Raw genomic sequence first — 72,089 nt, 5'->3', positions numbered from 1 at the left:
GAAAACTACAGAGAAAGTTCAACATCTGAAGACTATACCTGGGTTTGAAATTGATTTTGCCGTAAATTTAAGAGGGAATAATTGGACCAGTATTGTAGAATGGGAGGTAAAAGATAGGTTTAAGAGAAAGGAGTTTTTGTTTTAATATTCTCTGTTGGACTTAAAGAATAAAATTGTTAATTTTTAATTTAAGTAGTGACCTTTGGGATTGTTCTTCTTGAGATTTAACAGATTACGGTGTGAGGTGAGCTTCTCTGTGCGTCAGGTTTAAAGTTAGCAGAGTGGTTTACTCTGTGTTGTAACAGGATTCCTGATGAAGGGCTCCTGCCTGAAACGTCGATTTTCCTGCTCAGGCAGCATTCTATATGCTGGGAGAAAGTAAGGACTGCAGATGCTGGAGATCAGAGTCAAGAGTATAGTGCTGGAAAAGCACAGCAGGTAAGACAACATCCAAGCAGCAGGAGAATCAATGTTTCGGGTGTAAGCCCTGATAAAGTTATGCCCAAAACATTGATTCTCCTGCTCCTCAGATGCTGCCTGACCTGCTATGCTTTTCCAGCACCATACTCTCGACAGCATTCTATCTGCATCCTTTGATCTCCAGTGCTCGAACCGAAGTGACTATTCTTGTGTGAGTCGTGTACACTTGTTAAGTCTCATCTTGTTTTCACCAGACAGCCACACACCAAAGCAGTTTCTGCCAGAGGTCACTAGCTGTCATTCAGGGAGGGGCAAGAAACCTGACTGTTGTATCCTCTCTGCAATCGTGTGCCCCAATGAGATTCAGCTAGTCCAAAGAAACTATACAATTACAATTACTTTTAGGAGTTTATTTGATCAAAACACAACAATTTAGGAAGAATTGCTGGGATAGAAATGTTGCATTATACAAAGTTTCCATCACCTCAGGATGTCCCAAAGTATTTAGAGTCATAGATTCATAGGGATGTACAGGACAGAAACAGACCCTTCAGTCCAACACGTCCATGCGGACTATATATTCTAAATTAGAGGTGCAATGATTAAATTATCTTGGAATGTTGTTATTTTTGTAATGTAATGGCATCCAATTTGTGCACAGCAAGATCTCACAAATGTTCATGGGCTAATAAATAGATATCTTTGTTTTATAATGTTAGTTGAGGGATGAAAGTTATCCAAGACACTAGGGAGGACCCCTTCCCCATTAGAATCACAAAATCCCTACAATGCGCAAGGAGGCTATTTGGCCCATTAAGTCCAAGCTGATCGTTTGAAAAGTATGCCACCTAGACCCACCACCACCTCATTCCCATAACCCTGCATTTATTTCCCATGGCTAATCCACCTAACCTCCACACCCCTGGATACGATAGGGCAATTTAGCATTGCCAATTCACCTTTGGACTGTGGGAGGAAACCAGATCACCTGGAGGAAACCACGCAGACACAGGGGAGAATGTGCAAATCTATATAGACAGTCACCCAAGGTTGAAATTGAACCCAAGTCCCTAGTGATGTGAAGCAGCAGTGCTAACCACTGTAACCCTTGCCTGCTTAACAATTGTTCCAAATAATTGCTTATGTTTACCTAGGAGGGAAGATGGATCATCAATGTTTTGAACATTTCATCCAAATAAAGGTAACTCTGACTTTGCATCCCTCCTTCAGTAATCAGGTCTCTGCTCTGAATCTTTAACCCAACCTATCTACTGAGCCACATCCAAAACATTGCATTTGGGTGGCAGTCTGGTAAAGTGGATTGCTTGTCTCTTGTACTTACACCTTAATCTCTACAGCATTTCAGAGACGGTAGTTGCAGAAAATATTTTAGATTCTTGTTACTGTTCTTGCTGGCTTGTGCTCTGAATGTTGCAATGAACCACCTGTTCTCAATATTTCCTCTGTTGTACTTTATATTAAGTGATTAGAAGAAGTGAGGAACACATCTGTGTGTGGCTGTAGGCTCTTGGGTTACAGTCTCGGGAGTGCATCTGTGTGTCATTATGCAAATCACTGGAGGGATATGTGTGTTAAGGTTAATTTCAAAAACTCTAAAAAAAATGTTACAATGGTAAAATCAGCAAGCTTTGCAATCTCCTTTGCTTTTGTGTGCACCCATCTTGCAGTTGCAATGTCCTAAATTAAATTTCTTGCATTACAATAGTAAAACGACCTGTTCGCATTTCATATCAGTTTTGGGTTTCCAACAAGAAAGAGAAATTGCCACCTATATGTTACTTCAGTCTAGTGTGACTCTTAATGCCTCCAGACGGTTAAGTTTGGGCAGTAAACATTGGATTGCTCCTGTCACCCACATCCAAAGAGGTGGCGTACAAGAATTTTCAAAAAGCATTTAATAAGATGTGACATCAAAGATTGCTACACAAGATAAGAGCACATGATGTAGTGGGTAACTTCAGTATGCTAAAGACAAAAATTGCTGGAAAAGTTGAGCAGGTCTGGTATCATCTGTAGTGAGAAAGCAGAGTTTTGAATCCATTGACCCTAATTAAGAATTGGACTGAAAATGTTACCTCTGCTTTCTCTTCACAGATGCTGCCAGACCTTCGTTTATTTAGCAATTTCGGTTTTTGTTTCAGATCATCAGTATCTGCAATGCTTTGTTTGGTGCAGTGAAGGGTTACTTGGCTAAAAGGGAACAGAGAGTAAGTGTAAATTAGTCTTTTTTTCTGGGTTGGCAAGCTGTGACTAGTGGAGTGCTACAAGGATCAGTGCTGGGCCTTCAACTGATTGCAATGTATCTCAATTACTTGGAGGAAGAGATCACATGTATGGTTGCTAAATTTACCAACTGTACGTAGTCAAGAGGATCTAAAAAGGAGGATTGGTGGTCACACTCCGCCTAAATCACAAGCCAAGTGGTTGTACTGCAACATATGTCATGGTGATTGGTGTGGGGATCATAGAGTCATAGAGATGTACAGCATAGAAACAGAGCCTTTGGTCCAACGCATGCCGACCAGATATCCCAACCCCATCTAGCCCCGGCACCCGGCTCATATCCCTCCAAACCCTTCCTCTTCATACATGCATCCAGATGCCTTTTAAATGTTGCAATTAAACTAGTCTCCACCACTTCCTCTGGTAGCTCATTCCATACACACACCACCCTGTGCATGAAGATGTTACCGCATCTGCTCTTACATTTTTTCTTCTTTTACTTTTTTTTGTATTACTTACTTTCTGTGGAGAGCCTAGTAGCTTCAAGCTGTCTAGAGCATTTGAGGCAAGGTTTCTTCCAGCCAACATTGGGAGAGTAAACCCAACGTGGAGGAGATCAAGCCCACTGTGGTGGCAAGAGAAGTCAAATGGCACCTGTGTTGGTGGCAAGAGCAGGCAGCCCATAGTCTCCCAGCATCTGCAGTGGAGTGCAAGCCCAGTGGTGATTGAGCCAGTGGGGTTGGAGTGCAAACCCAGGGTGGGATTGAGCCAGTGGGGGTGGAGTGCAAACCCAGGGCGGGATTGAGCCAGTGGGGTTGGAGTGCAAACCCAGGGCGGGATTGAGCCAGTGGGGTTGGAGTGCAAACCCAGGGTGGGATTGAGCCAGTGGGGGTGGAGTGCAAACCCAGTGGTGATTGAGCCAGTGGGGGTGGAGTGCAAACCCAGGGTGGGATTGAGCCAGTGGGGGTGGAGTGCAAACCCAGGGCGGGATTGAGCCACTGGGTGTGGAGTGCAAACCCAGGGCGGGATTGAGCCACTGCGTGTGGAGTGCAAACCCAGGGCGGGATTGAGCCAGTGGAGGTGGAGTGCAAACCCAGGGCGGGATTGAGCCACTGGGTGTGGAGTGCAAACCCAGGGCGGGATTGAGCCACTGCGTGTGGAGTGCAAACCCAGGGCGGGATTGAGCCAGTGGAGGTGGAGTGCAAGCACAGGGCGGGATTGAGCCAGTGGGGGTGGAGTGCAGGATTGAGCCAGTGGGGACAGAGTCTGAGACCAGTGGAGATTGAGCCAGTGGGGATGGAGTACAAGCCCAGTGGAGATTGAGCTAGCAGGGATTGGAGTCCAAGCCCAGCCTGGTTTAGCACTTAGGAATGACTGTAATGTTGAACGTGTAATTTTATTTATTTATTTGTACTAGAAGCAGAAACCAGAATGACTCAGAGAAATCCTGAGATATACTCAGCCCTATCAAAGGAGACCAAGAGAATCTATCCCTGTGTTATAAGATATAATGACTTTAGACACAAATGGCAAGCCAACACAAAAGAGTAGGCCAAACCACAGCTATTCAGAGTCAGTATCAGTATCAGTGCTGTGGAACTAAAAACCTCACAAGCTCAAGTGATGCCCCGCTATGACAAAAGAATGCTACGTTTGTAAATCTATCAGACAGTTCCAGAAGTTGCACTGAAGTAGAACACAGTTTCAGAGCTACAAAAATAATAATTATTAATACAAAGGGAATGATGCAGTAGAAACCCATCCTTTAGATACACATTTTAGACAGTATGCCTCCATCAGAAAAAAATACTTCAGGCATTCCCAAGGGAAAGAGGTATACTTCAGTGGACTTCTCATTCTTTTAAACTTGTCAGAGGTGTGAGTATCATTGTCCTAGCCAACACAGAGTTACAGTCTACAGAGATGAAACTCCATGGCACAGGAGGAATAATTCTTGAGGGCAAAAGTTTGTACATGCAACAATTGATATAAGAGAGTCAAAAATGTTTACTGTTTTATAATCAACACTTTCTAGCCTTCGTGCTTGGTTTGACTTCAAATTTCCTCATATTAGCTGAAGGAGATCAACAAGTTCCAAGGGAACAACTGTTTCAAAAACAAAACACTCTCAATTAATTAGTAAAGGTGTAACTGGTAAAAGATTCTGTTGGGCTTCCTAGGCTCATTGTGGAAACTAAAAAAGAAGAAAGAACCTTTTGAGGTTACCTAATTTTTTTTATTCACTCTTGGGACATGGGCATCACTGTCTGAGCCAGCACTTTTTGCCCATCGTTATTTGCCCTTGTGAAGGTGGTACTGAGCTGCCTTCTCACACTGGTGCAAACTATTTGGTGTAGATCCACCCTCAATGCCACTAGGGAGGGACTTCCATGATTTTGCCCCAACATCATTGAAGGAACCAAGTCAGAATGGTGAGTGGCTTGGAGGAGCACTTGCAGATGGCAGTGAACCCAGGTATATGCTACCCTTGTCCTAGATGGCAGTGTTCATAGGTTTGGAAGGTGCTGTTTAAGCAGCCTTGGTGAACTTCTGCATTGCATCTTGTATTTTGTACACACTACTGTTACTATTGGCAGAAGATAATTCTTTCATACTGTCAACCCGAAGGTGGTTGTAGACTTTACAAGAATGCTGGAAATGTTTTCATTGGGCCACAGAGTCCTACAGCACTTTGGTCCAAATTGGTCCATGCCAACCAAAATGTCCATCAATGCTAAACCCCATTTCCCTGCACTTGGTTCATATCCTTCTAACCTTTCCTATCCATCTATTTATCCAAAAGCCTGTTAAATATTGGTAATGTACCCGTCTCAACCACTTCTTCAGGCAGCTCATTCCATATGCTTACCACCTTTTATTTTAAGAAAAGGTTGCCCCTCACATCCCCTTTTATTCTTTCCCCTCTAGCCTTAAACTAATGCCCTCTTGTCCTTGATTCCCCAACCCTGAGAAAAAGAATAAGTGCATTCACCCTTTCCATGCCTCTCATGATCTTATATACTTCTATAAGATCCTCCTCAGTCTCCAATGCTCTAAAGAAAAAAGTCCTAGCTTGTTCAACCTCTCCCAGACCATTGAGTCCTGGCAACAGCCTTGTAAATTTCTTCTGCACTCTCTCCAGTTTAATAACATCCTTCCAAGGTGACCAAAACTGAACACAATACTCCAAGTGCAGCCTCACCAAACATCCTGTACAATTGCAATATAACTTCCCAGCTGATATACACAATGTCCTGACTGCTGAAGGTTCAGTGTGCCAAAAGCCTTCTTTACTGCCCTGTCTGCCTGTGACTTCACTTTCAGAGAATGATGCACCTCAACTCCAAGGTCCCTTTGTTCCACTACACTCCTTAAGGCCCTACCATTCACCATGAAACTCCTACCTTGATTTAATTTTCCAAAAAGCAAGACCTCATACTTATCTATATTAATCTCCATTTGCCATTTCTTGGCCTACTTCCCCAGCTGATCAAGGTTCTGCTGCAATTTCTGATAACCTTCCTCACTGTCCAATTCACCTCCTACTTTAGTGTCATCTGCAGACTTAGTAATCATGCCTTGATGAGTCTCATCCAAATCATTGATGTGGATAACAAGCAGCAATGGACCCTGCACTGAACCCGGAGGCATTCCACTAATCACAGGCCTCCAGTCCAACAAGTCTCCTTCCACTATTATCCTCTGCATCCTACTATCCAGCCAATTTTGGATTCAATTTACCAGCTCGCCCTGGTTTCCATAACTTTCCAGAGTAGCCTCCCATGTGAAACCTTATCAAAGGCCTTACTGAAATCCATACAGACTATGTCTACTGCCCTGCCCTTGTCAATCTTCCTGGTCACTTCAAAGAACTCTAACAAATTTGTGAGGCATGATCTCCCACTCACAAAGCCATGCTGACTATTCCTAATCAAGTGCTGTCTTTTCAAATGTATGTGTGTCTTATTTCTCAGAACCTTCTCAAGTAACTTTTCTATCACAGATGTTAGGCTCTCTGTCTATAGTTCCCATGGATTTCTTTGCAGCCTTTCTTGAATAAGGGCACAATATTCGCTACCCTCTAGCCTTCTGGGACCTCACCGTGGCTAACAATGATGCAAGAATATCAGCCAGGGTCCCTGCAATTTCTTCTCTAGCCTCTTGCAGTGTTCTTGTATACATCTGGTCAGGACCAAGAGATTTATTCACCTTCATACATTATAATACATCCAACACCACCTCTACTGTGATATGGACTGTCCCCAAGGTATGACCACTAACTTCCCCAAGTTCCCAAATCTTCATGTCTTTCTCCATGGTAAACATAGAGGAGAAATATTCATTGAGGACCTCACCCATCTCCTGCAGTTCTACACATACATGTCTGCTTTGGTTCTTGAGGGGTCCTATTCTCTCTCTACTTATTCTTTTTCCTTTATTATACTTAAACAACCTCTTTGGTTTCACCCTAATCTTTTCAGCCAAGACTATCTCATCGTCCCCTTTCGCCCTCCTGATTTCCTTCTTCAGTAAACTCCCATATCCCCAAATATCTCCAGGGATTCTGTTGCTCCCAGCTGCCTGTACCTGAGCCATACCCCCTGTATTCTGGTCAAAGCCTCAATATCTCTTGTCATACAGGGTTCCCTTTTTCTGTCAACCTTGTCTTTCACCCTCACAGGAACACATAGACCTTGAATTCTAGCTATCTCACTTTTAAATGCCTCTCATTTGCCGGCTATTCCTTTGGCTGCAAACAAACTACTCCAATAAACTCTGCAAGCTCTTTCTAGTTTTATCAAAATTCGCCTCGCTGAGCAAATTGAAATAGCTGATTTGAATTTGCTGGAAGATCTCTTCAAACCTTTCCTATTCATATACCTATTCAGATGCCTTTTTAAATGTTGTAATTGTATTTACCTCCACCAATTCCTTTGGTAGTTTGTTCCATACATGCACCACCCTCTGTGTGAAAAAATTACCCCTCAGGTCCTTTTTAAATCTATCCCCTTTCACCTTAAACCTACGCCCTACCCTCAGAAAAAGACCTTGACTATTTTCACCCTATCCGGCCAAATGGGACTAGGTCAGATTGAGATGTCTGGTCAGCATACACAAGTTAGACCAAAGAGTCATACAGCATAGAAACAGACCCCATGACTCTACGATGAACCAACATAAATTCAAAAGCAACATTTTGATCCTTTGCCTTTGAAAGAAGAATTGACAGTTCGGTGTCAGAGAAAATGTTATGTGAGCAGCAGTCTAACGGCAACACAACTGAGGAGATTATGACTGAGTTTAAAGGTCCAATACAGATGATGTTATGGGAAAACTGCCTGAGTTAGCAAAGGAAGAGTTCTTCTGTAAAGAAAATTCAGAATGTTATAAGTCATCCCAATAAGATAATGAACCAACTATTATGTTTAGCGGGAATGACATCCGTCATGATGGACGCATGAGAGATAAAAGATCTTCAAATGGAAAAGTGGTTCACAGACCAATTAAGGTCAACAGACCTCAAGCAAAAGGCTGACCAATCTTCCATGTTGGAGGAAAATGGGTTTTAGAAGAATTGTGAGACATCCTGACCACTTGATTTTGAGAAGATAGAGACATAGGGTAGTGGCAAATGTAAAAGTAGGTTGACTAAGGAAAATCAGCTTGGGGAAGGTCTTATGAAGAAAGGCTAAAGGACTTGAGGCTATTTTCATTGGAGAGATGAAGGTTGAGAGCTGTGGGAGATTAGAAATATAATTTCTGCAGGTTGGGGGGGTGGAGTGTTGCGGGGTGGGACATTATACAAATGGTCATGGAATTCTTGTAGCATGTAGCATACTTAAGGCTAAGACTATAATGAATATAGAGGGTCTTTTAAAGAAAATAGTTTTAAGCAGGGAAATAACTATGAAGGGTTGTAGCTGACCACAAAAGAAGCAGTTGGGGCATTTCACAATAAAGCTTATAGTATGGTAAGAGAAACTGGATAAAAGAAACAAGCTGTAACAAACAAGGAACAAAGAATGTAAACATATAAGGACAGCAGGATGGCCAGATAAGAAAATAACTAGAAAAAAACAAGTGAGGTAACTGGCTTATGATAGGATGGGAAAAGGGAGGCGTGATTCAGCAACTTGCAAACTGAACAAAGTAAGTTTACATGTTTTATTACGTGCGCATCTTTGCTTGATTGCAGAGGCGTACGGTACTTGCAAGGCTGTAATAAATTGTTCTTGTTTCCAAGGCTTTGTCTCAGGCTGATTTGTGAGTGAGTTCTGTTTCTCACAATTGGGGGCTCGTCTGGGATCCAAAACCCCGACCGCTCGACGCTCTTGGGATGATGGGGAAGGTGCACCTCGCCGATTTCGGCGATCTCCAACTCCCTTGTTTGCCGTTCACGGTTTGGGCGAGTACGATCCGGACTGGGAGACCCTGGAAACAAGGCGGGCAGATGCGGCGGATTTGGTCGGCGGATTTGTGCACAAGACCCGGGTAGGGAAAGGTCTTAAAGGATATATCCGGGCGACCGGGGGCAGCGGTATTTGCTGCAGGAATTGCCGCGAGACGGGACCCACCGAAACAACCAGGTAACTCTGTGCACAGACCAAGGTAAGAAAAGAGACCTTTAAGTATTGCCTTGGTGGTCGGGACGTACGGAAAGTACGGGGAATTGGCGATATATAAAATAAAGCATATGTCAATGGAAAATGGCCTGTGTCAGAAGGGCTAGTAGCTGAAGGGCTACTGAGGGTGCACTTCGTAACTAACTTATGGTCAGACGTCCAGAAGAATATTCAAAAACTAGAGGAGTCGTTGCGGGAAGCTCAAAATGTCTGTGAGGTATGGTGTCTGTGTGTGTGTGTGAGAGAGAGAGAGAGAGAGAGAGAGAGAGAGAAAAGAGCTGTACAGCTAGTAGAAAGTTTAACCCTTTGTGATTCGGTTTGAATGCACATTTGTTTGTTGGTGATTGAATGTTTGTGCTTTGTTCCCTGGAGCTTGAGATCTGGGACTGTTTTGAATCTGATTTCCATTATGGAAATTTTAACATGATTTCTTTTAAGGTTAAAGATTTTACAGATTATGAAATAAAATGTTAACTCCTGTTCTTTTTACAGATCATGACTGCCTTACTATCAATTTCTAACTAATCTCTTTTATCCTTACATTTATGGAGAATAGTTGAAGTCTCAAGAAGCATATAATTGGTCAGATTAATCGGACGAGTAAGGTGTCTAGTCAGGACCCTGAAGGGGGTGTGGAAGAAGGTGACACCGGACCTCATTAAGATTAATTAACTTAGCAACAATGGGAGGCACGGGGAGTTGCCTGTGTAACAATTGATCTGTAAATAACGTTAAAGGGGATATTTCCCGCCCGACAGTTCTTTGGGGAGAATATTGGGTAATTGTGAACACAACTTCCGGACGTGGGAGAAAGATAAGGCTACAATGATAAACTATTGTTGTTTCATTTGGACTAGAGAAAACATGAAGGAGTCTGGGTTTTTTTTGGCCCAAATATGGGTCCGATGAAGATTGGCTGTGTCAAGATCTTAATATATATTTCAATTGAAAAGAACTGTACAGTCAAAAAGAGTCCAATTATGCGGCTTGCTGGATAGGGGGTGTGGGGGTAAAATTATATCCCATGAAGGCAGAAGAATCAGGGAAAGAGCAAGAAAAGAATGAACAAGGGAAACCACAATGGGATCCCTTAACCTGTTTACTGCCCCCATACCCTCCTCCAGAGACATGTCTATCCCGTCTCTACAGCCAGCCTACAGCCCCAGAACCGAAAGCAACTCCAGTAACTGAAAGAGAAACGGACTCTGAACTAAAAGATGCAGAACCTGGGGGGCCCAGAGTCACTCGAGCCACCACACGTAAAGGAGGGGCAGAGATAATGGAAAATATAAAATTATGTCCCTTAAGAGAGGTCCCAATTGGGGACGGAGAAATAGGATACGTAAACGCTCCCTTAACTAACAGTGAAGTTAGGGTCTTTAAAAAGGAAATGAAAAGTTTAATAGAGGATCTGGTTGGACTAGCCGAACAATTAGATCAATTCCTAGGGCCTAATTTATATATCTGGGGACAACTGATGGCAATTTTAGGAACGTTGTTTTCAGGGGAAGAACGAGGTATGATTAGGAGAGTGGCTTTACAGGAATGGGAAAAGAGGTACCCATTTGGGGAAGAAGGGGCCCCAGTAGAACAGAAATTCCCAAATGTTGACCCTCATTGGGAAACTAATGACAGAGAAGATAGGGAGTCAATGCGGGATCTATGAGAAATGGTAATATTAGGAATTAAAGAGGCGGCACCTAGATCACAAAACTTTGTTAAGGCCTTTGAAGTACGACAAGAGAAGGATGAAACCCCTTCTGCATTTCTTCAAAGGCTCAAGGAGGCCACAAGGAAGTATTCGGGAATGGATCTCGATAATCCGATAGCACAGGGACTCTTAAAGGTCCAGTTTATAACTAAATCATGGCCGGACATACAAAAGAAATTACAGAAATTAGATGGATGGAGTGAAAGACAGATGGAAGAGCTGTTATGTGAGGCACAGAAAGTGTATGTGAAAAGGGAAGACGAGAAGCAGAAACAGAAAGTCAAAATGATGGTGGAGGCAGTAGAAGAAATAACAAAAAGGAGAATGGGATCAAGGGATAACAGGAAGGGTAGGGGAGGACACGAAAGACAAGGGTCAGATACCCGGGAAAGGAGGCAACAGGCAGGGTGTTACCATTGTGGGAAAGTGGGGCATTTTAAACGGGAATGCCCGGAATTAGCACGAGAAAGGGAAGCCATTTCCCTAATGATCTTAGATGAAGATTAGGGGAGTCAGGGGTTCCTTCCTCCTGAGACCCACTGGGAACCCTTGATAAATTTAAAGGTGGGACCTGAAGGGGAGGAGGCAGTATATTTGGTGGACACAGGAGCGGCACGGTCATCCCTAAGTTTTAGACCTATTGGTGTTAAATTGACTAACAAGAATCTCAGGGTTTCTGGAGTAAAAGACGAAGAATTCTTGGTGCCCATTTTTGAGCCAACCCTAATTAGAGGAAATGATGAGGAAGTGACTGGACAATTACCAACTGTAGAGTTCAATGAAAAGTTCTTAAAAAAACTGTATTGTGGCGCTCGTCTCTTCTTTGTCTGTCCTTAGGAAGAAGGGTCTGTTGACCCAGACACCTCCACTTGAGTTCGCTGTACATCGGATACGACCGGGTGATTGGGTCCTGATCAAAACCTGGAAAGATACCAAACTGCACCCAAGCTGGGACGGACCATTCCTAACCCTCCTGACTACTGAAACAGCCGTCCAAACTGCTGAAAAAGGGTGGAGTCATCACACTCATGTTGAGGGCCCCGTGGACGCTCCTTCCCCTTTGGCAGAGTGGCAAGCTCATCCTACAGACAACCCTCTGAAAGTCAAGCTGAGCAAAAAGAATGGACTAAGATAAGAGACTATTAAGTATTGTTTAAAAAAAAACTGTATCCCAATGGGTGGCACAGTGGCTCAGTGGTTAGCACTGCTGCCTCACAGCACCAGGGACCCAGGTTCGATACCAGCCTCGGGTGACTGTCTGTGTGGAGTTTGTACATTCTCCCCATGTCTGTGTGGGTTTCCTCTGGGTGCTCTGGTTTCCTCCCACAGTCCAAAGATGTGCAGGTCAGGTGAATTGGCCATGCTCAATTGCCCATAGTGTTAGGTGCATTAGTCAGAGGGAAATGGGTCTGGGTGGGTTATCTTCAGAGGGCCAGTGTGGACTTGTTGGGCCGAAGGGCCTGTTTCCACACTGTAGGGAATCTAATCTTGAAAACAATTGTAAGTGTTGTATGGACTCACTCCTCCCTGGCATATAAAGGGTTAGGGAATAGACAGATAGGGTTGTGAGCTGAAATGAGTGGTCAGCTTTATATTGTCATGATAATATTGGCGCTAGCTGCCAAGGAGGCGTGGGAAAAATCATTTTACCGCTTTATGTCAGCATTATGCTAAACTAAAGGGGCATACCGACTGTTGGGTATGTGCTGAGATCCCACACCATGGAGAATCCGGAATTCCTCTCACGGTAATACCACTTACCAAAAGAGAAGTGTACAATGTTCAACAATTTGACTCGGGCTCAAACAATACAAAATGGAGATCTGACAGGGGTAATTATAACTTTGCGGGATGGTTCCCTCGGCCAGCCCCGAAAACTCTGGGCGCTATCAATGACCTTAGAGTTTCCCCACCGAAAGGAGCTGTAAATACCACTTGTTTCTGTAATCAGAATGATACCGCACCCTTCCGATTAGGAAAATCATCTTGTGTCCACACCAGCCAAGCTACTCCCACAACCATTCCCCAAGTATTGAATGGGACATATTGGGTGGGTGGCTTAAAGGCCATTTATCCCGGCCATTTATCCCGTCTGGAGTGGCGGATGTAACGGGAATGGGTGCTGGGACCATCCAGTTCAGACACTACCTCAAAACCAGAAAGGTTGGAGTGGCTGCTGCTACCTTGCTAACATAATTCCCCACTTGAGGCTGTTAAAGAGAGCCCCAAAAATATCTCGGAATAAACAGGGAGGAAGGCGAGTAACCCGGAAAGTAACCGAAGGAGATCGCCTCCTCTGCACTTTGATACCTATGTATGGGACTGCTCGAGCAGGAGTAGAAATACAAAAGTTGGCGGCTTCCCTGGAAGAGTTGGCCAACAATACTGCTGATGCATTGGCCGAAACCCAATCCCAAGTAGCAGCCATAACAACCGAAATGATTGCCACTAGGCTAACGACCCTTCAGAACAGGATGGCTCTAGATTATATTTTGGCAGAGAAAGGTGGTACCTGTGCACTAACTGGGGAAGGTCAATCTAGCTATCTATGGATTATTGATATTAGTGGGTCTGGTGGTAGGGTTCAATGTCCTAAAATGGGTAATGAGCCGACTGATGACATCCATTGGGGAAGGAACCCAAATACATCATCAGATGCTTGTACAATCAGCAGGTGATATGCAACAAAGAGAAAGTCAAAGGATGCTTCTAGAGTTCAAGGGACGAACAACACAAATGTAAAATGTAAGATTGTGAACCTCATCGCCAAAAGGCGTAAGAGGGCAGAACATAAGAAAATGGATTAAAGGAGGTTTAAGAAGTGCAGAAACAAGTTTTAGAGAAAAAGAAAAAGGGGGAATTGTGGGAGATTAGAAATGTCGTTTCTGCAGGTCGGGGGGGGAGGGGTGTTGTGGGGTGGGACATTATACAAATGGTCGTGGAATTCTTGTAGCATGTAGCATACTTAAGGCTAAGACTTTAATGAATATAGAGGGTCTTTTAAAGAAAGTAGTTTTAAGCTAGGAAATAACTATGAAGGGTTGTAGCTGACCACAAAAGAAGCAGTTGGGGCATTTCACAATAAAGCTTATAGTATGGTAAGAGAAACTGGATAAAAAAACAAGCTGTAACAAACAAGGGACAAAGAATGTAAACATATAAGGACAGCAGGATGGCCAGATAAGAAAATAACTAGAAAAAAACAAGTGAGGTAACCGGCTTATGATAGGATGGGAAAAGGAAGGTGTGATTCAGCAACTTGCAAACTGAACAAAGAAAGTTTACATGTTTTGTTACGTGCACATTTTTGCTTGATTGCAGAGGCGTCCAGTATTTGCAAGGTCGTAATAAATTGTTCTTGTTTCCAAGGCTTTGTCTCAGGCTGATTTGTGAGTGAGTTCTGTTTCTCACAGAGCTGACTTAATTGAGACATATAAGATAATCAGAGGCTTAGATCGGGTGGACAGTGAGAGCCTTTTTCCTCGGATGGTGATGGCTAGCACAGGGCGACATAGCTTTAACTTGAGGGATGGTAGATAAAGGATAGATCTCAGAGGGAGGTTCTTTACTCAGAGAGTAGTAGGGGCATGGAACGCCCTGCCTGCAACTATAGTAGACTAGTCAATTTTAAGGGCATTTAGATTGTCATTGGATAAACATATGGATGAAAATGGAATAGTGTAGGATAGATGGGTTTCAGGTTCGTTGCACAGGTTGGAGCTACATCGAGGGCCAAGAGGCCTGTACTGCGCTGTAATGTTCTATGCTCTATGAATGTAAACCTGCACTAAATTAGACTCAATCTGACAATGTCACTGCCTTGCTTTCTCTGCCATAGAAAGCAATTTGAGACCAAAATGTTGAATGTTTTCAAGAAAGAGATAGATATAGTTCTTACAAATAAAATGATCAGAGGGTATAAGAAGAAAGCAGGAACATTATGCTGAGTATTGGATGATTAACCATGATCTTATTGAATGGTTGAGTGGTCTCAGAGGAGCAGGAATAAGCCTTTCAGCCTTATTTTCTATTGTTTCTATTGTCACACAGATTTTAGGAAGTAGAATCTAACATGAGGTCCCAATCAGGAGAGACATGCCGTATTTGATTCTTGATTGACTAGTTAGGCATACAAAAACTACATAGCTTGTATGTATTGATATCATGTGATAAACTACATCTAGTGTAAGGTGTCTTTTCTCATTTAGATTCACTGCTACTTAGATAAGCCCTTAGACTCAGCAAAGAGAGGAAGGTTGGTGGCAGTACTCCCTCAAAACCATTCCACATCATAGGTCAGAGGAGATAATCTTATGGTAGCACTGGGACATTCCAAGGTCAGAACTACATACTGAGGGATGCACGAAAGATTGGGATAGCTGTTGCAGAGGTTCAGTAGGGAAGGGCCACTATTTGAAGGCTTTCAGCCCTCGTATACTGAGGGGCTAGAATTGCTGATGAACCACTTGTGCTGTATGCTTGGTATGGAACATATAATGTAAACGTGACGAGTATTATAATGGTATTGAAGCATCTCACAGTGGAATGAGATGCATGTGAAAATTATTTAATTTTATTACACTTTCTGTAATGTCCAATTTGAAATGTTTTGGAATGTAATTTTACAAAGTTTATGAATAAAGAATATGTTTGGAACAAAAAAACTTGTCATGCCAACAGGCTGCAGATCTAGATCTGCAGCTGTACTCCTGAGAAACATTCAAATAGCTCCCACTATAAGATATTGACAATGAAAACTGAGCAGCAGTGAACCTGCTGACTATTTATACCTGCCCAATTCTTTTCCCATTAAGTGGTGGCCCCCAAATACCAATTCTGTTCTCATTGTGTGTTTGGGTGATTTTTTGTGCATGTCTGCCCAGGACTATGTGCAAGAGGAAGAATGTAAAACATGCAGTTTGAGAATGAATAAGAAGCATATACATACTGAGCAGAAAATCCAGGACAAGTTGTCATTTAGAGTCATTGAGATGTACAGTACAGAAACAGACCCTTTGATCAAACTTGTCCATGCCAACCACAAATCCTAACCTAATCTAGCCCCATTTGCCAGCACTTGGCCATATTAGAGACCAAATGGTCAATCTTTGTATGGAGCCAGTGGATGTAGGTCAGGCCTTAAATGAATACTTCTTATCTATATTCACACAGAGGAAGGACATTGCATCCGGGGATTTCATTTGGGATTGTGAAGTTCCAGACACGAGTACATCAGTCAGCACTTCAAAAAAAGAGTGATTGGAATCACCAGGAGCGCTGAACTTATGGCAATCGGCTGTGAGAGTGGGCCATGTGCAGAATGGTAATAGCTTCCCAATGGTTGGAGGTGGCGGCCGACGTGACACCTCCTGGTGACTGAAGGTGGCATGCAGCAACAGCAAAAACATGGCTCCTCCTGGTGATTGATGGAGACTCGCAGGCTTATCGAGACATCAGGCCATGGCTAGGCCCGGGTACTTGCATTGGTGGTTCCAAACATCTTTATGGAAATGACTTTAAGATCTGGACATTTCTTTTATTTCTGCTGTAGTCTTTTTCAAATTGTGGTTTTGTAACCATGATGGTGCCTGAGAATTGCGGCATTCCGGCCTTTTCATGTTGTGCTCATATATTCCTATACCTGAATACACATGACAATAAAATCTAACACTACTTCTTATTAGTAAAGGGGAGGTATTACTCTTCTAATGGGCGTCCAGATACACAAATCCCCAAGGCCTGATGAAATTTATCTCAGGCTGTTACAGGAGGTAAGGGAGGAGATTGCAGGGTTATTGGCTGAGATATTCAATACTATGTGGTTTCTTTGTTCAAGAGGCAGGGATTGGCTAGGTAATTACAAACTAGTTGGTTTGACGTCAATGGTCATCGAATCATAGAGATGTACAGCACGGGAAATTGTTGGAAAATATTCTGAAAGCCAGGATTAATCAATATTTGGAAAGGCAGGGATTGATCGGCGGTAGTCAGAACAGGCTTATTGGAAGGAGAACTTGTCTGACTAATTTAATTGAATTTTTTGAAAATGTGACTAAATATATTGATTCGGGTTGATGCGGTTTACTTGAACTTCAGTAAGATTTTTGACTTACTGAAAGGCTGATCCAAAAGGTAAGAGTCCATGAGATCCAAAGCAAATTGGCAAAACTGGATCCAAAGCTGGCTTGTAAATAGGAGGCAAAGGGTGATGGTGGAGGGTTGTTTATGTAATTGGAAGCCTGTGACCAGCAGTGTACTGATCAGTGATGGGACCCTTGCTGTTCATTATTTACATTAATGTCTTGGATGTGAATGTCGAGGTATAACTTATAAATTTGCAGATGACACAAAAATTGATGATGTTGTTGATAGTGAGGAGGATTGTCTCAGGCTACAGTCTAATATTGATCAACAAGATGGAATTTAATCCTGTTAAGTGTGAGGTGATGCAGTTTGGGAGGTCTAATAGGCTGGGTTTGTTTTCCTTGGAGCAATGAAGACTGTGTGGGGATTTGATTGAGGGAAACAAAATTATGACATATATAGACAGAGTAGATTATGAGAATCTGTTTTTTATGGCAGATGTATCTAAGACTGACAAGTATAAATTCAAGATGAGGAGCATGTTGCTTAGAGGAGGAGACATGAGAAAGAATGTTTTTCACCCAGAAGTTGGTAGAAATATGGAACATGCTGCCCGAGAGGGTGATGGTGGAGGCAGATATCTCCCAACATTTAAGAAACATCTGGCTAAGTACTTGAAGTGCCAGGGCATAGGTTATGGATCAAGTGCAGCTAAATGGGATTAGTGTAGTTTGTGTTTGTCAGTTGGCATTGACATCGTGTGCCAAAGGTGCTGTTTCTATGCTGTATGACTTTGTATTAGATTTGATATTATGTAATGAGATATTGGGACAGCCCAATGTGTCTCAAACTCATCAATTGTTGGGGGTATACGGAAATATGGAAACCAAACCACTAATTTAACACTAATTTATGCTCTTAATTTGTACGTCCTAGTACTTTGAGTAAGGGCACCGTAAGTAGCAGCAAACACTATATGAATTTTACATTCAGATTGAAAGGGCGAAGTGAGGGTCTAAAATTAGTGCTTTAAATTTAAATGGGGCAACTATGCAAACATGAAGGCTGAGCTACTGAATACTCAGAATACGTATATTCCTGGGAGAAAGAAAATTCCAGGAGGAGGGCCTGTGATTATTTGAAGAACATAAATATGCAACTTTGGAACTGTCTGCCTCAGAAAGCAGTGGTGACAGGAGTCATTCAATATTTTAAAGATGGCAGTAGATGTATTCTTGTTAGGCAGGAAAATCAAAGGTCATCAGGTATAAATGGAAATGTGAAACTTGAAACACTAACAGATCAGCCATGATCTTATTGAATAGTGGAGCAGACCCAAGGGGTCAAATAGCCTATCCCTGCTCTTAATTTTCATGTTTATAGCAAGTAAAGATTTTTTTAAAACTCCTAATCTTTTGAATAAGGCTGAACACATGAGTTCATAATCTTTATACCATTTTTCACAGCTACTCATGACATCAGACAACTATTGTTCTTTTGTCCACTTCATTCGAAGGTTAGTTTTCACTCCTTCTACGATTAATTCTTTTTTTATTTTTGTTCCACTGCACTGATAATGGGGCAAGATGACACCTGGTAAATCTTTGATGTGAGTCAAGACCTGGTTGATTCTTACGACCTCTCCGCTGTTTTCATTTGGAGATTTGTTTACATTTGCAGAAGGCTAGTTACTAATGTGACACAGTTAGATGAGGTCTCATGCTACACAGTAAATATCAAATATGGTATGCTGCGTCCACGGTGGGGGTAGGCCTTAATTCTCAACAAGGCATCAGAACATATTGGATCCTGTGACATTTATGCACTCACTCTTACCCTCAAACAATGTAAAGTGTAACCTGACAAGGCATATCACAGGAGCCCAATCCAATAAGATAAGGTAAGATTATATCCTTTCAACTGAGATTTACATATGGAGAACATTGGAAAAAAAAATTAATTTTTGTGTTCAGAAAGGTGATGAATGCAAAGGAGTAGCAGGTGGAATTCTAACTATGTAAACACTCCCAGCTTAGCTGTACCATTAGCTTTCTCTCTGTATGAAAAAGTTGCCCCTTAGTTCTGGACCCCCCCACCCCAGGGAAAAGACTTTGCCTATTTACCCTATCCATGCCCCCCATAATTTTGTAAACTTCTATAAGGTCACCCCTCAGCCTCCGATGCTCCAGGGAAAACAGCCCCAGCCTGTTCAGCCTCTCCCTATAGCTCAAATCCTCCAACCCTGGCAACATCCTTGTAAATCTTTTCTGAACCGTTTCAAGTTTCACAACATTAACTCTCTGTAAAGGCAAATGAGGTTCGAGTCTTAAACAAACAGAGAGAAGAAATAAAATGAGAAGAAAGATCACAAGTATGAGGAATGGCTTCTTATGAATCTCTGAGAGTGAGAAGAATGAGCAATGAAACTACTAGTAGCTTTGAAATTATTGGTTGTGTGCCCACCAGGGGGTGCAAAAATGCAGCATCTCTGTAATTAAACTTTCAAAACAAAGTCAGTTTGTGACTGGTGGAAGCTCCGTGCCAGGAACTCCAAGTATTCGAGATTCTAACCCACATCATTCTTTATAACATGCTTGCTCCTGGTCTGATTATGCCTTGATTTTAAAATGCTCAAACCTTATTTTCAAATACTCTCACCTCACCTTCTCCTAATCTCTGTAATTTCTTCCAACCCTTCAAGAGTGCTGTGCTCTTCTAATTCTGTGCTCTTGCACACCTCCAATGTAACTCCATTGATAACTGTGCCTCAGTTGCCTAAACCCCTCTGCCTCTCTTTCCCCCTTTAAAAGCCAATTCTGTGACCAAGCCTTTGGTTGTCTGTTCAACTATTTTATTACGTGACTCAGTGCAAAATTTTGTTCATTAATTGTACCTTTTGGGACTTCTTGCTATTTTGAAGGTACAACATGAATACATAGAAGGCAAAATACTGCAGAATTCAGAAATCTGAAACAAATACAGAAGCTCAGAAGATCTGGCAGCCTTTGTAGAGAGAGAAAGGGAGTTAAAATTTCAAGTCTCGAAATTGGCTCTTCTTCAGAGTCTTCAGAATTTATATGCATAAACGTAAGTTTTTTTGCGCTATTGAGTTTGTCACTGGCTGTCTTCAGATTTTATGCATCAGGCTTAATAACTGCAAACTGTGTATGATGTTTAGCCATGTATGAGAGGAAAAACAGGATGCCAATTCTGTTAAAAGTTTTAAGTCCTCTACAGTCCACACCTCCCAAGACTAAAGACCATATCATGCAATAAATACAACAAGCATAAATAAATATTTAGATATTGACATTTTTCTGTAACTTAATGGTTCTATTCTACTCATAAATATTGAGATTGTGCAGATTAAAGGCCTTATTCCCAGATGGTTTGGCTGCAATGTTAACCTTGCTCTGGAGATGCCTCAGGAATAAACTTCACTGCATCCCCGACACACACACACACACATTCTCTCTCTCGTAAAACCGAACATCTCTCCAATTTCTCCTCCTGAATTTGCCACTGATCTCCACCTCCAGCCTTCTGATCCACACTGCAATACACTGTTAACACCTTTCATGTTCTATTTCCTGAATTCTGGTGTGATGACAATCGAGAGTGTAAAGGGTTCAATTGGGCTGGGCATTGGAAAATGTTTACCTTCCCTGCTTGGGGTGTGCAGCAAAAAGCAACATAAAGTTAGAAGTGTTCAAAGTGAAGTATGGAGTCATTTCTTCTCATTAAGCTGAGTGGAAATCTGGAACTTTCTCCTCGAAAAATAATGATCATTAAAGTTTAGGAGAGTTAAATGGTTTCAAAACTGTGATCAATCGATTTTTGTTGGGTTGAAATATCAAGGAGAAAATGCGCAAAAATGGAACTGAAGGATACAGTAGCCATTATCGAACTGAATGACAGAGCATATTTGAGGGGCTGAATGGCCTCCTATTGTTCTTAAGTTGTTGTTATTGTGTTCAGTTAATTTGTATTAGTGACTGTACCACTCTGTAAGACTTCCTTGAGACCTCTCTTCTGCAACACTTCAAGAGCACTTCATCAGCTAAATGCACTTTAAGATATCCTGAGGTCATGAAATGTGCTGTTAAAATGTTCGTTTTTCTCTCATCAAATATCCTAATTTTCTTATCCAAATTATTTAATCTAAGCTTAATTGGCATTACACTATCTTTTTACTGGGCTGCTTTTGGAGCAAATTTTGTACCTGAAATATATGGATAAGACAAGATAAGCAGCAGATGAACTGTCAACGTTAAAAACCTGGGGCAATATTATTGTTGAGCTAAGATGATCAGTCACTTTTAAACTATTTTGTACCATCTATTCATGATTATGAATACCTCTATTCCTCTATTGTCAAAAAGAGCTTGCAATTTTATAATATCTTTACAATCTTTATAATATCTTTACAATCTTTGACCAAGCTGTACAGCCAGTGAAGTACTTTTGAAAATACAGCTATTATTGTAAAGTAGGAAATGCAGCAGTGAATTAAAACACATCACAATTCCACAAAGAGCAATGTGATAAATGATCATGTAAGCAGTTTTTTTAAGTGATACTTGTTCAGTAATAAATATTGGCAGCTTCCTAGGAGGAAGTGTGTAGTAGGCATTATGTCAGCTATGTGTATGACTTTTCCAATATTCCTCCTCCATGATCTTCACTTCCCCGGTCCCCAATGCCTTATCTTCATGATGGACATCCAGTCCCTATACACTTCCATCCCCCATCATGAAGGCCTCCAAGCCCTCTGCTTCTTCCTCTCCTGCCGATCCAACCAGTACCCTTCCACTCACACCCTCCTTCGACTGACTGAATTGGTCCTCACCCTGAACAACTTCTCTTTCCAATCCTCCCACTTCCTCCAAACCAAAGGAGTAGCCATAGGCACCCGCATGGGCCCCACCTATGCCTGCCTCTTCGTAGGATATGTGGAACAGTCCATCTTCCGCAGCTACACTGGCACCAACCCCCACCTTTTCCTCCGCTACATCGATGACTGTATCGGCGCTGCCTCGTGCTCCCACGAGGAGGTTGAACAGTTCATCCACTTTATTAACACCTTCCATCCCGACCTCAAATTTACCTGGACCATCTCAGACTCCTCCCTCCCCTTCCTAGACCTCTCCATTTCTATCTCGGGCGACTGACTCAACACAGACATTTACTACAAACCGACCGACTCCCACAGCTACCTAGACTATACCTCCTCCCACCCTGCCACCTGTAAAAACACCATCCCATATTCCCAATTCCTTCACCTCCGCCGCATCTGTTCCCAGGAGGACCAATTACAATACTGAACAACCCAAATGGCCTCCTTTTTCAAAGACCGCAATATCCCCTCCAATGTGATCGAGGATGCTCTCCACTGCATCTCCTCCACTTCCCACACCTCCGCCTTTGAACCCCGCCCCTCCAACCGCCACCAGGATAGAACCCCACTGGTCCTCACCTATCACCCCACCAACCTCCGGATAAATTGTATCATCTTCTGTCATTTCCGCCACCTCCAAACAGACCCCACCACCAGGAATATATTTCCCTCTCCACCCCTATCAGTGTTCCAGAGAGACCACTCCCTCCGCGACTCCCTCGTCAGGTCCACATCCCCCACCAACCCAACCTCCACTCCCGGCACCTTCCCCTGCAACCGCAGGGGAAGGTGCAAAACTTGTGCCCACACCTCTCCCCCCTTACTTCCCTCCAAGGCCCCAATGGATCATTCCATATCCATCGCAAACTCACCTGTACCTCCACACACATCATTTACTGTAACCGCTGCACCCGATGTGGTCTCCTCCACATTGGAGAGACAGGCTGCCTACTTGCAGAATGTTTCAGGGAACACCTCTGGGACACCCGCACCAACCAACCCAACCACCCCGTGCCTGAACACTTTAACTCCCCCTCCCACTCCGCCAAGGACATGCAGGTCCTTGGCCTCCTCCATCGCCAGACCCTGGCCACACGACGCCTGGAGGAAGAGCGCCTCATCTTCTGCCTAGGAACCCTCCAACCACACAGGATGAATGTAGATTTCTCCAGCTTCCTCATTTATCCTCCCCCCACCTTATCTCAGTCCCAACACCCGGATTCAGCACCACTCTCTTGACGTGCAATCTTCTTTCTGACCTCTCGGCCCCACCCCCTCTCCGGCCTATCACCCTCCCCCTCACCTCGTTCCACCAATCGTATTCCCAGCGCCCTTCCCCCAAATTCCCTCCCCCCTACCTTTTATCTCAGCCCACTTGGCACACCCTCCTCATTCCTGAAGAAGGGCTTATTCCTGAAACATCGATTCTCCTGCTCCTCGGATGCTGTCTGGCCTGCTGTATATTTCTAGCACCACATTTTTCAACTCTGGTCTCCAGCATCTGCAGTCCTCACTTTTTCCAATACTGCCAACATGTTGCTGGTCTGGTGAGGCTTCCAACTGAGACCACCAAGTTAGAACATTGTCTAAAGATCTCCCCCATGATCAGGGCAACTGGTGTACTTTGCAACATACTTGCCTTGGATTATCCTGCAACTCAACATCAGTAACACTAAAGCCACCTGTTTGGTCCTCATCAGTTGCAGGCACAGCCAAGTAAAATGTGTTCTTCTTAACTCCAGACCCTGCCTAAAATCATGTTTCTTCCTCCTCAATCTCACCCCTTCTACTCACACCACCATCCCCCCCCTAGAATCAAATTCCCTTCCTATGTTACATGGATTGCTGTTAATGTGAAGCAAACCTCAATGCCTTGAATCCTCTGGCACAAAAGCCTGTCCAAACTAAGCCATATAAACTCTGTGTACCCATTTCTGTTCATTTTGAAATTGTCATTTTCAAATTGTTCCACAACTGATCTTAGGAATCTTCTCCAGTCACAAGCTGCTGCCCCTTACCCTATAGTTTGTTGCTTGTATCTCATTCCCTCTGTTGCACTATTTGAACTATTCCATCAGTCACTGTACCTGTAGCTCTTTGACTCAATGCCTTTGTACTTTGCCTCCAAAATCTTTTTCAAAATCAGGTTTTCAATCAATGTATTTAGGTTTTTCCTATATTTATCTTAACTTTGCCTCAGATTATACTCTTCCCTGTTAATTAATCATTATGACATTCCTATCCTTTGGGTCACTGTCTCTTCCCTGTTTAAGTACTTAGGAGAAAGGATGTTTTAATTTTAGGAATAAAGAGGTCATGTACAGAAATGAATACACTTCAGTACTTAATTGTCTGTGAAGCAATTTGAGATATCCTGACATTGGGCAGGTGCTATATGAATGTAATTCTTTCTTTCAACTGCTCTGAAAAGCTGCTTACGGTCATGTTGTCTAATGCAGATTCTTTATGCAAATCAAGGAATAAAAGGGAAAATTGACAGTGGCACCCACTCCTCCCCCTTACATTATTTGTCAGACAGGAAGAGTGTCAATCATTTGAAAAAAACACCTTTGCACACCAGATTCTGGTGTTGAGCAGCAGTTCTGAGTATTCAGAAGGGACAATAATGTATTAGTGCAACTCACAGACAATTCAGCAACATATCAGTAACGTCGATTACCTGGTGTAAATGTCCAAGATGAGATTCGTCATGGGAAACCTAACTGATGTAAGTATTCCTTATTTGCCAGTACTGAGGTATGATGAGGAACACTGGTAACAATTTGAGAAACAGTCCGACCGTCTCTTTAGCTTTGTTTGGAGCTTTTAATTCTAGCAGTAGAATTGATTAATAAGCTGGGGAAATAAAGACTGTGAATACAACTGTCTGTAGAGTGTAGTTTGTAATTTTGCATGGTGCAATTCTTTTAGGTAACCCACTCTACGTTCTGATGGTATTTATTAATATGAGCAATTTACTGTTCAGGTGTAATCTTAGGACTCATTTCCAATTTGATTGTTCATCTATTCACTGATCTCAGTGGGTTGGGAATCTTTGGAATTCTCTACCCAAGGGTTGTGACTTTTCAGTTTTTAAGCATAATGGAAAACAAGATCAATCGATTGTTTTTTAATTGCGTATTCTAGTTATTTTTCATCAAGATGTTTAGGGCACACTACAGAAAAGGTGGGACTTGAACATGGACATTCTCACTCAGTGGTAGGAACACTACAACCGTGTCACAAGAGTCCTGTTAAAGTGTTGTATTATGAGTTTATGGCCCCCAGTTCTAGACTGCCCAGCCAGGAGAAATCACTTCTCAGTAAATGCCCTCTCAAGATAATTTTATGTATTGGTAGGATTACCTCGCAAATGCCAGAGATTACAGGCCCATTTGACTCAATCCATTCTCAGAAATCCTCTTATTCCAGGAATCTAGCAAATTGTTGGGTCAACTGGTCTGAAGTAAGAATATCTTTCTTGAGGTAGGAGACTGAAAGTGTACACAATGGCCTCACCAATCTCCTGCAGAGTTGCAGCAAGATTTTCTTATTTTTGTACTCAACTCCTTTGTAATAAAGGCTAACAGAATTTTGTCTTTCTAATTGTCTGCTATACCCGTCTATTACCTTTGTACATTTCTTATATGAGAACACCCAAATCTCTCTGAACGCTGACATTTACTTGATTATCAGTTAGAAGAAAAAAAGATTTTCTATCCTTCACTCCAAAATGAATAATGTTACATACCCCCATTTTTAAAAAAAACGTTTATGGGATTTACATATCACATTTATAGCCTATTGCTAATTGCTATGGAAAAGGTGGTGGTGAGCTGACTTCTTAAATGACTGCAGTCCTCTATGTCTAAGGGACAGGGTTGTAAGGAAAAGACTTTCAGGATTTTGATCCAATGACTCTGAAAGAGTAGAGATAGAATTCCGATCAGGATGGTATTATTTTTGGAGGGGAATTGTAGGTGATGATGTTCCTGTGTATGTTCTGCCCTTGTCCTTCTATGTGGTATAGGTTTGGAAGGCACTGTCAGAAGAATGTAAGCTCTCAGAGCAGATGTAGGAATTTCAGTCCCTCAAGCCTGATCTGCCATTCAATACAATCATGGCTGATCTCATCTTGGCCTCAATTCCACTTTCCTGCCTGCTTTCTGTAACCCTTCAACTTGATGCTAATTACAAATCTATCTCCTCCTTAAATTTACTCAGTGCCCCAGCATCACCACACATCCAGCACATGGAATTGAGGGAAATTTGGCAAGGTGGACTAGAAATTGGTTTAGTACAAGGACATAAAGGGTAGTGGTAGAAGGCTGTTTGAAGCTGGTGTCCAGTGGTGTACCATAAGGATCAGAATGGGACCGTTGTTGTTTGTTACATACATAGATGATATTGATGAAAAGGTGGGGGGGGGGGGGGGGGGGGGCTAATCAATATGCAGATAACACTAATGTTGTTAGAGTGGTTAATAGTGAAGAAGAAGGTTGTAAGTTACAGGAAAATATAGATAAGTTGTACAGATGGGCAGACGAATGGCAGATGCTATTTAAACCTGATAAGTGCAAAGTGATGCACTTTGGAATAAGAAACAAGATAAAGAAGTATTTAATGAACAGCAGGACATTGGGTAGCTTAGAGGAACAGAAGGATATTATTGGGGTAATTATTCATAGATCCCTGAAGTCAGCAGAATACATGAATAGGATAGATAAGAAGGCACATGCAACACTTACTTTCATCAGTTATATTATAGAGTACAAGAGCAAGGAGTCATGTTGTACAGAGCATTGATCAGACCACAGCTGGAGTACTGTGTGCAGTTCTGGTCATCTCACTACAGGAAGGATGTGATAGCACTAGAGAGGGGACAGAGGAGGTTCATGAGGATGTTGCCTGAGATGGAAAAATTGAGCTATAAGGAGAGATTAGATGGGCTTCAATTGATTTCTTTACATCAGAGAAAACAAGGGGGGATATGATTGAGGACAATTTTGGAGAGTCAGGAAGCTAGTTACTCACCGCAGAATGTTTAGCCTCTGACCTGCTCTTGTAGCCACAGTATTTACATGGGTTGGTCCTGTTTGTTTCTGGTCATTAGTAACCTCTAGGATGTTGATTGTGTGGGATTTAGCAATTGTAATGCTATTGAATGCCATGGTGAAAGTGTTAAATTCTCTCTTACTGAACATGGTCAATGTTTAGCACTACTGCAGTATAGATGTTACTTCCACTTAACAGCCCGAACATGTATTTTGTCCAAGTACATGCTTCAATTTCTGCGGAGTCGCAAATGATTAGATTAGATTAGATTAGATTAGATTAGATTAGATTACTTACAGTGTGGAAACAGGCCCTTCGGCCCAACAAGTCCATACCGCCCCGCCGAAGTGCAACCCACCCGTACCCTTACATCTACCCCTTAACTAACACTACGGGCAATTTAGCATGGCCAATTCACCTGACCTGCACATCTTTAGATTCTGCAGGAATTGGTCCACATCTCCAATTCAGATCTTACAATGAAGGGAAGGTCTTCATTGAAGGTAATTGGGTTTAGGAGATGACATTGAGGAACTCCTACAGCAATGTTCTCTGTCACCTTTGTTCCTAGTCACATTACCTCACCATAACCCTATTGCTTCTTTATCTTTATCACAGCTTACCTTCTTAATTAGCTTTGAACTGTTAGCAAATTTAGACATATTATACTCAGCCTGAGCATCCAAGACATTAAATTAAATTGTAAATAGCCTTTACCCAAATATTGATCCTTTTGCTTTGTTAATAACAAGATGACAATACAAATGCCCTGTTTATTTCAACTCTGTTTCCATTCTTTAACCAATTCTTTATCCATGCCAGATCTTGTACAACACCATACTGAGTCCCTATTGAAAATCCAACCTAATCTCACTGGTTCTGAAGAAGAATCATACTGGACTCAAAACGTTACCTCTATTTCACTCTCCACAGATGCTGCCAGACCTGCTGAATTTTTCCAGTGTTTTCTGTTTTTGTTCTGAATCCCCTGGTTTCCCTTTATGAAGCTGCTATGTAAATTTGCAAGAGATAAATTTGTCAAACATGATATCCCTTTCACCATGTTTGCTGTGCTTTATCATATTATGATTTTCTATGTGTCATATTTCCTAATTTCCAAAGTTTTGGTCAATAATGAATTATGGGTTGTGAAGCTTGGGTCATTCTGAAAGAGGAAGAAGAGAAAATCGTCAGCTTAGTCATGTGTTTCTTAAGAACAAACCTAATGGTGAACTGGGTGGAGGAACAAGAGCTCTAACAAAGCAGTACGAAATGCACCTGGAAGGACAAGCTAAAACTTACAGAGTATCAAAAAGAAGGTAGTCATTCAGATATGTTCATTTAGAAGCCTAATTACCACCTGAAGGATTAATGAAAAAGCAGCAAGAGACCATGAGAAGGAAGCAACAAGGCAACATCAAAGACCAGCCTAACCAGAACTCCAACAGTTAGGTTGTTCACTGTTGCTATGGTCAAAACGTTTGCAGACTGCGGTTGCCTCTGACGTATGGCATGGCTCTTAGATGATAACAACAGTTATATCAGGTTAACCTGCTCTGTAGGTCCCTGATTTCATTCTCCGTGTTTTCTTAAGTAGCCATATTATATTTGCTATCATTCAATCCCCCGAGATTGCTTCCGCACCCAGGGAATTTAGGAAGATCACAATTAGTGATATCTATTATCTTCCTAACCATATCATTTCAAACCCTAGTATACAGGTTGTCAGGTCCAGGGAATGCATCAACATTTGGTCCCATTTATTTCTCTGATACTTTCTCTGATGCTATTTTTGGTATGTTTTGTTATCCTCTGCAGCGAAGACAGACAAAACATTTTTTCATATCTGCATCATTTCTTTATTCTCCATTGTAATTTCTCCAGTCTCAGAAATCATTTTCTTCATTTACTTTTGCTTAATCTCTTTTAACTTACTTACAAAATCTATCTATTTTTATATTTCTGGCTAATTTACTGTCATATTTTATTTTCCTCTCTTTATCAATATTTTACTTGTGCTTTACAGGTATCTAAAACTCTTGCAATCCGGAGGATTATTAGTCTTCTCTGAATATTTTCTCCCTTTAATCCCATACTGTCTGGAACCCCTTTAGATAATTAGATCCACAGATGGATCTCATGGATTGCTTTCCCTATTTATATTTTTATTTCTCAATGTCCACATTTGCTCTTTTGCTTTCAAAACTTTTAATCAAATTTCCCATACAACTTCAACAAATTTGACCCCCTATCTGATCTACTTTAAGTTAAAAATAGGTAAAATCAGATCTTTACCTGCAGCATGAACCACCACAAGTAAATGAGGCAAAAGGTGACATCGTCTTCCATCTCTGAACCAAATTGTCAACTTTACTTCTTTATTTATGTCAGGCACTGTTGAAGGTATTCTGTGTGCCAGATGATGGTGTTTCCCACTATCTTCCCATTAACTTGCATCATACTATATTTTCAACTCAGTCTCAGGATGTTGCTGCCATTGATACCCATTTTTTGCCAAGCACTAATGGGGCTACATCAACTCTACTAGTGTCAGACTGGAGTTAAGCAGAGTTCAGAGCACATATGGTTGGTGGTTCCCTTACCAAAAGAACATTAAGTGAACCAACCTTTATTTTACAAACACTTAGGACCATAGAGTATAGCATGAAAACAGATCCTTTGGCCCAACTCCTCCATGCCCACCAGATATCCTAACCTAATCTGCCAGCATTTGGTCCATATCCCTCTAAACCTTTCCTATTCACATACCCATCTGGACGCCTTTTAAATTGTATAATTGTACCAGTCTCCACCACTTCCTCTGGCAGTTCATTCCACACACGTACCACTCTCTGTGTGAAAAAGTTGCCCCTTAGGTTCCTTTTAAATTTTTCCCCTCTCACCTTAAACCTATGGCCTCCGGTTCTGGACTCTCTCACGTCAGGGAAAAGACCATTTCTATTTACCCTATCCATGACCCTCATGATTTTATAAACCTCGATAAAGTCACCCCTCAGCCTCCAACACTCCAGGGAAAACAGTCCCAGCCTGTTCAGCCTCTCCCTATAACTCAAATTCTCCAACCCTGGCAATATCCTTGTAAATCTTTTCTGAACCCTCTCACGTTTCACAACATCCTTCCGATAGCAGTGAGACCAGAATTGCACACAATGTTCCAAAAGTGGTCTAACCAATGTCCTGTACAGCTGCAATGTGACCTCTCAACTTCATGGTCAATTCAACTGCTGCAACTTTGCTATTTCCAAAATTAAGAAAGATTTTGATTTCAAATGATCAAACTGCCCAATATAAGAAGCGAACCCAGGTCATCTGGAAATGCCTTTAAGAATCTGGGCACTAACTATACAATCTTCATTTACATAATGACTTTAAAGTAATAAATTATCCCAAGGCACTTCTAAGTCAAAAGAAATATTGAGCCACAGAAGAAGATATCAAGACAGGTGTTTAAGAACTTGGTTAAATTGTAGGCTTTAAGGAGTGTATTAAAAAGAGGAAGGTGAGGGAGAAAGGCAGACAGGGAGATAAGTTCTGAAGCATCTGAAGGTTCACTCACCACGGGGGAAGAGATTAAAATCAGAGATGCCAACTAAGCCAGAATTGGAGGAATGTAGAGGAGTTGTAGGGCAGAGAAGGCCATAGAGTTGGGAAAAAAAATCAGGCCAAGGAGGAATTTGAAAACATAGTTGAGAATTTTAAAATGGCTAATTACTCGTCTGGGAGCCAATAGATTTCATGGACATAGGGAGAATGGAAAGATTAACACAGGACTTGATTGGAGTTCAAATAGAGGCATCAGTTCTTTGGATGAGCTCATGTTTCCAGATGCTGCGAGATAGAAGCCAACACTAATAGAAAAAAGAGTCAGTGCGTGTACAGCATAAAGATTAACCGAGAAAACAACCACTGCTACGGTAGTGTTTTTCGCACACGTACTCACTGTTCCAGTGAGGTATTCATTCTGATTAGTTTGTTCAGAATTGTAAAATCAGTGTTGCTGAATCTATCCATTATCATTCTGATCAAACAATGAGGGAAAATGTTCACGCATTGAGTTCCAGTATAATATGTTGCAATGTCACAGGGTCAGTACTGAGGTGTGCACAGCACAGTTGGAGGGTCAATACTCAGGGAGTGCTGCACTATTGGAGAGTCAGTACTGAGGGCTTGTTATACTATTGGAGGATCAGTACTAAAGGATTGAGCATTGAGCCAATACTGAGGGGGTGCTACACAGTCAAAGGGTCAGTACTGAGGGAGTGCTTCTTTGTCAAAGGTGTGTCTTTCAGATCAGACATTAAACCAAGGTCCAATCTGCCTTCTCAAGTTACTTTTTAATTCTTTTATTGGAGGTTGGTGTTGCTGGCAGTGCCAGTTGTCTATCCCTAATTGCACTTAAGAAGCGGACATGAAAAATTCTATGACATAATTTTTAAAAAGAGCAAGGAAGTGCTCCTTATTGTCCAGGACACAATATGTACCCTTCAACCATTAATAACAACCAGAATATCTGGTCATTAATATATTGCTATCTGTGGCATCTTTCTTAAATTGTACAAATTGGCTGTCATGTTTCCCACAACTCGGCACCGCCCTCATGACCTATCCTACCTGTCCCTCTTCCTTCCCAGCTATCCACTCCACCCTCTCCACCGACCTATCACAGTTACCTTCCACCTGCACCTACCTATCACCCTCCCACCAACCTACCCCCAGCCCTATCCCCATCTCCCTATTTATCTCTCAGCTCCCTTCCCCCTCCACATTCCTGATGAAGGGCTCATGTCCAAAACGTCCATTCTCCTGCTCCTCGAATGCTGCCTGACCAGCTGTACTTTTCCAGCACAACACTTTTTGACTATATTTCCGATATTACAATAATGACTGCTCCAATAAAAGGTTTTTCACTGATGGTAAAATGCTACAGTACATTCTAAGGTATTTTAGAAATGCATGTTTAATATTTATTATAAATTGAGAACATCAGGAATGAAGGATAGTGCATTTAACTTACAGCAGCTCCATGACCTTTGTAGAGAGAAAACAAAGTCAACATTTCGAGTCTAGTGACCCTTCTTCAGAAAATTGACTGTCTGAAGAAGAGTCACCAGACTGAAACGTTACCTCTGTTTCTCTTCACAGATGCCTTTTGAGCGTCTCCAGCAATTTCTATTTTTGTTTCAAACTTCCAGCATCCACAGTTATCTGTTTTGTTTTAACTCTATAACTTTGCTGCTCTCTATGTATAGGTGTATATTGGAGTGATCAGGAGCTAGACACAGGAAAGGAAAAGGGCTGCACCATCAGAAAGTCCAAATCAAAATCAAATTGTTGAATCTACAGTGGTTCGTCCAGAATTTCAAATAGACTGTACAGGATGTGAGTTTATCCTATACAGTGATGCTGTACAGTGTGTATATATAACTGGTCTTGTACAACCAGCAGTTGCACTTATACAGTACAGCACTTTAACAGAGGAAAAAGTATCTTGTGTCACCTTAGAAAGAGAAGCTTTCAAATATTTATGTCAACTCCGTCACCAATACTGCCAACTTCTGTTTTGGAAATGTTACTGATTCTGCTTCTGTATCTTCTGTACCTTCTGCACCATCCACTACTGAAACCCTCATCTCTGTCTTTGCTCTAGTTGTGACTATTCTGATTGGTTTTCCATCTTGCACCTTTCATAAAAATGGACACATCCAAACTCTGTTGCCCATGTTCTAAATTGCACCTAACTCACCCTCTGCACAACGACCAATGTTAGCTTTTGGTCTGGTAGTGCATAAATTTTACAAATTTCATCCCCATTTTCCATTTCTCCATGGCTTTTTCCATCTGTAGCTCAATACCGTGAATGTGCTGGACTGGGTGGACAAAGTTAAAAATCACACATGTCGAAGTGTGTAGTGCTGGAAAAGCACAGCTGGTCAGGCAGCATCCGAGGAGCAGGAAAATTGCATTTCGAGCATAAGCCCTTCATCAGGAATAAGGCTTTGGGCCAAGGCGGCTGAGAGATAAATGGGTGGGGGGGTGGGACAGGGTGGGAATGCGATAAGTAGATGAAGGTAAGGGTGAAAGTGATAGGTCGGCGAGGAGGGTGGAGCAGACAGGTGGGAATGAAGATGGAGAGGTAGGACCATTCATGAGAGTGGTGCCAAATTGTCAGGTTGGGACTGGGATAAGGTGGGGGTAGGGGTAATGGGGAAACTGCTGAAATCCACATTGATCCCTTGTGGTTGGAGGGTTCCAGGGTGGAAGACAAAGCATTCTTCATCCAGGCGTCGGGTGGTTAGGGTTTGGCGATGGAGGAGACCCAGGACCTGCATGTCCTTGGTGGAGTGGGAGGGGGAGTTAAAGTGTTCAGCTACAGGGTGGTAGGGTTGGTTAAGTGCGGGTGTCCCGGAGATGTTCTCTGAAATGATCCGCAACTTGGCATCCTGTCTCCCCAATGTAGAAAACATCACAAAGAATACAACGGATACAGTAGATGCTGTGTGTGGAAGTACTGGTAAATTTCTATTGATGTGGAAGGATCCTTTGGAGCCTTGGATGGAGGTGAGGGAGGGAGGTGTAGGCGCAGGTTTTGGACTTTTTGAGGTGGCAGGGGAAGGTGCTGGGAGTGGAGGGGGGTTGGTGGGGCTCGTGGACCTGACAAGGGCGTCGTGGAGGGAGTGGTCTCTCCAAAACGCAGATAGAGGTGGGGAGGGAAATATATCTCTATTGATGGGGCTGTTTGTAGGTGGCAGAAATAGTGGACGATGATGCGATGTATCCAAGGTCAGTGAGGTGGAAGATGAGGACCAGTCTTATCATAAGACACAGAATTTTGCTTTAAATTCTGTGTTTTATGATCCTGCACCACAGCTACCTGATGAAGGAGCAGAGCTCTTGAAAGCTTGTACTTCCAAATAAACCTGTTGGATTATAACCTGGTGTTATGTGATTTTTAACTTTATCTCAATAAGGTTTTCTAGTTTACACTTCTCGCTGCTCTCTCCCTAGAGACCTGTACTAATTCTAAACTAATCCCTCTGCCCACTAAATCCCTATACCCCTGTATTAATCCCAAATTACTCCCACTGTATTTCTGCTTCAAAAATCCATTAAATTTTCCCTGAAAAGGCTTGCTATTTTCCGCCTTAGTGATTCCATGTGGAGAAAACATTCTATGCTTCGATAAAAACAATTTCTCCAACTTTCCCTGTCACTGTTGTGGGACAGGATCGAATTAAGACTAAAACATTAGTGTCCTCATCACTGACTGTGATTGGCTGATGGAATTAGTTTTTGTGCAATGCTGACCAAACATAGAATTATCATGACTGCTTAATGGCTCAAAATAATCCAAATTGGGCTTTTACTGAATGACTATCAAAGGACCTTTAAAGCAACTGAGAATTATGGTGGTTTCAGAAATAAGTAGCATGAGATATAAGACACAGTTGTCTCAAAATAGAGTCTCTAAATGAGTAAGGTTCTGATTTGACCCGTTTCATTTAGATTCTGGAACACTTGTTTTCAGTCTCCCGGGACTGTGGTGAAGATTCTTCTGTTTCTGAGGCCGCAGATGATAAATTAGCTTGTCAATGCCTCATTCTGGGCACAGCAGCTGTCATCCCCAGCTTAGTGGGGGAGGATGTTAGTCTCTATAAATCTGTGCATCCTTTTCCCACGCAGTGCTGTTAGGTTCCTTCCACATCCTCCCCACACAAATTCTTGATAACCGTCCATGATCTTCTTCTCCTTTGGCTCTTATCTATCCTCTGAAATGGCCTGGCAAGCTCCTCAATTGTAACACATGGCTAAAATCATCTGGAAGTAATGAAATTGGTTGGAACAATTGGCATCAACCTAGGGATCAGAAACAACAATGGCAAACATAGCCCTGTTGACCCTCCATAATCCTCCTCATTGTTGTAACCGGTGCCAAAATTGTGAGAACTATCTTACCAAATGGTCAAGCAACAGTCTGACATAGTCATACTCACAGAATCAAAACTATAATGTCCCAGACACTACAGCCATCATCCCTGGATATGTCCTGTATCATCAGCAAGACAGGATCAGCAGAGGTGACAACACATATAAAGACAGGAGGGAATCTCCTTCAAAGTCCTCACTGAACAAAGAATTCTCCTGCTGATTATCAAGTACTGCACCCCTTCTTCTGATGAATCAGTATTCTTTTATGTTGAACAACAATTAGAGGATGCACTGACAATGGCTTGGGGGTAGAATTGACTCTGGTTGGAGGACCTGAACTGAATGAGGTGGCTGAGTCTTAAAGTATATAATTGCTAGACTGGATCTATGGCAGACAGTCAAGGCAAAACAAATTTGACTTCATCCTCACCAATCTGCAAATGCATTTGTTTATGTTAGTTTCAGTAGGAGGAATCACTGCGTGGTCCTTGTGGAAATGAAATCCTGTCTTTACATTGATGATCCATTCTGGTGTGTTGTGTGTCAGTACGATCATGCTAAAATGGACAGATCGAGACAAATGGACAGAAATGCAAATTTCTGAGCTGGCATATCCCCATTACCATCAAGTCTAGGAATCAGCCAGGTTCACTGGAGAGTGCAGGAGGGCGTGCCAGGCACACTGAGAAATGATATATCAACCTTACTGAATCTATAAAGGCAGGATGTCTATGGTACCAAACTTAAACGTCAATTGATAAACAGAGTTAAGCATTGCAGTTCTCCCACATCCAATTGTGAGTGGTAGTGGACAATTAAATCACTTACTGGAACATAAGAACATCAGAAATACGGGCAAGAGTAGACCACTTGGTCTCTCAAAGCTGCTGTGCCATCAAACAAGATCATGGCTGCTCTACCCAAACTTCAACTCCTTTCTTGCCCAGTCCATCAGAGTCCTCGACTCCCTGATATTTGAACAAAAAATCTACCTCCGTTTAAATATTTTCAGTGATCTAGCCTCAGCAACATTCTGGTAGAGAATTCCAGGCTTTCACCACCTTCTAAGAGAATAAATTCCTTCAGCTCTCAGTTTTAGAAGGGTTTATATTTATTCTGAACTATGTTCCCCCCCTCCAAGTTCAAGATTCTCCCATTAGTGGAAACATCTCAATATGTACTCCATCAAACTCCATTTGAATTTCTGTATTTCAAAAGATCACTCCTCATTCTAGTAAACTCTAAGGAATAAAGGCTAATCTGTTTAGCCATTCTTGGTTCATCTGAATCTTTTTTGAACTGCCTTCAATGCCAGTCGATACTTTCCTAAATACAAGGACTGAATCGGTACACAGTACCTCTAGGTGTAGTTTCACCTACACCCAGTACAGTTGGAACAAGGCTTCCCTGTTTTAAAATACCAACCCCCATGGAATAAATACCAAAGTCCATTTGTTTTCTTAATGACTTGCTGCAGCTGCATGCTAACTCTTAGAGTTTCATGTTCAAGAGTGTCCAGATCCCTTGGTGCTTTAATTTTTTGGAGTCATTCTCCATCTAAGTAATAGCTTACCCTTTAATTCTTCCTACCAAAATGTATGTCCTCATACTTTCCTACATTAACTCCAAGATTTTTCCCCCTTCCTCAATCTATATCCCCTTGCGTTTCCTTACATCACAACATGCCCTCCCACCTATTTTCATATCATAGGCAAATCTAGATGTGTTACACTCTGCTCCATTAATGTATGTAGTAAATAAGTGGGCCCCTAGGACTGATACTTGTGTCATTGCATTAGTTATGCAATATGGTAGTGTTAGGGTTAAGGTTTTCAACCTGAAAAAAATCCATTAATCCCACTCTGTCTTTTGTGTGTTCACCAAACCACAATCCATACTAATACATTACCCCAATACTTTGAGCACTTTTCTTGTGCAATAATCTTTTATGTGGCATCTTATTCAATGGCCTTTTGGAAATACAAATACACTACATCTACTAGTGTTTGTCACATCTGAGAAATCCTTAGGCAAATAATTGGAAGTTGTGAGGTGAATCCATGGGTTTTATGAAGGTTCACAAGGTCAATACAGAGAAAGGCACTTGTATAGAGTGCAAGAGAGTTGTAGCTCTGACTGCAGATGTGAAAAATGCATACCTGAGAATTACAGAGAATTCTTGTCAAAATTCTGTGGGGATAATCTGAAGAAACTGTTCAATAAATCTTCTCAGGTCAAAGTTCACTAAACCAATCAAAGTTCAATAAAGTAACCTGATTGACTCAAACTAATTGAAGCTGAAGGAGTTCCTGAATATTACTATATGACTCTAATGAAGAAGTGGAGACATCTTACAGGCCAGTAGGCAAAGAGTAATGACGGTTGACCTTATAGTGGTACCTCTCAAATATTGTCAAGAAAGAATAAGGGTAGCCCTATTCCTATAGTCAGACGTGCAGGAATCTGAAAGATGCAAATATATTTAAGTTTTATGGCCAGCTCTTCACCAGGACATTAGGCATGTTATACAAAACTGCACTACGTGCTAGGTGGTGGGAAAATAATAACGTCATGGATTGGTAAAGTAAGCATTAATTTCCATGCCAGTTTTGAGGAACCATTTAGTAAAGTGTGGATTGTGTCAGTCCTTTAGCAAAAACAAAAGCAGGATACAGTATATCCTTACAATCAGGGATATAACTGCTCAATTCCTAGAGGTCATATTCCCTTGAGATCAATTACTGATAAAGTAGTGGTGGAAAAATTAACTCATTTCTTTACCAAAAATGAATTACTGATGAAGATCAATCCATTCAGCTTGCCACCCACAGACACAGAGAGCTTTGGAAAGGTACAAACCCTCAAAATGATAATCAGGGCACATTGTCTTGGGACTGGAATTTCTTTTGTTTGTCACACAGGGTTTACCTAATGAATTGACTAGCCTGCTGACTTAGTTTATGAACATAAAGTAAGGGGACCTTTGAAATTAAGTATACTGCGTGCAATTCTGGCCTTTCTGCTTTAGGAAGGAAGTTGTGAAACATGAAAAGGTTCAGTAAAGATTTACAAGGATGTGGCCAGGGTTGGAGGGTTTGAGCTACAGGGAGAGGCTGAATAGGCTGGGGCTGTTTTCCCTAAAGTGTCGGAGGCTGAGGGGTGACATTATAGAGATTCATCAAATAAGTAGCATGGATAGGGTGAATATCCAAGGTCATTTCCTCAGGTTGGGGAGTCTAAAACTAGAGGGCATAGGTTTAAGGTAAGAGGGGGGGATTTAAAATGGAGTTGAGGGACAACTTTTTCAGGCAGAGGGTGGTTCGTGTATGGAATGAACTGTCAGAGGAAGTGGGGGAGGCTGGTTCAGTTTCAACATTTAAAATGCATCTGGATGGGTAAATGAATAGGAAGGGTTTAGAGGGATATGGGCCAAATGCTGGCAAATGGGGCTGGATTTATTTAGGATATCTGGGATACATGGACGAGTAGGATCAAAGGGTCTGTTTCCATGCTGTATGGCTCTATGACTCAATAAAGAAACAGAACAGGTCATCATGTTCAACTATGCATAAATGTTCCAGGACCAGCTCACTGGAGCCTGGAAAGTAGCTCAGAGACACATAAAAGCATCACAAAAAAAACCATGGGACAATGGGCTAATATATTTGCCAAATCCCGACTAGTTCAAACATGGAATTGGTATTACTGCCTTTACAAGGTAAACCATTGAAAGCACAGGCCATTGGTCCAAGCAGAATTATCAGAAGGACTGTGAAAGTAATTGTCTAATTAACACCTCAGATTCCTAGGGGAAAAAAAATTGGCTGTGTCAAAACAATCTGTTGAAGCAGTATCATTTTTTGGAGAATGATATGGTAATGAGATTGGTGGGAGATAAAGGGATACTGGCGAGTCATCCACAGCTAAAGGAATATCAGCTCATCTCACATCAGACCTTCTCAATGTTGAATGATGCCATTCAGACTGAAAAATGTTCCAGCAACTCTTTAGACACTGGTGAATCAAGTGGTAGCTTGATTTCTAAATTGTGTAGATAATTTTATGATGTACTGGTATACGTTAACATTTGAAATGGTCACTTAGAACAAATAGAAGTTTTCTTTAAGAAATTGTAGTCAGCAAGGATCAGTGCTGGGTCTACTACGTTTTGCTATTTAGACAAATGATTTTGATGGATACATAGGAAGTATAGTTAGTAAGTTTGCAGATGACACCAAAATTGGAGGTGTAGTGAACAGCAAAAAAGGTTACCTCAGATTACAACGGAATCATGATCAGATGGGCAAATGGGCTGAGGAGTAGCAGATGGAGTTTAATTCAGATAAACATGGAGTGCTGCATTTTGGAAAAGCAAATCAGGGAAGGACTTATACACTTAATGGTAAGGTTCTGGGGAGTGTTGCTGAACAAAGAGACCTTGGAGTGCAGGTTAAGAAGGCATTTGGCATGCTTTCCTTTATCGGTCAGAGCATTGAGTATCAGAATTGGGAGGTCATGTTGCGTCTGTACACAATATTGCTTAGGCCACTTTTGGAATATTGCATGCAATTCTGGTCTCCTTCGAATTGGAATGACATTATGAAACTTGAAACGTTTCAGAAAAGATTTACAAGGATGTTACCAGGGTTGGAGGATTTGAGCTACGGGAGAGGTTGAATAGGTTGGGGCTGTTTCCCCTGAAGCATCAGAGGCTGTGGGATGACCTCATAGAGATTTATAAAATAATGAGGGGCATGGATAGGATAAATAGACAAAGTCTCTTCCCTGGAGTGGGGGGGAGTCCAGAACCAGAGGGCATAGGTTTAGGGTGAGAGGGGAAAGATATAAAAGAGACCTAAGGGGCAGCTTTTTCACGCAGAGGATGGTACGTGTATGGAATGAGCTGCCAGAGGAATTGGTGGAGGCTGGTACAATTGCAACATTTAAAAGGCAACGGGATGGGTATATGACTAGGAAGGGTTTGGAGGGATATGGGCCAAGTGCTGGCAATTGGGACTAGATTACATTAGGATATCTGGTCGCATGGACGAGATGGACCGAAGGGTCTGTTTCCATGCTGTATATCTCTATGACTCCATGATTATGATTTGGTGATAAACCTTGCACAAAGTGAACTTGCAAACTCAGTGGTAACCTACCAGGGCATATTGTATGGTGAGGACAAGTTCTGCCAAAGAGTGAAAAAGTACAAGAATTGTAACTAAGCGTTCCCAGGCCCTAAAACTAAATGGAAAATATTGATTGTGGTGATAAAGTGGTAATGTTGCAATATTTGTAATGAAGGACTAGAGTAATGCTTTGGGGACATGGGTTTAAATCCCATATTGATGACTGGTAGAAACTCAATTTATGAATCTGGAATTTAAAGATAATCCTAGGAATGGTGAAAATGCATTTTATAGAGGCAATGTAGTGGTAATATCACTTGCCTAGTATTCCAGAGCCCAATGTTCTAAGGACATGGGTTCAGATCCCACCTTGGAAGATGGTAACATCTCAATTCATTCAAATATAATTATTCAAATGGTAACCATTGTCAATTCTTGTCTTATATTTTGAAAAATCTGTTTTTCTAATGTTCATATATTATTGCTAGGCAGAAAAATCAGAGAATATTGGGGTGATTAGGAATATGGAATTCAAAGTGTAAACAAATCAGCCATGATCTTATTGAATGGGGAAGCAGGCTCATGCTTTACTTCCGCTCTGACTTTGTATGTTTGAGAGTTTTGGGGATTCATGGATGTTATAGCAAGCTTGTACAAATTTGTTAATACTGTAATTATTCCACGAATAATTCTCTCCAAAAGAAAGCCAAAGCAGCATGGTCATTGGATTGCCAAGCATCTTTTGAGAATTTAAAAGTCATTCTGATCACTAAACTGGTGTTGGCTATACCAAACTTCATTAAGGTCTTCAAGGAGTAATTGATCCTTGTGATCTGGGATTTGGTGCAGTCCATTACATCAAGGTGGGTTGCCATAAAGAAGCCAGTGAAATACTTTCCTAAGTAAAATCTAAATCAACTCCAAGAAAAATACCTTACACTAGTAAAGTAAACTAAGAGATTGCTAGTGACTGTTAAGCATTTTGAAATATAGGTCCTATGTCTACATATAATGATCATAATCCTCAAGCCTCTGCCTATTTCAATGGAGCTTGCTATTTCAGCCTTATCGCTTCAAACTTGTTTATAATATGGGGGAAAAATTGCAATTTTTATGCTTTGCCAAAAATGTTTAAATTATCTAAGTACTTAGAAGGGATCAGAGATAATTGTATAACATACGAGTAAAGAGCAAGTGAGAATATGTATATAAATGTGTCCACTTTTTATTAATTTTTGTCTTCTCCAGAAAAGTGAGTGTGTTTGTGAGAATGTGTTTTGGGGATATTTAGAGGGTTAAGTATTTATACTTCTATATTACTGACTGTGTATGTTAACAAATCATTGCATCTTCTTTGTATTAGTTTTGTTTTCACCATAAACCAATAATTGTGTTATTAAGAAACTTGGTGCTAGATATATTATTTATAATGCATATGTATTTTATGTGGTATATAAGTACCACCTTGACAACCATACAAGTTATTTTTATTGAATGTTGTGACCATGTGGAACAGTAGGACTAGGGTGATGGTGCAATCGCCCAGCTTAAGTTATAACATAAACCAAGCCTTTGAAGTTGTGTTAGAACCTCCACCCCTCCCTGCCCCACATATACACACATACACAAACAAACACAATATATATACATTTATAGACTATGGGGAATGGAAAATGGAGGATTAGAATGATTGCAAAGGCTTTTATGCTGTGACTTTTTGGAAGTCAAGAGGTTGAAGAGAACTGGGATTGCCTGCTGCTTACCAAAGTCCACTGACTATGAAATCTTCTCAAAAGAAGGTAAAATATAGGTAACTTATTTTGATTGTTGGACTTGGAAAAACACTTATAATCTGTGCTGCTCATTGCATTGCAAAAGCCACTGGACTGAGGTATACATTTGTTCAGTCACATTATAGGTAGTTGTTGGAGAAGTCATAGAATTATCGAGTCATTTGGCATGGAAACTAACCCTTCAGTCCAACTTGTCCGTACCGACCAGACATCCCAATCTGGCCTGGTCCCATTTCCCTCTAAACCCCTTTCATTGATATACCCATCTAGATGCCTTTTACATGTTGTAATTGTACCAGCCTCCACTTCTTCCTCTGGCAGCTCATTCCATACACCACCATTCTTCTTATGAAAAATTGCCCCTCAGGTCTCTTTTAAATCTTTCCCCTCTCACCTTAAACCTCTGCCCTCTTGTTTTGGAGTCCATCCCCCTAGGAAAAATACCTTGGCTATTCACCCTATCCATGCCCACCATGATCTTATAAACCTCTATAAGATCATCTCTCAGCCTCCAGTGCTGCAGGGAAAAAAGCCCTAGCATTTTCAGTGTCTCCCTACAACTCAAACCCTCCAGTCCCAGCAACATCCTCATAAATCTTTTCTGTAAGGTAAAATGTAGGTTCATTATTTAGGTTCATAAAGTTTCATAAGGGCAGTATGGTGCCTCAGTGGTTAGCACTGCTGCCTCACAGCACCAGGGGTCCCAGGTTCGATTCCAGCCTTGGGTGATTGTCTGTGTGGAGTTTGCACATTCTCCCCATGTCTGCGTGGATTTCCACTGGGTGTTCTGGTTTCCTCCAATAGTCCAAAGATATGCAGGTTAGGTGAATTGGCCATGCTACATTGCCCATAGTGTTCAGTGATGTGTAGGTTAGATGCATTAGTCAGGGAAATTGTAGCGTAATAGGGAGAGGAATGGTTCTGGGTGGGTTGCTCTTCAGAGAATCGGTGTAGACTTGTTGGGCCAAATGACCTGTTTCCACACTGTAGGGATTCTGTGAGATTCAATGAGAAGTTTAACAACATCCTTCCTATAGAAGGGCAATCAGAATTGTATACCAGAATTACAGTTCTAAAAGCGGCCTTACCAATGTCCTGCACAACCATAACATGATGTCCCATCTCCTTTACTCCTATAATATTCTAGAAGACCAATGAAGGCAAGCATGCCAAATGCTTTCTTCACCACCCTGTCTACCTGCGACTCCACTTTCAAGGAACTATGTACCTGTGCCCCTAGATCTCTTTGTTCAGCAACATTCCCCAGGGCCCTACCATTAACTGTGTAAGTCCAGCCCTGGTCTGCCTTACCAAAATGTTGCCAAGGAAAGATTGGTATTTTTGCATGCTCTGTCCTTCAGTGAAGTGTTTCTGAGTCCTGTAAGTTTCATGTATTAGCGCCCCTAACTATTTTCTAGCTGAATCTGAAATCTGGTTTGAAGATCATCCATCACTCTATGACCAATAGAAATTAGACTAGATTAGATTACTTACAGCATGGAAATAGGCCCTTTGGCCCAACAAGTCCACACCGACCCTCCGAAGAGCAACCCACCCGACCCATTCCCCTACATTTACCCCTTCACCTAACAATAGGGGCAATTTAGCATGGCCAATTCACCTAACCTGCACATCTTTGGACTGTGGGAGGAAACTGGAGCACCCGGAGGGAACCCACGCAGACACAGGGAGAATGTGCAAACTCCACACAGACAGTTGCCTGAGGCGGGATAGGATCTCATTGATGGGAAATCACAGGAACTATGGGAGGTCAACCCATTCTATCTCTGCATTTGACCAGTTTGGATGTTATTCTCTTTTTTGCTTACTTTTTCCCACTCATAATCACTCTGCAGAGCTGTTTCCTTTTGTTCTGTCTTAATATTAATGGGTGTGTGTGTGTTTGGGATGAGGGTGATAAAGTTTAATCTTACACAGGATCTTATTTGATCATTGATCTTGTTCTTTAATAAATGTGTTATTTTCGTGTTTCCTGAAGAAACTCAGTGAAAGTGTCTCTTGTTCCAGTTAACATAATAAAGAGAAACAAGCTGATCATTTTGGTGATTAAATAGAACATTTATAAGTTCAGTACAGCTCATGTAATAGTGGACCTTGATTTCCATCACACTCTTAATGTGTCTTAATGTGTAGATAAACTATTTCCTCTGGTAGGGAATTCAGAAAAGGAGATAGAACCTCAAATTAGATCCAGGCAGATCAGGGACCATGTCAGGAGGCAACTGTTCAAACAGAGGATAGTGGGAATCTGGATCTCTCTCCCTCAATAAGCTGTTGAGAATAGGGAGGGTCTATTGAAAATTTCAAAACTGATATTGATAGATGTGATGTAAATTCATGGAACTGAAATATTAACTCTGTTTCTCTCTTCACAGCAATTCTCTGATTGGGTGAGTATTTCCAGCATTTTGTTTTAAGAATATTTGTTTGGCGTTGATAGATTTATCCAGGTTTTGAGGGTTCTGGTTTCGAGGTGAGGTATATTGGAGATGTGATCAATGGCACAGGTTATCCATTGATTGTACTGAATGGTGAAATAGGCTCAAGGAGGAATGGTCTGCTCTTACTTCTCAGCATGCCAACTTGAAATTGTAAAGTTCTCCACCTCCCCCATGAAATAATTAGAGCTTCATCCCCAAGAAATGTCTTGCTCATCAATTACATTGAAAAATGTAAAAAAATGATAATATTAGAGACTGAAGTGTTTGGTTGGTGATTGGAGGCTTTCTGATCAATATAGTAAACATATGGATATTGAGTGCACTGACATTATCCTGAACCAATCCCCATATAGTTACAGATTTCATCAGAAGATGATGCTAACTTGCCCTATACTTAAGGTGAAAGTGACAAGGACCCAATCTCAGAGCTGTGTCTAGGGGCTCTTGTGATGCAGTGATAGTGTCCTTACTTACAGCCCAGGAGACCCAGGTGTTACGACACTGGGTAAATCCCTTAGCAACACAGAAAAGATTTATCTTGTACAGTAATCTGTGAAAATTCAAGAGGCCAATAACTATTTAAAGTAAAAATTAACAACTTTATTTCTTAAAATATAACAGAGAATAATTAACTAACACTATTTACAACTCCTTTCTCTCACCTATTGTCAGAAACATTTGCCCAATAGGTTAGAGATCACAAAGCACAGCTCGAAGTGAAATTGACAAACACTTTATTGCAAGCGATATCGGTGGAAGAGAAACAGACTAGGCTGACACAGAACTGACAATCTGTACAGGTAGATCAGAATTTCTCTTCCCAGAACTGAGGATGAGACCAATTATTTACAATAATGCTGCACAATAAGGCTGATTAAGAAATGGGGAAAATACAATGTATCTGGAAATGGAGTAATCTAGTTACAAGGATGCTAATTGGAAAACAGTTATCAGATGAATGTTCTGTTCCTTCACACAATGTAACATCCTGACAGTATCGATGGTTCCATTCCTCTTCACAGGTAGGTGTTCATGTCTCCTCTGAAGTGGTGAGGTGCTTCCATTGTCCTATGCCTGGAGCATGTCCTTGCTGATGCCTCTCTGTCTGACCTGCTCTTTGTGTGGCTTTGGTATTGCTGGGTTGCAAAACTGCCCTTGGGGCTTTGAGATATCTGTGGTGCTGTGTCATTGTTAGTGAGCTTGAAGTGTATTCCCTTGTCTGGAAGGGCTGTCTGATTTGGCTTGTAAGTTTGCGTGTGCATTCTGGGTGTTTTTTGGTACCGTTGGCCAATTTTGCTTTTGTGGGCCTATTGTGGATTGGTAGGGTGGCAGATCTTTTCCCACACCCATCTCCTCCTTTCCCTTCTATAATACTGGTCTGATAAAACCCCCAATTAAGATTTACCAACAATTCAAATTTCAAAACCAGCCAGCTGTCGAATCTTCTCTTTGTATCTTCCTCTTTCTTCTTTTCTTCTTCTTAGGGTTTCTGTTTCACAGGTCACTGATCGTTAAAGATACTTTTAAGAGAGCTATTCTCTGGGCAGCTTGCATGTGTTGGTGGCTTAGCAGTTCCTCCAACTGTTCAATTTGCCCCAGTCTTATACCCCTAAAGCATTGGATTGTGTCATTAGCTTTTAATATTGTCAATATACTAAATTCAAACTTAATTGGAGTTTGGTAATTTTTGGGAGATAATTTAACTGGATTGGCCTAAATTAAATTTGTTTTTTTTTGTCTCGAGGCAACCAGCTACACTAGCTGCTAGACCAAAAGGTTACATTGTATCTTATTCAGAACACTTGGAGTGTCATGTAGTTCTGCTAGCTTTTAACTTTCTAAAAGGTACAGTACACCCACATCTTCATAACACAGGTTCAAGAACCACATGCTCCAGAGTTGTGCAATAACATTTTTAGGGCCATCATGTGACACAGTGGTAGTCTCCATACCCCTGGATAAGAAGGCCCAGGTTCACATCCTACCTACTCCACAGGTGTGTGATAACATCTCCAAAAATGTTGGTAAGAAAAATAAGTTAAATTTTTTTAAAAGTCTAAGGTCAGATCTGTAAATAAGAACTGCTCACTTGGTAGCAATCAAGACAGGAATTTGTAGGAAGAATAAGGTAGACATAATTGCAAATTAATTTTTTTTAAACCATTTTCAGTTCAGTGTTTGCGATTTTTATTCTTTCTGATTTCAGGAATACTTGTATGAAAATTTTACAGAGGACATGGTATATGAAGAAACGTACTGCCCTGAAGAAGATGAAACCCCCAAGTATTTCCGGAAAGTTCTTGTCCCCTTGCTTTATTTTTTAGTTTTCTTGTTCGGGACCATTGGCAATGGCTTGGTGTTGCTGATCCTGCTACGTTACAGGCACTTCCGGACTCCGACTGACAATTACTTGCTGCACCTGGCAATGGCTGATCTTCTCCTTGTCCTGGGCCTTCCTTTCATTGCTATGGAAAATATTTTGGGGTGGCGCTTCAAAACTTTCCTTTGTAAAGTGATAGGTTCCCTTCACAAGCTCAACTTCTTCTGCAACAGTCTGCTTTTAGGGTGCATCAGCTTTGACCGGTACCTGGCAATTGTCTATGCGGTCCAAACCTACAAAAAACGCAAAGCCCGGTATGTGCACCTGGTCTGCTCAGCTGTCTGGGCCATAGGATTCATCCTTCAAATTCCAACTCTTGTCTTCTTAAAAGTTGAGACAAAGTTTCCAGAAAACATTTCCAAATGCACCTACCCATCAGATGACATCAGGGCGAACGACTGGCTCTTGGCCGAGCAAATCCTGTACCATGGTATTGGCTTTTCCTTGCCACTTGTTGTCATGTGTTACTGTTACACCAAAGTGATTCAAACTCTGTGCAAGGCCCAGAACTTTGAGAGGCATAAGGCCGTCAAGATGGTGCTGATGGTCACTGTCATGTTTTTCATCTGCTGGTCTCCTTACAATGTGGCAATTATCATCAAGACACTGCGATCACTGGATGTGTTCATTGCTGACTGTGAGTTCTACAGAAAACTGGCCTTTGCCATTGTTCTGTCAGAGAGTGTCGGCTTCAGTCACAGCTGTCTCAACCCAATCCTCTATGTGTTTATTGGTGTCAAATTCAGAAATGACATTTTGAAACTTCTGAGAGAGATTGGCTGTATTAGTCAAGCCACCATGGACAGTCACTTCCATCTGAAACGTGCTGGGAAGAATGGGAATCCATCTGTCTCTGACAATACCACCTCCTGGTCTAATGTTTAAACATGGCAGTTGTTCTAGTCAGAGATTGACAGGAACTGCAAAATGGTAGGATTAATAAATTGAGGTGGAAGATGTTACTTTTTTTTAATAAATCAACCTGTTACAACACACTCCAGGGTAGGCTTGACTGGTACCTTCTGGCTGAATGGTAGGGCTTGTATCACTGCATCATAAAACCCCTCCTGGGAAAGATGTCAGAGACAAACTGGGTGTCCAATTGTATAATTTCAAAATAAATAAGACAAAAAGACATAGGAACAAAAGTAGACCATTCAGCCCATTGAGTCTGCTCCACCATTCGCAGAGATCATGGCTGAACCCAACAGCACCGTACTGCCTTTTCCCCATAATCCTTAATCCCTTCACTAATTAAAAGTATGTCTGCTTATTAACCCTTGCCTGTGGCAAAGAATTTCACAAATTCACAACCTCTGAGAGACAAAATTTCTCTTCATTTCTGTTTGAAATATGTGACATTTTATTCTGAGATTATGCCCTTTGGTCCTGGAGTCTCAAGAAAGTTGCCTCTCATCCTTCTATAATCCAATGAGTATGGGCCCAACCTACTCAACTCTCTTCATAAGATATTCCCTCCCCCACTTGAGAATAGACGAATGAACTTGGGTTAAAAAAAAAGAGTGGGATGGTATATTTTGATTGAATATAGTGGTCAAATATTTCTTGCAAAATTATTGAGTAAATGTGGTAGAAGGAGCTGCATATTCACCAGCTGTTATCATTGAGATCTCCCTCCCTCCTGACCTCACATTGTTCTCATAGGTCAATGGCATCTAGCCCATTTTATCCCTCATCTATTTTCTCTGCCCCCTTCCTTCCAGTTCTCTCTTTCTCTCTACCACTGACGCTCAGGGTGGGACCAAAGTATTAAATTTTTCTTTTTGATGCTGTGTACTAATTTCCTCTTTCTCCAATTGTTTCCAGCTTTTCCTCATTAATTTGCCTGCCTACATAAGCAGTCTCCAGTATAGCCACCTCTTTATTAACCAGATAATTGTAAAGGCAACCGATGCACTGGAATTATTTCTAGGGTTGCAGGGAAACATGGTTAAACACCAGTGAGTGGGGTAGGCAAACAATAATGACAGGAGTTCAATAATGTGCTACTCCAGCCCTGGGTGGGAAATTACATAAACGCTGATATTAAATTACATGAGTTGAGAGTCATTTTTATCTCTGATGATTTGTCAGGTTTTCATAGAATGATTTAGCACAGGAAGAGGTCATTGATCATGGCGCAGATGCTATCAGCCTGAAATTAACCCCAATTTTTTAATTAGTTCATAGAATATAGGTTTCACTGGCTGGAATGCTGTTAGGGAGTGATATTGACCCAGTGACAGTGAAGGAACCACAATATATTCATCCCTCAGTCAGGATAATGAGTGGTGGAGAGGAACTTGTAGCTGGTGGTGTTCCCATATACCTGTTACCTTTGTCCTTCTAGGTGGGAGAGATTGCAGTCTCGGAAGGTGCTGTCACAGGAGCCTGGTTGAGTTACAGAAGTGCATCTAGTAGATGGCACACACTGCTGCTACTCCCAATTCCTCCTGCTATTCACCAACGGCCATCACCAATTCCCTTTAAATCCAGAGGTGTTATCACACACACAACTTTCCCACCACTAAATCACCATGACTTTTGTTGTTTTTCCCCTTTTTTTTAAAACTACTAACCATCACAAATAAGGACCTGTGTAGCCAATTAAATATTTGCAAACAAAGCCCATTATGGCAATCTAAACAACCCAAAGTGAGGGAGAGAGGAAGGGGGACCAATTTCCTTTCAAAAGTTCCAATCAAATCTGTTTCAGCTGTCCTTCCATGCAGCATTTTCCAGATCACATCCACCGACTGTGTAAAAAGGTTTCTACTTCTTTCCTATATCTTGTCTCAATTACTGTGAGCAATCATTGACGCCCCTTCCTTATTGGACCAGAGCTCAGTATTAATACCAAATCATGGCCACTCTTTGATTTACCAATCCATTGCCCATACCATTTAGTATAAAAACATACTCTCCCCTTACCCAGCTAAGAACATCAACCCCAGTGGCATTCATTAGATCAGAAGACAAAAGAGCAGAAGTAGACCATTCAGCCCATTAAGTCTGATCATGGCTGATCTAAAAGCCCCAACTTTCCTGTCTTTTCCTCAAAATCTTTGATTCCCTTCCTGATTAAAAGTCTGAGTATCTCAGTGTTGAATGTACTTGATGACCCAGCTTGGTCCAGGCTGAGTCTGTCCCACATTCCTCAGTGCTGCTGCAAACACCCAGAACTTCCTTCAAGCCATGATTCATCTCTCTCATCTCATTGAGAGAGTGTTCAGACCCGGAAGTAGGTTACATGTAAATGGAACCCAGCAGCTATTGCTCCCCCTCTTTGTGATTATCAATCAGGAGACCATTCAGCCCCTCAAGTCTGTTCCAACAATCCATCATGGGCCTAACGTGATGCTCAGACTCTTAATCCACTCATCCAACAAAATAAAATCACAAATTAGACTACGCTACTTGTCCCCAGCTTCAAAAGCTTTCTGGGAAGAGAGTTCCAGATTCCAATTCCCCTTGTGTTTGGTGAATCATCCTGAACCGTGGCCTGACTAAAATCTTCAACTAGCATTCTCCCCCAGCTCCTTCCTGAGATCCGGTCCCTGAAACTCAGACCTTGCCCGAGTGTGGAAACGTGATAGTTTTGGTGTCAAACGTGCACAGGAGTGGTGACAGACTGGGTGTCAGATGTTCCTTTGGTTCACACTGTTTTTCTGATTTCAATGTAATTACAACCAGCCTGTCAGCGACCCTAACAAGGGATGTTAGATTAGAATGAAGTCCATTTAACAATTCATGCGTGATGCTTGTGCAGCTGAATAGCTTGTTGAGAGTCATTAACGAATACTAGCTCTGAACAACAGGCGGCTCTTTGATAATAGGGAGTCAGAATTGGAGAAAAAACTTTGTGTCTTTGTCCAAGTATTTTATCAAATTATTGCATAGAACAAAAATGCTGGGAAACACGTGAAACTCTTAATAACACAGCAATTCATCTCGCTTCCATGATGTGACCAAAAACATCAGCAAGACCGCTGGAACACGTCGAAAACAATGTGGTAGAGATTCAGTTTGGCTTCACTAAGCCCTGCAGCTGAGTGGAGCCCTGTGCATGTGCGGCTTGGGGATCGATTCACCAGAAACTGAAACAAAACTCTCTTGGAATTTTGCTTTTTGCTGGTTTTCATTGTAATGATCAAAGCGAGAGTGTGTTGACAGCACTGCAGGAAGTTCCACGATTTCAGCTCAGCCATTGACTGTTGCCTTGCTTGTGTTTGATTATTGATAATAAAGGTGAACGTTCCTGCACATGTCCACAGTCTGCTTCATTCTGAAACTCATTGCATTGCTTTTGTGATATTTTCTAATTAACCTGTTCAATTCTGATCAAGAGACACTAGACTCAAAACATTAGCTCAGTTTTTCCTCTCCAATGACAACTTAAATGCACTTAAAGTTGGCGAATCTACTACCGTCGCAGGCAAAGCATTCCATACCCTTACTACTCTCTGAGTAAAGAAACTACCTCTGACATCTGTCCTATGTCTATCACCCCTCAATTTAAAGCTATGCCCCTCGTGCTTGCCGTCACCATACTTGGAAAAAGGCTCTCCCTGTCCACCTTATCTAACTCTCTGATGTTTGTTTTTATTTTTTGTCTGATGTCCAGAAGTTTTTCCTCTCCAGAGATGCTGCCAGACCTGCTGAGTTTCCCCAGCAATTTCTGTTTAGAAACTTCATCGCACATCTCTGGTGGCATGTAGGACTTGAACAATTATAAATTATAGAGGTAGGCATACTACCACTTCACCACAAGAGCCCTGTTGCTGGGCTTCAAATGTAAATTGGAAACATGAGAGATTTAGTGTTGGGGGAAAAAACATTCAATTGTATGTGGAAGTACTTTTGGACATCAGACAAAAAATAAAAACAAACATCAGAGGGTTAGATAAGGTGGACAGGGAGAGCCTTTTTCCAAGTATGGTGACGGCAAGCACGAGGGGCATAGCTTTAAATTGAGGGGTGATAGACATAGGACAGATGTCAGAGGTAGTTTCTTTACTCAGAGAGTAGTAAGGGTATGGAATGCTTTGCCTGCATCAGTAGTAGATTCGCCAAGTTTAAGTGCATTTAAGTCGTCATTGGACAAGCATATGGACGTACATGGAATAGTGTAGGTTAGATGGGCTTCAGATTGGTATGACAGGTCAGCGCAACATCGAGGGCCGAGGGGCCTGTACTGCGCTGTAATGTTCTATGTTCTATATACTCTGTTTTTTTCTAATTCTTACACTGGAGGCATAAGTGGAGGCTCAGTGGTTAGCACTGCTGCCTCACAGCGCCAGGGAGCCAGGTTCGATTCCAGCCTTGGGTGATGGTTGAGTTTGCACATTCTCCCTGTGTCTGAGTATGTTTCCTCCCATAATCCAAAGATGTGCAGGTTAAGTGGATTGTCAATGGTACATTGTCCATAGTGTCTAGGGATGTGCAGGCTAGGTGGATTAGCCATGGGAAATGCAAATTATAGGGATAGGATACAACTGTGTGCCCAAGGTATGGACTCGATAGGCCGAATGGTCTCTTTCCTCACTATAGGGATTCTATAAGTTCTTCAGTTTCACCCCCTCCCTTTTCTTATATTTACAAACAAACCTGTATTTACACTTCAACATGTTTTCCAATGAGTGTTCTTGTTCAAGTCCCACTTACTCCAGACTGTGTCTAATAACATCTCTGAACTGGTTGATTAGGAAATACTTTCCCTCTTTAGTAAGTGATTGCTGTTGTAAGATGTAGCTAATAACAACAACAAAAAAAACACATTCTGGAGAAGTCAGTTCATTTAAAGTGACCTAAAACCAGCACCCAACCACAGGTGGTAAGGGGGATCTTTGAACTTAGCCAAATAATTAGCTCAAATGTGGATGTGTTTTAAGATTAATGCCCAATAAAAATAAACAGAAACCTTTTATTCTACCTGTGATAGAATCAATGATTGTGAATGCAAAATGTAAAGGGGAAACAGAGACAGGAGCCTCAGACTCTGAAATTATCAAACAGGTTTAAAGTTTATTCACCTTGTCAGGAGGAGAGTGAGAGCTTCAGGATGGGATGACTAACTCACCATGGGGCGTGGTCCAGGGAATGGGGATGGAGGGGAGGGAGGACTAACTGAATGTAGTATGTGTAGGAGACAGTATAGTCAAGGGTATTGACATCACTCACTGCAGTAAAGAGTGAGAGTCCAGGCAGTTGCCAAGTGCCAAGTTTCAGAACATCTGCTCAATACTGAAGAGGAACTTGCGATGGGAGGGAGAGTTTTCGTGTTCCATGAAGGTACCAACAACATAGGCAGAACAAAGAGGAAAGTTCTGCAAAGATATTATAAACAACTAAGTAACAAATTAAACAGAACACAAAGATCATAATCTTTGTATTATTACCTGAGCCATATGTAAATTGATGTAGAGCATATCAAATTAAGAGAGATGATTACGTGGTTGAAACACGAGTGTGGCAGAAATGGGTTCCTGTTTGTGGGGCACTGGCAACTGTCCTGGGGTAAATGCGATCTCTCCTGATGGTATATTCTCCACCTGAACTCGGCTGGGTTGGTATTATCGCCAGATGCACAACTAGGTAAGAAGAGGGGAGTTTTATACTGATTAGTGGAGTAAAAGATCAAATTTGGGAAGGTATGGTAAATCAAAGGATAATTAAGGTTAAAAAGCCTTAAAAACTATCTAAGGCTAAAAAGAAGGTACGAATGCAAGAAATGATAAACAGACCATGACAGGAAGAGATTGAAAGTACAAAGCTAAGAATCAAACGGCAGATAAAAGAATTTACAAAGACTGTAAAAGGATAAAGTTAAAGGCTCTGTATCTGAATGCACATGGCATTCAAAACAAAGCTGATGAACTGAGAGCACAAATATAAAGTGATATTTACAGAGACATGGCTGCAGGATAATATGGTTTGGGACTTTGAATCTCAAAGAGTACATGATATTTAGGAATGGCAGAAAACTGGGCAAAGGTAGAGGGGTATCGGTTTGTTAATTATAGTATTAGTACAATAGAGAAGCATGAGGGATGATCTCAATTCAGAAATTCAATGAAGAGTTCAGGAGGGTATGCCAGGAGCAGCATCAGGAATACATAAAAATGAGGGGTCAACCTACTAAAGTTACAAAACAGGACAACTTATAGAGTCATAGAGTCATAGAGATGTGCAGCATGGAAACAGACCCTTCGGTCCAACCTGTCCATGCCGACCAGATATCCCAACCCAATCTCGTCCCACCTGCCAGCGCCCGGCCCATATCCCTCCAAACCCTTCCTATTCATATACCCATCCAAATGCCTCTTAAATGTTGCAATTGTACCAGCCTCCACCACTTCCTCTGGCAGCTCATTCCATACACGTACCACCCTCTGCGTGAAAAAGTTGCCCCTGAGGTCTCTTTTATATCTTTCCCCTCTCACCCTAAACCTATGCCCTCTAGTTCTGGACTCCCCGACCCCAGGGAAAAGACTTTGCCTATTTACCCTATCCATGCCCCTCATAATTTTGTAAACCTCTATAAAGTCACCCCTCAGCCTCCAACACTCCAGGGAAAACAGCCCCAGCCTGTTCAGCCTCTCCCTGTAGCTCAAATCCTCCAACCCTGCCCACATCCTTGTAAATCTTTTCTGAACCCTTTCAAGTTTCACAACATCTTTCCAATAGGAAGGAGACCAGAATTGCACGCAATATGCCAACAGTGGCCTAACCAATGTCCTGTACAGCCGCAACATGACCTCCCAACTCCTGTACTCAATATTCTGACCAATAAAGGAAAGCATACCAAATGCCTTCTTCACTATCCTATCTACCTGCGACTCCACTTTCAAGGAGCTATGAACCTGCACTCCAAGGTCACTTTGTTCTGCAACACTCCCTAGGACATTACCATTAAGTGTATAAGTCCTGCAAAGATTTGCTTTCCCAAAATGCAGCACCTCGCATTTATCTGAATTAAACTCCATCTGCCACTTCTCAGCCCATTGGCCCATCTGGTCCAGATCCTGTTGTAGTCTGAGGTAACCCTCTTCGCTGTCCACTACACCTCCAATTTTGGTGTCATCTGCAAACTTACTAACTGTACACCTCTTATGCTCGCATCCAAAACATTTATGTAAATGACAAAATGTAGAGGACCCAGCACCAATCCTTGTGGCACTCCACTGGTCACAGGCCTCCAGTCTGAATAACAAACCTCCATCACCACCCTCTGTCTTCTACCTTTGAGCCAGTTCTGTATCCAAATGGCTAGGTCTTCCTGTATTCCATGAGATCTAACCTTGCTAATCAGTCTGCCATGGGGAACCTTGTCGAACGCCTTACTGAAGTCCATATAGATCACATCTACTGCTCTGCCCTCATCAATCTTCTTTGTTACTTCTTCAAAAAACTCAATCAAGTTTGTGAGACATGATTTCCCACACACAAAGCCATGTTGACTATCCCGAATCAGTCCTTGCCTTTCCAAATACATGTACATCCTGTCCCTCAGGATTCCCTCCAACAACTTGCCCACCACCGACGTCAGGCTCACTGGTCTATAGTTCCCTGGCTTGTCTTTTCCATCCTTCTTAAACAGTGGCACCACGTTTGCCAACCTCCAGTCTTCCGGCACCTCACCTGTGACTATCAATGATACAAATATCTCAGCAACAGGCCCAGCAATCACTTTTCTAGCTTCCCACAGAGTTCTCAGGTACACCTGATCAGGTCCTGGGGATTTATCCACCTTTAACCGTTTCAAGACATCCAGCACTTCCTCCTCTGTAATCTGGACATTTTGCAAGATGTCACCATCTATTTCCCTACAGTCTATATCTTCCATATCCTTTTCCACGGTAAATACTGATGCAAAATAGTCATTTAGTATCTCCCCCATTTTCTGTGACTCCACACAAAGGCCGCCTTGCTGATCTTTGAGGGGCCCTATTCTCTCCCTAGTTACCCTTTTGTCCTTAATGTATTTGTAAAACCCCTTTGGATTCTCCTTAACTCTATTTGCCAAAGCTATCTCATGTCCCCGTTTTGCCCTCCTGATTTCCCTCTTAAGTATACTCCTACTTCCTTTATACTCTTCTAAGGATTCACTCGATCTATCCTGTCTGTACCTGACATATGCTTCCTTCTTTTTCTTAACCAAACCCTCAATTTCTTTAGTTATCCAGCATTCCCTATACCTACCAGCCTTCCCTTTCACCCTGACAGGAATATACTTTCTCTGGATTCTTGTTATCTCATTCCTGAAGGCTTCCCATTTTCCAGCGACCCCTTTACCTGCGAACATCTGCCTCCAATCAGCTTTTGAAAGTTCTTGCCTAATACCGTTAAAATTGGCCTTTCTCCAATTTAGAACTTCAACTTTTAGATCTGGTCAATCCTTTTCCATCACTATTTTAAAACGAATACAATTATGGTCGCTGGCCCCAAGGTGCTCCCCCACTGACACCTCAGTCACCTGCCCTGCCTTATTTCCCAAGAGTAGGTCAAGTTTTGCACCTTCTCTAGTAGGTACAACCACATACTGAATCAGAAAATTGTCTTGTACACACTTAAGAAATTCCTCTCCATCTAAACCTTTAACACTATGGCAGTCCTAGTCGATGTTTGGAAAGTTAAAATCCCCTACCATAACTACCCTATTATTCTTACAGATAGCTGAGATCTCCTTACAAGTTTGTTTCTCAATTTCCCTCTGACTATTGGGGGGTCTATAATATAATCCCAATAAGGTGATCATCCCTTTCTTATTTCTCAGTTCCACCCAAATAACTTCCCTGGATGTATTTCCGGGAATATCCTCCCTCAGCACAGCTGTAATGCTACCCCTTATCAAAAATGCCACTCCTCTTCCTCTCTTGCCTCCCTTTCTATCCTTCCTGTAGCATTTGTATCCTGGAACATTCAGCTGCCAGTCCTGCCCATCCCTGAGCCATGTTTCTGTAATTGCTATGATATCCCAGTCCCATGTTCCTAACCATGCCCTGAGTTCATCTGCCTTCCCTGTTAGGCCTCTTGCATTGAAATAGATGCAGTTTAATTGATTAGTCCTACCTTGTCCCTGCCTGCCCTGACTGTTTGACTCACTTCTGTTCTCAGCTGTACCTGTCTCAGATCGATCTGTTTCCTCAATATCTCCCTGGGTCGTCCCCCCCCCCCCCCCCCCCCCCCCAACCTTACTAGTTTAAATCCTCCCAAGCAGTTCTAGCAAATTTCCCTGCCGGTATATTAGTCCCCTTCCAATTTAGGTGCAATCCGTCCTTCTTTTACAGGTCACTTCTACCCCAAAAGAGATTCCAATGATCCAAAAATGTGAATCCTTCTCCCATACACCAGCTCCTCAGCCATGCATTCATCTGCTCTATCCTTCTACTCCTGCCATCAGTAGCTCGTAGCACTAGGAGTAATCCAGATATTACTACCCTTGAGGACCTCCTTTTTAAATTTCTACCTAACTCTCTGTAATCTCCCTTCAGAGTCTTAACCTTTTCCCTTCCAATGTCGTTGGTTCCGATGTGGACAATGACCTTTTGCTGGCCCCTCTCCCCCGTGAGAACATTCTGCATCCTCCCTGATACATCCTTGATCCTGGCACCAGGGAAGCAACACACCATTCTGCTTTTTCTCTGCTGGCCACAGAAACGTCTGTCTGTACCTCTGACTACAGAATCCCCTAACACAATTGATCTCTTGGAAGCCGACGTACCCCTCATTGCATTAGAGCCAGTCTCAATACCAGAAAATTGTTTGTTCGTGCTACATTCCCCTGAGAATCCATCACCCCCTACATTTTCCAAAACAGCATACCTGTTTGAAATAGGTATATCCACAAAAGACTCCTGCTCTAGCTGCCTACCTCTCTTAGCCTTCCTGGAGTTAACCCATCTCTGTGACTGTATCTGAGACTTTTCCCCCCTTCCTATAACTGCCATCCATCACATACTTTGCTGTTGCAAATTCCTCATCGCTTCTATCTGTCTCTCCAACCGATCCACTTGATCTGATAAGATTCACATCCAACAGCATTTATGGCAGATATAATCCGCAGTAACCCTTAAACTCTCTTTAAACTCCCATATCTGACAAGACGTACATATCACTGCAAAGGCCATTTTTGCTCCTTCACAATCTACAGACCCAGAAAATAACACCGTCTTATTCCTCTACAAACACTGCCCCAGGTAAAATTAATACCTATGGCTTATATTTTAAGTTTAATCAAGAGACTAATCTCCAAAAACATAATCAAGAAAGAACCCACTATACTCACTACTGCAGCCTTTCCCTTGGACAGACTTAAAACAACAATTAACTTATCTGATTCTGTGCTGTGAACTTTGCCGAACAGTTCCTCAAGATTAGTTGTGAATTTCACTGTTTGTTAATTTTCCCAGATGCACTCCGATGTCCAATTCAAACAGCAAAGGCGGTACCTGTGCAGGTTCTTTCTCTCTCTCTCTCTCTCTCTCTCCCTCCCTCCCTCCCTCTCTCTCTCTCTCTCTCTCTCTCTCTCCCTCCCTCCCTCTCTCTCTCTCTCTCTCTCTCTCTCTCTCCTGCACTGTCCTCACCATGTGCTTCCTTTGTCTGCTCTTCTCCCTTTTAAACTGCTGTTGTTTTGACTTTTTTTTCCCTAAAGTTATGTGCCAAACAGCATAAGAAAGAAGTTATAGACATATTTTTCAAAGATGTGACCAGGTGTGTAGATAAGAGTAATGCAGTTAATGCAGTTTTTGTTATTTTAGCAAAGTCTTTGACAAGGTTCTACATGGGACACTGATAAAGAAGGTAAAATCACGCAGATCCAGGATAACTTAGCAACTTGGATTCAAAATTGGCTTAGTGGTAGGAGGCAGAGGGTGATGGTAAAAGGCAGTTTGTGTGACTAGAGCTCAGTGTCCATTGGTAAACTATAGGGATCAGTGCTGGTCACTTATTGTTTGTGATATAGACAATATTGATGAGAGTGAGGGGGGAATGATAAGTAAGTTTGCAGATTGCATAAATATTGGCTCATGGTTGACAGTGAGTATTCACTATAGTTAGGTACACGTGACAATAAATCAAATCAAATCAAGGACTTTGGTTACAGTGGGGTATAAAGGGATGGGTCAGACAGGCAGATCAGATGGAGATGAGGAACATTTTGGAAAACGTAACATATCAAGGAAGCATTCGCAATAATCTCAGCCCACTCCAATGGTCCACAGCATTACAGATATCAGTCTTCAGCCAATTCGATTCACTCTATATGATATCAAGAAATGGTTGAAGACTGGATACTGCAAAGGCTATTGGCCCTGACAATATTCTGGCAACAGCACTGAATACTTGTGCTTGAGAACTTGCCACTCCCCTAGCCAAGCTGTTCCAAAATAGCTACAATACTAGTACCTGACAATGTAGAACATTGACCGGGTATGTCCTGTACACAAAAAGCAGGTCAAATCCAACCCAGCCAATTACCACCCCATCAGCCTATTCTTGATCATCAGTAAAGTGATAGAAGGTGCCATCAACAGTACTATCAATCAGTACTTGCTCAGCAATAACCTGCTCAGTGACACCCAGTTTGGATTCTGAGAAAGCACAGCCATTCAGGCAGCATCCAAAGAGCAGGAGAGTCGACGTTTTGAGCATAAGCTCTTGATCATGAGGAGTGTAATGGAATACTACTTGTCTGGATGGGTGCAGCTCCAACAACACTCAACAAACTTACCACCATTCAGGACAAAACCACCCACCTGATTCACACCCCATCCACAAACATCCAGGTTAGATACAAAATGGCTGTTTCCCCTTGTGGTCAGCCAGCAGCAGTGCAAGAAGACAGCTCATCGCCACCTTCTCGAGGGTAAATAGGGTCAGTTAATAAATACTGGCCCCCACTAGCAACACCCTTGTTTCATGAGTGAATAAAAATAAATGTAAGTGGAGGTTTCTTTGAATTGCAATCATCTTGAGCTGTCACTCCTTCTGTGATGGGCATTCACTGACAGTCACTGAGGCAACACCAAGCACAAATGTTGCAAATTGAAGCTGGAGATACAGAACAGGAACCTGAAAAGACCAAGGACTTGTCTTTTATTTTTGGAGGTGCAGATCCTTTGTCAGAACTCTCTTCTCAAAATCTAAAACCCTACCTTTTTCATCTCAGGTATGCCTGGATTGACTGAATTTTCAATAGTTTCTGCAGTTAAACCTTGGTGAAATCGCGCTGTTAAAGAGATTAAAATCAAAACAGTAGCAAAATACTGCAAATTTTGGAAATCTGAAATGAAAACAGAAAGTGCTGGAGAAACCCAGCACGTTTGGCAGCATCTGTGGAGAGACAGAGATTTCAGATCAATGATCTTCATTGGAACTCACAAAAGTCAAACGTTTCTGTTCACGAGGTTCAGACCTGCACCCTGGCCTCTCAGACTGCTTCACTTCACGTTTTCACATTTTAAGTAGAAAATGTTTTTGCCTCAAATGTTTTAATTGCAACTTCAGTTTTTAAACAGGAAATGAAACTCTCAAGGGCTCTGCAGGTCTTTGAACAATCAAACTGTTTTGTTATGTGAAGGGAGCTCGGCTGAGCAGTGCAAAGCTGCTGTACAGCGAGAGAAAAGATTCAAGTTGCTGTCAAAATATATCACAATTGTAGGAAACTCTGAAAAAAACAGGCCAATAATTAAGACAAACTGACAAACTGCACAATATTGCTGCTCAATTTAAATATCACATCATGAATATTCCTTGAATCTGCAGAAATGTTATTCTTTTAAGGAAAAAGCCCCACAAACATGATGCATTTGGACAGGACAAATAAGGCAAAGGGACACATGATGAACACTAGGACCCTGGGAAGCATCAGGATCAGAGGCACATTGGTGTGCAGGTCTGTCAGCAACTTGAGGTGAATAAAGTGGCGAAGAAGGCATAAGGAATACTTGCTCTATTTGCTGACGTGCAGAGGTTAAGAGCAGGGAAGTTATGCTGGAACTATATAAAACATGGGTTAAGGCACAGCTAGAGTATTGTGTATAGTTCTGAATCCTCTGGAGAGGGGGCTTGGAGATTTACTGGAATGTTACCCTGGGCTGGACAGGCCAGTTTCAGTTACGAAGAGAGATTGGACAGACTGGGGTTGTTTCTCTCAGAGCAGAGGAAACTGAGTGGGGACATGACTGTGATGTATAAAATTATAAGAGGCATAGACAGGATAGACAGAAAGAAACGTTTTCCTTTGATGGAGGGATCAATGACCAGAGGAATAGATTTAAGGGAAGGGGCAAGAGGTTCCGAGGGGGACTTTTCACCTAGAAGGTGGTGGGAATCTGGAACTCACTGTCTGTGAGGGTGGGAGAGGTAGATATCCTCATCACATTAAGGTATTACTAAGATGTGCATTTGTGATACCAAGGCCTACAAGGCTAGGGCCAAGCATTGGAAAATTACTTTTAACCAGTGCAGAGAGTTCTGTTCTGTCGACCTCTCTGATGCCAAATACATTGACAGTAGAAAGTTTAGGAGTGGAACTTAAGAACAGGAGGAGACCATTCTGGGGGTTAACTGCAGGCAGTGTATAAACCTCTAAATGTACAACATGACTTGGAGACTATACTTGGAGATAGCTTTCTCATCCATATGCCCAATGAGAAAAAAGATGGACATCTGACAGTCAAATTCTCACTCAACTCAACCTTCCAATCCCAAATCTCTCTCTCTCTCTCTCTCTCCATTGCTTTGTCTATTTTTATCAGTCCTCATTGAAACTTTTCCTTCCTTGTTTCTTCTGAAGTTCAAACATCTCATCCCAAAGATTCATCATTCTTGTGATGTTGAAATGTTCAACTACCATCCAAAGAAATCATACTCGACTCGAAACATTAATTCAGATACTTTCAGACCTCCTGAGTTTCTTTAGCACTTCATGTTTTTAATCTCAACCATTCCCTTTGGCTCCAACTTCTTCCTGCCAGTAAGAGTGGGTCCTTCCCTTGGGATTCTCAGTGAAACAATGTCAAGGAGATAATCTGGAGCTGGGTCACTCAGTCGTCACCTACAAGTGGAATAGGGAACAAACAGCCACACCATCTCCCTCTGGTCAGGTATTGATGAATAGTTTAATGGAAACTGGAAAAGAGAGCTACTGAAATGGACTAACCCTGATGATCCACCCCAAATAACCACTGAGTCAGGGAGCCAAAACCTCATGAGCATCAGATTTTGCCCAGTTAAGTGCCCAATGCCATCATAAAGCTTAAACACATCTGCCCTGTGTTAGATCAGTAACAGTTAGAAATTACCACAAGGGATATGCTTTCCCCTAGCTCATTCAGGTGCCAGTCACCTGGAACTACTTCTGCTTTTCATGCACTCCTGAGCACGCAGCTTGTCTGCTTCTGTTTTAAGTCACCCTCTGTGTCATTTATAGCCTTGATATTAAATAATCTTGCTTTTCAGCTTGTGTGTAAGTGCCATTGTTCTGGCTCAGCAATCAGAGAACAGTGACTGGGTGTTGGTCATTGCAATGACTTGAGAGACACTGAGGCTTATAGGTCAAGAGGTCCCTGTGGAGTGACAGAAACTCGCTGGGGACAGGGAGTGAAAATACTGTGATTGATACCTTTTGCAAAAATAAGCAACTTTCAAACACTACCTTTCCTGAAGAAATTCATTTTGGGCACTGCAGCTCATCCAGAGCAAACAGTCATCAAATGCTACACGCTCATCCTGTTCCCTGTTCACCCTCTCCAAGTCCTTAGACTGTGCCCCCTAACTGCTCTCACTGGCTGGTACTAACTGCTCTCACCAACAGAAACCATCTGACAACTCCATCAAGAAGTTGAGATATATTTGAATGCATTCCTGGTTACCCCCCAGTGTTCCACACCATAAACTTGAACCAATATTCTGGCACCTGCTTCTGACTTGCTCTAAGTCCAATTCTGACCAACATTCATTTATGTTTTCACATTTCCCTGGCTTTGTTCTTCCCATTCTTGCAATCTTTTCCAGCTCCCAATCTTCTGAGAATCTGTGCTCCACTAAATTCTGTTCAAGAAATTGCTCTTGCTGCCAGATTGTATGAGTAAAAAACATCAGGAGAGGAGATTGTTGTAACTCACTGGTTGAACCCATTGTCATGTAAGATTCTGGGCAATGAGGGTTTGGAAGGATGTGAAGGCTTTGAAGGTGTCAAGGAGATTTACTGGGAGCAACAGTTACATGGAGAGAATGAAGAACAGCAGAGAGAATTTAAGATGATGTTCAACATGTGTTTAAAACTAATGAGTAAATAAGGAGAAACCCTTTCCAGTGGTTACCAAGGGGACACAAATTTAAGATTAAATAAAAACATAAAGAGGAAACAGACAGCACATTTGGGGGAGGGGAAGAATATTTCATGTTTAGAGCAGAGTACAACTCTTCTTCCAAACTGAAGGAATTTGGTTTCTGTCTCCAACTCCAAATATTTTCCGTACTTGCTGTTTTTCTACCAAATTTCCAGCATCTGTAGAATCCTGCTTTCCTTCGAGATTCAGAGGAATTGACAGAAGAAGCAGATGTGACACAAGGAAGCATTTTGCAGCAAGTTGTTACAATTTGCAATGCGCTGCTTAAAATGTAAGTGGAAGATTTAATCATGACTTTCAGAAATGAAATGAAAGAAAAGAAAACCTTACAGGGCTCTGCAGAAAGAGCAGGGAAATGGCATGGCACAGATTCATAGATCTCGCACTGAGCCAGCATTATCATGGAGGGCTGAATGGCCTTATTGTGTGTTGAGTCTAGGACAGGTAAGGAATGGAGAATGATGACTAACACAGCACCTGGTGATGTCATAGTCATAGAGTCATCGAGATGTACAGCACGGAAACAGACCCTTTGGTCCAACCAGTCCATGCCAACCAGATTTCCCATACTAAACGAGCTCGACTTGCCTACTCATGGCTCATTTCCCTCCAAAGTTTTCCTATTCATCCAGTTATCCAAATATCTTTTCAATGTTGTAACTGTACCCATACCCACCACTTCCTCGGGAAGTTTATTCCACCTCAGGTCAGAGCAGCCAAGCTGGATTGTGTGAGCTGTCATTGTTTTTGTCAGTGGAAATGCTGAATTTTATGTTTTAATGCAAATCACACAGAGGAAGGAGTAGGAAGTGAGGCTGCTGTTTCTCCTGGTACCTGTTACCTTTCTGTGTCCCAGTTAGAAACGTTTGCAGTTTGGTTTTCACTCAGAGTTATATCTGATATAACGGCTTTCAAGCAGTTCCTGTTATCTCTCAGGTGACACATCAAGGTTTCAATCTCCGATAACAAAATCTTGGCAAATCAAGATTCAGTGAAAGGTTTGTATTGTCTTCAGCAACTCCAGGTGAAAGCTGCAGATTCATGTTTCAAATTCAGGTCCAATTGCTAACCATTTCGGAGACTGACATGAACAAGATGTACAGTAGATTCAGTCAGGGAAAGAAATCTCTGAAGAATCGACATTATGGAGGGAAACAATGTCACACTCACACTGAGAACTTTCTACTTTTTCCATTGTATAAGTGAGTGCTCGATTCCCAGGAAGCACAGAGGGGAGATTGCACAAATCACTTCTCTGATCACCCTAGGGACCTGCCAACTGAGTCACTCTTTGCTGATTGACAACAGGAAGCCAACCAGTTCATCCATCCTGTTCTCCTGCTGAGCGAAACAAAACTTGGAGCTTTTCATGTCTAAAACAATGTCGGTGTAAATGGGACCGGCAGACAAACAGCAGCCAGGTCACAGGAGGTTAAAGCTATGGCCAAGAGCAGAGAGACTGGGGAAGCTGCAATTTTCTTCATCCTTGGGGTCAGAGTATAAACATTGCACAAGTGTGGAACAGTGACTGCGTCACTTATTGGCCAAGGTTCATTACTCACCCAATGGGTATATGCTTTTGGGAAAGACTGATAAGGCAAAGGAATGGGCAGTAACTGAGAGAATATTCCAAGGTGTTGATGGTATTTGAGGTGCATGTCCAGCTGTCTCTGAAGGTAACTGAATAGGAAAATAAGATGTCAAGAAGGCAAGGGGATTAGACAAGGCATGAAAGAAATTGCAGTTGATGCTGACACTGCATTAAAACTTTTTAGTTTAGTCTCAGCTGGTGAACTGGAAGGGCTTACGCCTGAAAGGTCGATTCTCCTGCTCCTCGGATACTACCTGACCTGCGGGGCTTTTCCAGCTTCACACTCTCAACTGGTGAACTGGAGATGTTCTGACTGTATCGTCTCAGGATCATACATGACAGGGAACACAAGAGGTTAATAAGACTGCTGCTCAGACTGGAGAAAGCTCATTACACAGAAAGATTGTACCTGTTTCAGCTGCTTCCTTTCAATAGAGGAGGCTGAAGGAATTGAGGTGGGGAGAAGTTATGAAGGGTCAAGATTGAAGTGGATAGGAAGGTCCTGTTCCCCTTTGATGAAGGGCCACATCAGGAGGTGTAGATTTAGGTTAAAAGATCAGAGATTTAGAAGGGATTCGAGGGAACATGTTTTCATTTAGGGGGTGGTGGGAATACAGCGTGAAAAGGATAGTGTGGGCAGAAACCCTCATGACATTTAACAAAATACTTGAACTGCTGTAAACTACAAAACATGAGAATTGGGTCAAGAACCGGAAGGTGGGATTGGCTGTATGACCCCCTTGTCAGCTGGTACAGATAGAATGGGGCTGAATGGCCTTTTGCCAGTGCTGTACAGATGCTGTTAACTCTAGACTCCTGACAAACCTGCAGCTGAATGGAGGGGTTTGTCACTGAGAGACAACAGGCAACATGGGTCTGACCCTCCCGGTAAGGGTGGGCACATTGTGTGTGTATGTGTCGTCGTTCGATGGTGTAATTTACAGACAAAGCATGTTAAGTCTAGATAGTGTAACTTGTAGCTGGAGTACATACAAATCAACAATTGAGTAACAAACAGGAAGTGGCTGCGAAAATTGGCATGCTACCAAAGCCAGTGAATGCTGGTATGGAGATGTGGGATCTGTCATATAGGCAGTCATCAATGCTGAACTGCTGTGACCAACTGAAACATCAGCCTTCAAACACTGTTAATTTCCAACCCTCTCCCCAGGTCTCCTCTCTCTCAGATATTTCAAGTGACTGTCTCTCTAGTCTCTCTGTCCCCATATTTCTCCCTAATTCTCACCCTCTATTTCTCCCCTCCAGTTTTCTGTCTCTGTTCCCCCTACCCCCACCTACTTAAATGACTGTCTTTTTAATGTATTTTTTTTAATCGTGGACTGAAAGGAGAAAGAACTGTTTTAAAAACTGGTGCTTGAAAGGGTGAGTGTAGTTTTGAAAGTGACAGTAGGCTTTGTAAACAACTCTCTGATCGGGGGGAACAGAAGTTCAGACTGCAGATGACCTGGGCCTGAGGCAAGTTCTAATGTAGCGCTTGTCAACAATAAGGAGTTGATTGGGCTGTGGACGAGTGGCAAGTTTGTTACTTCCCAATAACTCGGCCATTGGCTCTCAAGGGGATGAGCAGCTTGGATCTGGAAACAAATCACAGAAACATGAAGTGAGAGAGACAGAGGAGAAAATAAATATGCAGACATCTCCCAGCCATGTATCAGCTGCTGTGAGCTGTACTATTGAATTGATAAATCAGAGACATTTTCAAAGTGACTCAGTCACTCTGGATCTCTTACAAACCAATCAAAGCTTCCAAAAAAAGAGAACAGAACACTAAATGCTTGGCTAGCCAAAATAGGATCATCTCCACATCAGAAATGAGAAGCAAAGACACTGAACAGCACTTTTCTACCCCTGCCAAAGATCTATTTTCCCTGTTTTTGTGAGAGACAGAGACAGGAATAGTTTATAAGGACAATAGAATTTTGGCTAATAGCATTACATGTCAATGTTAACCTGCAGCTATGTTCTCATTAATTATAATAAGAGAGAATTTGTGTTTAGTGGCCTACACTTTCTATCAACCTTGAATCTGAAAGTCAGGTATATTGGGTACAAGAGCATACTGGGAAAAAAAACATTTGGGAATGTTAACTCCAGGAATAACAGGGATCAATTTACAGCATATTACCCCAGTACAGATCACTCCCCGTGCAGAACACTCCCAGTGTGTGTGTCTCCTCTTTCTTCTGCCTCTCTCATGCAGCCCAATGGCTGAGTAAACTTGTGTCCTATGTTAATGCACGCGATCTCTGATGAGACCCTCCCATGAAACCCCAGCAGACATGGGGAAGCGTGCAGAGCAGAGTAACAGACAGCCTGCCTCAAACTCAGCCACAGCTTCGGGGTAACACCATGTGGGAGTAACAGAAAGTGCGAGAGGAAGAGGTCTTGGTTGCACAAGGGGTTTCTGTTGGGTGTTTCTGACAGTCAATCTCACTTTACTCTTCCTCAGACAGAACAAGGATTTTATTCATTTACACAATTCCATTGCCTGACACCTCCCTTGCTCAATCTGGAATTCCAAGTGGTCATTAGCCTTAAGGAGAGTGGTACAAGCAAAGTGGAAAATAGGCAAAGAGGGAATCGAGGGATTTCTGACTGTGGGCAGTGATTTCTGCTGAGTGGCTGTGAACATGCAGAAGGTTTCATATTGGAGTGAAACTTCTCCCACACTCCTGTATTTGAACTGTGCCTGTACGACCCTAACACGACCCTCCCTGGTAGCAGGATGTAAGGCTGTGATCATCTTGACCATATCACTGAGGAGGCTGGATGCCCATCACAAAATCCCTCCTCCTCTGGCTCAAATCTTCACAGCTACATGACATTACTCACCAAGTAACAGAGCACCAACCTTCTGGACAACCTGAAGGCCATTCTCAGATCTACCCAGGGACCTGAACATCACCTCCCACAGGCAAACGGTTTGCTCAATGACCACCGTGTGGCTGTGCCTTCTCCGCTCACCACCGGAACCCTTAGCCATGTGCTCAGAGAGGTGTCTCAGCACTGAGCAGACACTCCCTGACTCTGTTTGAGGAGTAAATATCACTGAGAGATGTGACGGTGACAGTGTGAAGCTTTCATAGCAATGTGCAGGATGTCTCTGAGTCACGGCACCAGATTAAATCCCTGGACTTCAAACGTCAACTCTGCTTCTCTCCCCACAGATACTGCCACACCTGCTGAGTTTCTCCAGAAATTTCTGATTTTCAACATCTTCAGTACTTTGCTTTTATTTTCATATCCTGGTTACATAAAATCCTTAGTGTGTAAGCAGGCCATTCAGCCTACTGAGTCCACTCTGACCCTCTGAAGAACATCAAACCCAGACCCACCCCACTACCCTATCCCTGTAACCGTACATTTCCCATGCCCAATCCACCCTAACCTGCACACCTTTGGACTGTGGGAGGAAACCAGAGCACCCGGAGGAAACCCACGCAGACACGGGGAGAATGTGCAAACTCCTCAGAGACACCTAAGGGTGAATCGAACCCAGGTCCCTCAGACTGTGAGGCAGAATGCTAACCACTGACCTACCGTGCCTTATAAACTACTCCCATGATGCACTGCTGATAGTAAGATGTGCACATCGAAAAAAAACAAATTCTGTGAGCACTATACCCAATATGGTCCGGCTCAGTAGTGTCACTGTTTAAACACTGTCCAACCTGTCAGCTCATTGATCAGGGATTCTCCTCAGTGCTCTGACCAAGTTTCACCCATTCCAGGAAACCTGTGCACTGGATGTTAAAACCTGCTCACAAATAGTTAAATATTGATACACAATATTCCCATTGGGGTCTCCCATATCCCACAACACACTCAAGAAATGCGAGAAGTTGGTGGGATCATGTCAAGTTTCCAGCTGGCCAGTGGATTATCTCATCCTGAATACCCTCTGGTGTGCACAGATGTGGCAGGGAGTGAACTGGGGCAAAGAGGGAAGCGTTTGTGGGAGAGAGCTCAGAGAAGGAGAGAGGTGTCCTGGGGCTCTTCTTTTGTTCCTTGTCTAATGCTACATGAGATTGAGATGAAGGTGCTCGATATTGAGTTCTCACTATTTAGCACATGGCTGACAGGATATTATTGAGAAAAATTGATGCATCGACCTAGCAGATAGCAACATGCAATGCATGTGAGAAGATAACATCATACTGTGGTAACAGCATCGGAACACAGGCACACTTAAAGGGTGTTGATGAAAATAACTCATTTCCTGAATTAAAACATACAAATTCAACAACTTCACAACATCAAATGGTTAATCAACAGTCAGACCTTCAACTCAGGGATTGCACAAGTTTTTTTTCTTTTTCTAAGAAATCAGAACTCTAGAATGCGACATGACTAGAATCTTCTTGTGTGTCAGTTGGAAGAGCTCCATTCCAATGTTCTAGTTGCAAGTCCCACTCCAGGACTTGAGTTCAGATACCTAAGCTTTCACTCCAGTATGTTTCGAAGAGAGGGTTGCACCGTCAGAGGGGCTGTCAATTAGATTTGGTGAAACTGAGGTGTCACCTGGCCCCTGAATGGAATCTCATTGCACTACATTGAAAAAGAGCTGAGGAGTCCTCCTCAGTGTCTTCAGTTAGTAACGACCTGTTAACCAACAGCCCCTAACACATTCTCTGGTTATTGTCACATTGCTGCCTGTTAATGTTCACTCTGTGTAAACCAACTGCTGCATTTCCGACAGCAGTGACCACACGGTGACAAGTACTTCATTGGCTGGAAGGTGCTTTAAGCCGTTGGGTGATCACGGCAAATACTGGTAAAAGTCTTTGCCTTTCTGTCTGAACCATTTCTCCCTTGAGCTCTCATCAAATCTGAATTTGATCCCCATACTGTTTTTGAAAATATATTCCACACCTCAACCCATAAAAATCCCAGAATCTCTGAAATCCCTGATTTTTATGGAATTAAATCTTCAATTTCTCCATTGACTCATGAGCGATTGAAATACCATCCTTCTATTGCTGCCCATTAGATTTTTAACATCACCATTCAATCTTCTCTTAAGACTGAGGCAATGACAATAGACAATAGGTGCGGGAGTAGGCCATTCAGCCCTTCGAGCCAGCTCCACCATTCATTATATCATGGCTGATCATCTACAATCATTATCCTGTTCCTGCCTTAGCCCCATAACCCTTGATTCCACTATCCTTAAGAGCTCTATCCAACTCTTCCTTGAAAGTATCCAGAGACTTTGCCTCCACTGCCTTCTGGGGCAGAGCATTCCACACACCCACCACTCTCTGGGTGAAGAAGTTTCTCCTCAACTCTGATCTAAGTGGCCTACCCCTTATTTTTAAACTGTGTCCTCTGGTTCGGGACTCACACATCAGTGAAAACATGCTTCCTGCCTCCAGAGTATCCAATCCTTTAATAATCTTATACGTCTCAATCAGATTCCGCTCAGCCTTCTAAACTCAAGGGTATACAAGCCCAGTCACTCCAATCTTTCAACATATGATAGTCCGGCCATTCCGGGAATTGACCTCGTGAACCTACGCTGCACTATGCTGACACAGTGGTGAGGCATTGGTCTAGTGCTCCAGAACACCAGGCCAATATTCTAAGGGTCTTGTGATATAATGGCAGTGTTCCTGATTCTGGTTCTGAAGGTTCAAGTCCCACCTATCTCAGAGGTATGTCTTAGAATATCTGGTTAGGTTAATAAAACCATACACACAACCTGCTCTGCCCTTCTGAAAATTGCCCTAGTTTCTCTTGTCCATCCATTCATCCCTGAAGGGAGTCCTTCATCTCAATCTCCCTGTGGCCTTGACATTCTAACAAATCTGTAAGGTGGCAGTATCATTGTTGTACTCACTGTCCTTATGAATGTCACCTAGATTCATTTTCTTTATAGCTTTCTAAAATTGTGTTGCTAATTCTCACATATTTCAACCTGTAGCTCTCTGGGTTTGGTGGTTAATTTATATACATTCGTCCTGAACAACACCCAAATATCTTGCTTACACCAACTCTCCCTGGTGCTACTGTTTCATTGTAACTTGAAACTGATCATCTCCCAATAAAACCTCAAAGGGCCCATAAACAATCAGCCCCACCCAAAAACTGCAGACACCCAGTGAGGGAAAGCCTCTGCCAAAGGGTGGACTCTGATCGAAATTACAAACAATAATCAGAAAGGCAATGAAGTGCCTCTAATGCAAGGGAAACATATTTTACAAAGTCAGGAAATTGTGCTTTCGGGTACAGGCCACTCGAAAGGATTTACATAGGAATTAGGAGAAGCCCATCAGCCCCTTTAACCTTGCCTCCCCATTCAATAAGACTACAGCAGATCTGACTGTAAGCTCAAATCCGTATTCCTTTCTAGATTTGCTCACCTTTCAGCCACTTGCTCAACAAAAGTTCATCCTGTCCTACTGGTCCTCATTCGACAATCAGTTTTTTGAACTGTTTTCAGCACTTTAACGTCTTTCCTTAAATAATATGACCAATACAGCACACAGTACCCCAAACGCTAGTGTCACTAGTGTTCTGTGTAACTGAAATGTAACATCCCCACAGGTTGTTCTGCGATACACATGATTAGTCACTACTATTACACGACAAATTGTGGACATTGTTTGGATAACGTGAACCTTCCACTGAATGGGTATAGTGATTTTCTATAGCATGAGGTAACAGAGGAACACAACGTCATGGTATAGCAGAATGACCTGCACCTTTGTGTTCAAACGCCCTCACAATAAATGAGAATCTACTATTAGCTTTCCTGATTCCTGCTTTATCAGCATATTTTTCCTCATCTTTAACCTCTCTACACCTTTTTCCAACCTCGGAGGCTACTTCGCAACTTACGTTCTGGCCTCTGTGTCATTAGCAAATTTCATAACAACATTCTGCTTCTTCCTCTAAGATATTTATATAAATCATAAAATAATTGTGGTTACAACACCAATCTCTGTGGCTCACCACTTGTTATACCCTTTGCCAACCTGAAAAAGACCCCTTTACACCTACACTCTGTTTCCTGTCAGCCAGGCAACGTTGTACCCAGGTCAATATGTTAGCCCCGACACCATTTATTTTATTAATGTGGCACTGTTTCCTCAGAATCACCTGGAATAAGTGCATTCAGGTCAGGCACCCCATCACAACAGGAAATCATAGTGTTTGAGTGGGTGTAGGGTTAACTGCAGCTTTACCAGAATCTGAGGTTGTATCGATGTTGCTTCAATGTAGAAGAATTATGGCATGATCTCATTAAAGCATGAGGCCATTAAAGAATTTGATAGAGTAGAGAGAAAAATGATTTCTTTCATTGAGGTGGGTTAGATAGTGTTGAGAGAGTGCAGAAGCCTGATATTCAGCCAAGTCATTCAGGGGAAGTAT

At 42.1% G+C, this 72,089-nt stretch overlaps 1 protein-coding gene across 1 annotated transcript; it reads left to right on the top strand.

The window, feature by feature from the left end:
* The first annotated feature begins 24,563 nt into the window (after nt 1-24,563).
* cxcr5 (chemokine (C-X-C motif) receptor 5) lies at nt 24,564-47,740 on the top strand. The gene is made up of 2 exons (XM_072593466.1): nt 24,564-24,707; nt 46,572-47,740. The coding sequence occupies exons 1-2, from the start codon at nt 24,669-24,671 to the stop codon at nt 47,628-47,630; spliced, it is 1,098 nt and encodes a 365-aa protein (XP_072449567.1). The 5' UTR covers nt 24,564-24,668; the 3' UTR covers nt 47,631-47,740.
* The last annotated feature ends 24,349 nt before the right edge of the window (nt 47,741-72,089 follow it).

The sequence above is a fragment of the Chiloscyllium punctatum genome, chromosome 23, assembly GCF_047496795.1.
Source record: "Chiloscyllium punctatum isolate Juve2018m chromosome 23, sChiPun1.3, whole genome shotgun sequence".
Taxonomy (NCBI): Eukaryota; Metazoa; Chordata; class Chondrichthyes; order Orectolobiformes; family Hemiscylliidae; genus Chiloscyllium; species Chiloscyllium punctatum.
The sequence above is the reverse complement of the archived record's forward strand: the minus strand, read 5'-3'. Positions and strand labels throughout refer to the sequence as shown.

Bases quoted from the DNA above. Each gene is read 5' to 3' on its own strand.
- cxcr5 (XM_072593466.1), top strand. From the start codon at position 24,669: ATGTCCAAGATGAGATTCGTCATGGGAAACCTAACTGAT. The intron at 24,708-46,571 runs GTAAGTATTCCT...TTCTGATTTCAG, and splicing joins TCATGGGAAACCTAACTGAT to GAATACTTGTATGAAAATTT.